Genomic DNA, 60,948 nt, shown 5'->3' with positions numbered 1-60,948 from the left:
TACATGTATCACATATTTGTTCATCACTACTATGAGATCCAGGTTTGATGCAGATTTCAAATATTTTCTATTGTAAAGTCAAACTTAGAGGATTTTGCAGCTCAAAGATCAACTTTCTAACGATGCAGTTAAAAGCTTTTAATCATAAGTAAATTGACCTTTGAGTTTATTATCACTTGATCATACTGTCCCACAGATCAAGAATGATCCATGCTCATGCCATAAATAATTATTTTCGAACCAAATCTGAAAATCAAACAACTTTGACTTTTATTCAATCCATGTAAGGACATCAGAGATGCATTTTGAAACAAACAAGAACATGGTCTTAATCCAGTGCAGTTAAGATAAGACTTTTTTTTCAACTGTCAGCTGGTTCATAAATCTTTCATCTCCATGTGAGATAAGGCCTCAACTTACTCCTCAGACTGTAGTGACTCGCATGACCAGCTCTCGTGTGCTGTTGCTGGGTTGGCTGCGAGCCTCCGGCTGCCTCAGGTGGCTGAGGAGGTGGAGGATGTTGTAGGGACAGTGTTGGTCTGGCACTGCGCTGCCGCTGTTGGGGTCCACATGTGTTCCCAGTCCTCCTGCGGCCGTCACCACAGTTGTGGAAGTGGAGCCGACGGCTGTGGAGGCTACCACCATCAGTGAGGAGGTGGAAGTGGACACTCCTACCCCAGTCTGATAGCCCTGGCTGGGCTGAGACAGAGTCCTGTCCACAGTGGCATCCTTCAGGTCATCGCTGTCCATAGACTTATCATAGTTCAGGACCTTCCACTGCTGGTTCACGGCCTGCCAGCGGTGGAAGATACGGAACACAGAAGGTCCCTCGTGGACAATTAGTGCTGTGGAGATCAGAGCATCAAACAGACAATGTCAGTGTCTGGCAGCAGTCTTAATGACGCCACAAAGTGATATATATCTCTGCAGTGGTAGATTCACTGTGTTAAAGCCTGCAGAGAGTATTAGCTGAGGGAGTACCGGAACAAAACAACTCATCTTTAAAGTACTGCACCATAACCCACAGATAAGATCTTTATTTCTTAGAAAAACTGTAGACACGGCACAACTTGTGACACAGTGATACTCACCATTTTTGGATTTAAGTTAGCAAAAGTGATTTTTCTGTTCTCTGAGGTTGTTCGATAACAACTTATCACAGTTTAAAATTACTTATTGATTCGTGGTCACTGAACTGCGTATATGAAAAATTGAAATCAATCTGTAACAACTTTTTTTGAGTATTCAGTATTTATTTCATATTAAAGTCGTGTAGAGGGAAATACAGAATGTGTGGTTTTTATTGTATTATATAATCAGTATATCTATCAATATATCTTCATAGGAAAAGTTATACTCATTTAACACTTAATGTCCTTATATCTGCTTACAACTATTTTATAAGTAATATTATCTATTATTATCTTTTAATACAGCAACAATTATACTGCAATGCTAAATAGGTGTGGTTGAAATAAGTGTTACCACTGTATCTTGAAGCTGTATTCATTATAGAGAACAGATTTCAATTATTTTATTTCAGTTATATTGTCCTCTGACATGAGAGTTTCATAAGGCTTACGTATTGCAGCAACTAAAGTGAGAGCAGTCTGCCAAACATGGACATGAATAAATCCTAACCTCCTCTATATACAGCACACAGAGTATATTGATAAAATCCTGTTTCTCTTCCACTCTAACTTTGTGGACAACTGAAAGTCAGGCCTTAAAATCTGCCAGGTGACAAGTTAATCTGTGTAAAGTGTAGAGTTAATGACTCAACAGTCAATCCTCGCCACCAAACCGGAGACAATCGATCTCCTCTTCCTCTCATTGTGCTGTCTGCAGCAGAGGCAGTTAAGAGTTTTCTTAATGTGAGATGCCATCACACAGTCATCGATGAGGGCCCTCGGGCTCTAGAGGACAGCAGGCTTAAAGTGGATGCTACAAGTTTCAATTTGGACACCCACAAAAATTCAGAAGATGGTTAAGTACGCTGCAATGCTAATTTTTTTCTTTTGTGTTATATCAGTTCAGAAAGCTTGAAGTTTGTCCGACTTTGGCGCAGCAGCTTTTATTATAGAGTGACAGGCATTATAATGTATACAGTGAAGCTGCCAAAACTGAGTTTTGAACATTCAGCATTCGTATTTAATTAGAGTTAATTAACGTAAGCTTTCACACAGCATCTCATCACGTTTAATATAGTGGCTGTAATATTACAAAACTGTTAATAAAGATCGAATGATGATTAATAATGAACCAAAATACAAGTGTCCACGCACTCAATAACGATTTGAAGTTGTTGACTGTGGTATAGATTAATTCCATTAAATGTCAATAGTGTAAACTGTTCATGGCATTCACAATAATTTGTGCACAGCCGGCAGGTATAATTATTGACTCTGCTGAGAGCTATGACATTATGTTTGCTTTTCCCAGTTGAACGCATAATGTACCTCTGTGACCAGACATGACACACTCAATACTATTCTCAGTGGTAAAAAGCACAAACTCATTCGAAGAAGAAGCATGAACCTTAATTTAAGTAGATAAATAAATAAACCAGTGTCAAATGTAACATCTCACCGATGCAGACGACATCCATGAAGCCGTACATGCCATAGCAGATCTGGAAAAGCAGATCTTGGCGCTGCCAGCGGGCCGATGGGCTGAAAGATGACCACACCAGCCAGGAAATACTGGCCATCAGGAACAGGGAGCCCAAGATGGCTGCTGCTATCTGCACTTTCTCTATCACTGTCAGGGAGATGGCCTGCCACTGCAAGAAGACAGTCCTCAGTGACGCTTAGTTCTTAGTTCTTATTTCACTTTTAACTTTACTGAATACTGAATTGGGACACACTTTATGGACAGGGGGTAGAAGAACACACAAAGATATGTATCAACAAAATAAAGACACCATTATTGAACACAATCATCAATTAAAAAGATTAAAACATGCTCATTATAAGTTAATCAGGCTGATGGCTGGATTTCCAAACTATGCCACCAAAACATAAGCATCAAATTTCAGGGCATTCTACAGCTGACTATTGGCAAAGTACGGTGGCAGAGAGAGCTCAACGCAGAGCAACTAAAGAAAACATCACAAAAAATACACACAATACACAAAGGTGATGAGCCCGGCTGGGATTTTTAAAATAAATAACAACACATAACATCACTGCCAAGTAGCCGACGTAAAAAAAAAGAAAATCAGAAAGCATTGAACAACAAGCGTGTCACTTTTTAGTGTCCCCTGGAAACACTTCCGTTGTCATTTGTGCTACTTGCAGCGCATTTCCATATTTGGTTGTGTTGTGTATATTTGCAGCAGATGTGCTATCAACTTGAAGATGTTTTCTTAATTTTTTTTTTCTGTATTTTGTCTATTTACATGTGTTTTCTTAAACTGCAGTGCATTGACCTCTGCATGGGTTGTCCACTCTGTGTCCTATCATATCACCAGTCTAAAACTGAGAGAGAGAGTTCCTGCTGCAATCATTCTGTTCTAAGCAGCTCTGTTTAATTCAAAAACATTCATTCTTATTCTTATATTCATTTTTATTTGAATTCTTCAGTTTATGATCAAAGCAGAACTACAGCCGCAGCAAAGACAGTGTGATTCCTACAATGGTGTTTTTGCAGTTTCATTCTATCCAGATCTTAATATGTAAATCAAAAATGCATGAATGAATGAGTCCCACAGGAGAAGGGGCAAGGGGCTGTCTCCCTCTTTCCCCCGTATACACCAACAAATTCTCCTAATGAGAAGGCAAAACACACATTTCAGTTCTCAGTGTTTTGAGTTTTTCATCTGACTGTTTACTTGCCACTGTCTCATAGTTTCAAGAAGGTACAATAACTTATATTTTCACATTGCTCATTGTGGGAACTGTTGGGTTTCTTTCTATTACAGTCTTGATATTATCGTGTAAAGTTCCTTGAGATAATGTATGTTATGATTTGGCGCTATTCAAATAAAATTGAATAGAATTGAATTGAACTGAATAAAATCTTTGCTTCTCATTTAGCTCTTTCCCTTTTAAATTTCTACAGCGCTATCCATTACGCCCAAGGCTCACCTGCAGTGGGTTCTTGGTGCTGATGGCAATGACCTGATATTTGTAGTAGCATAGCTCACAGGCCCAGGACCCTCTCTCACTGATCCACTTGATGAGGCAGGGCTGGTGAGTGCAGCGTACTGACCCGCTGCACCGACATGGGCTCAGCAGCTCCCCCTGCAGGAAAGAAGCAGAGCCAATCAGTACTAGCACACCAGGACGAGCATTTGAAACAATTTAGTTCATTTAAATGTATGGATATGTTATATGTTTCACATTTTTACTGTCAGTGGAAATGTTGCTTGGACAGTGTGTGCTGCTGCTGCTGCTGGTGAAACAGGAATGTACCTCGCTACCTGAGCTGAGCTTTGATGTCAATATAAAGAAAAAAAAATGTCTAGTGTTGATGAAATCTGGGTTAGATTTTCAGTATAAGCACAGAAAATTCAATGAAATACTGCAGACTACAAAAAAATAAATAAAACTGCTAGAATGTTATGCTTCATAATACTGGACTGTAGCCTAAGAGCAGGATACTGTGAGTAGTGATTTGTTATTCAGAGGAAATATCTGCCTACAGCAATCATTGACCATCTGACAATCCTTGGTTTTCTCATTTTATTTACCCCCTGCAGATAAACTTTTCACATGCAATATACTACAGGTTACACTATACACACACTCATATTTCTTTGCAGTTCTTTGTGCTGGCTTATTGATTCTTGATTTTCTGAGCTTTGCATGCACATTCATGCACGTACACACAGTGAAATGAAAGCTTTGCCTTACACCTTGTTAACAGACAAAATTCTTGATTACTAGAACTATTGAAAAGTTGAGGATTATTCACTGAATCTTCTGTCAAAGAGCAAACCCCACCAAAGCTGAGAAGGTACTGCACTATAAGAACACTGTTACTGCAGCCTTTACACTGAATGTCACGAATATCATATACATATTCTTTTGTAGCTGCATACAGATTGTGTCAACTTCAGACCAATTTCAAATGTCAAAGAAACCCTTCCTTCTCCACTTGCGCCTGATATATAAAACTTAAAATCTTGTGTCTGGGTGTTTTCTAGCATTCATCAGTCAATTTCAAACAAGAGCCAACATTTGATACAGTTATTGTAGAAAATATGGTTGGTTGACATGACTTGTTATCTTATAAAGACACTAACTATCAGTCAGTCAGTCAGTCAGGGTGTTAGAATAACTGAGGGCATTTCAAAACCCTTCTTTCTCCCTGGTGAAGAGCTATGAATGGTTGATTTCACTGAAAAAAAAAATAGTGTTGGTTTTATTGTGTGTTTAATCTCTAGGAGGCAGTAGCTCAAGGCTGCGGTTGAAAAAAAAAAAAAAAAATCTCCTTTTGTAATCACTTTTCCTTGACCTCAATGGAAAATGTCAAAGAAAGATGTGAAGGAAATTCATAAGGGCTTAGGGAAAAAAAAACACAATGTTGTATGCAACTGCATTTAGCCTACACTAGGCTTTTTCTTTTTTATAACACATCCAAAATAAATACAGTGACAAACTCAATGGTGTAGGCCTACAATTCAAGTAAGGTTTCCTGCCCAAAACACAATCACACCTCCTAAGAAAGGATGTTTTCAGTTTATACATATGGTTCATTTATCCATCAATTACTCATAGGTGGTAACAACAAAATAGATATATAGAAATAGAATATGTAATTTTCTTATAACGATGATATTGTTGACTAGAATTTCAATATGCCTGTTCTTCAGCTCAGCCAGTCATACAAGGATTTCTATAAGTTTTGGATCATGTCAGTATAAAATAGGTGCTTTGTTGTCTTTACATTTATGTGGGTCTGCTATGGTGAAACTACAATGGTGCGTCGCTTTAAGTGTTGTGGGACAGCACTACTTCCTGTGTACCTCATTGTAAAGGAGATCAGATAGGAAGCATTGAGGCAAGCTCAGATTTTAGAGAATTCGCTCTTATCATGGCTGACACTTAGATACTTCCAGGTCATTTCACTCAGTTAGGAACCTTCCTCAGAATAAAAGTCATTTGAAGGGGACTTGAAGAGGTAGTTGAAGTAGCTGAAAGAAAACCAGACCTTCACTTCAGCACCTCAAGGTTATTGGAGTAAGAGTCTATTTTTGAGAAGCATTTGAAAAGGACATAACATCAATTTGCTCAGTACGCTCAGTGGTCAACAACAGTAATAGACTTGTGGAATCTTGAACCATGTGACTATGTAGCATAGCATTAATGAAAAGAAGCTTATCACTGCTATGTCGTGAACCAGCTGAGATTAGGCATCCTTATGTATAACTTGACCAACATGTGTTTTCAACTTATCAATGCATTTTTTCAGCCTTCAGAGGACTCTGAAATCAGCTATAGTGCAAATACAAAACAGTGATATGTGCTCATTTTCTTAACCGGCCATTATTCTTAAACTGCATTCTGCCTGAAGAACAAATGAGAGATTTATAATCTCTCACCCTGGGCTCCAAGCTCATTAAAATACATTATAAGTCTTGTCATACTGAATATAGATGATGACCCAAAAGGTGTAGGCTTTACATCCTTTTTAGATCGTGACCTGCAGTTTACTTACTTGGATCTATAAAATTCAAAACAGGACCTTCATGTATAGATGTTTTAATCTTAATGGGACTAAACAAAAAACATTTCGTGAACAGAAAATTAAATTAGCCAACCCCTTCTGCTGCAAGTCAGCTCTCAAACTCTCTAAGCTTAGGCATTTAGTATTTAGTATTCCCTGTCTACCATGAAAATGGCACAGAGATTGTAGCAAGAAACGCAAAGTGCAGTGAGTTTCCAAATTATTTCTCCACGGTGTCATTGTGCTGACATCTCTGACAGACGGAGCAGTACCCTGGTTGAGGAAAAGGGAGGGAAGAGCAGGGAGATAGAGGAGAAAAGGCCCATCTACAGATGGCCAGGGTGGGAGTGCATTGGCAGGAGCACCAGAACACTTCTGCCGTGTCCAGTGGGACTCAGACCGCTCACTGTGAGTGGCCTGATCACAGCCAAGAGCTGAAACCTAGATCACTCCAGTACAACTGAGGCTGGAGAGGGAGCAAGAGAAACTGATAACCAATGTGGCATTACAGCCCACGCATTCAGAAAGTGATAAAGAAATATATCCTTTTGTTGATAAAACAGCTATAATTATTGAGAAAAAACAGCACACGATGTATTAAAAAGATGATAAATGTGATAGCTTTGGTCATGTTAATCCATTTTTCTGTGTTAAATTATCCCAAAACCACCTCAGGGCACCCAATTTTCTCCTTATAAAATTGGATCCACTCCCAATGTATATAATGACATGAAGCTACATTAGAGATGGCTATTCACATTTCTTAAGGGTCTGAAATCAATGCAAGTGAACTCTATTAACTCTAGGCGAAGGGAAATTGTGGTATAATAAACTAGCTCCCACAGAAACTGAATGAAAGCAATTTTTACAATAGCCAATGACATTCAGGCCACAAGCCTTTCTTTAATAAGTACCTGCAATACTGCAGTCATCTGAAAAACAGCTTCATATGCGCATTTTAACTATATTCAACAAGTTAGAGGGAAAAAAAGATCAATTGCTGAAATATCAATTTGAAGGTCATATAATTTCAAATTTATTTACCTATAATGACTGATCATAAAACATATACTGGGGGACGTTCCACTTATTGCTTATTTTACAGGAACCATTAGGCCTCCAGTGACAGTTAATGGACCTTATAAAGTAACTGCATAAAAGACCAACCAGGGTTTATAATTTAAGTTTATGAATTCACTGCTCCTTTCTATAGACTTAGGAAAAGACAAAAAAAATTCATGGGCTTATATAACTTGTTTATATCTCATTCCCAACAAATGGCAGAGGAGCCATCCTACATGTGATGGAGTACAGAAAGCACAGTGCCTCGCCACTGTGGGGCCATATAGAAGGAATGATGCTAACTTGACCCCTCAAGGCTTCTCATTGTGCCACAGACAAACACACTCTGCAAGTGCATTATCTGTGTTATGATTTAGGAGGGAAAGCTGACATTTTTTCTAAGCAGCAGGGACTCCCATATTCTCAACATGCAGCTGTTGAGTGAGGATGGGGCAGTAGCAGCATTAGCCCCAAAGGCCACTTCAATGTAATAGTGCATGACACTTCAGGAAAAGATCACTCACTCACAGAAATATTCTGTGACTTTTTTTGTATATTACTTTTTAAATATCCCCTTTATCCCGTTTGTGCACTACATGACTACATCCTGAAAATGATCTGAAGATAAAAAATATAGAGAAATTGCTTATTCTTTGAGCGCAGAGGTTGAAATAAAGTCTCGATTCAAGCTTGAATAATAAAGCTCCATGCACGCAAGCTGCAGTTCCCTGTAAAGCTTATCACTGACCTTTACCGAAACAGAACTGGTAACTTGATTGAAATATGTCTCAAGTTAGCTATATATATAAAAAATCTGATGAATAACCTGAGGTATTGAGGTAAAAGACATGAATTTATGTTATTTCATCTGACATTGGCTTAGCTGTTCATTTTACTACACATTGTTTGTGTCTGTCTGGAGATGTAAATTAACTCCAACAGTAGTCTGGGTTAAAGAGTTGGTTATGATTTTATTTTTCAAGTCTATCTTAATCAAAAAAAAAAGCCATATGCCTACTGTATATATACATTGAGTATAAATAGTATAGAAAATATGCACCTGATTTGGCTTAGAGACCGCTGAAGGGATTGTGTCATGGCAAGGAAAGAGAGGAGGAATAGTTAAGACAACCAATAATTCTTTAAATGTACATTTGGGAATATGAGTATCATATTGAGACAGATTTGGAAATAAAGATGGGAACCTAAAAGAGTGGGACTTTGTTTATGAATCATGAACGTCAAAGAAAATGGCACCAAAAACACTGACATGAATTTGATTACACAGACTTATTACATTGTCTGGTGTCATATTACATCAAAATACAATCATTTTTTGAAATTGTTGACTTTGTCAGACACAAGGCCCTTTTCTAGTAGTATGCTTGAGGAGAGCTATGTCTCTCTCTCCCTTCTTTACTCTGTCTTGAGTATCTCAGCCTTGGGGATGGAAGTGTTTTGAGGGTAGATTGTCAGATCAGATACTGGCTACCTTGGTCTATGTGACATGCTGGAGGCTAAGGGAGAATAGAGGATAACTAATGTCCCCACTGCCTGTATCACACAGTGACACAGTCCACTCATCGCTCTTTTCAAATGGAGCCTCATTCTCCTTGTACCCATTTACACCTCAGCAGATCCATATCTGGACTTCACCCAAACCAACAGCAAGAGACGACAGGGAAAGGAAGGCCGGTGATAGATAAGAACTTGCATAATGATAGGATGGCATGAAATCAAATGCTATTGACTAGCTGCAATGTCTCCAGGAAGCATTGATGAGATGAGCTGGAGGAGACCATGGGAAATACTGTGAATTCTGAGAGCGGTACTTTGTATGCACTGCAGAGTGTGCTGACTATCTGTGGAGTTTTAAAAAAAAACAAAAAAAAAAACAAGGATGAAGCCTTGTCTTCCAATCTCATAACTAGACCCCATGTCAGTAATAATTACAAAGTCTGAGAGCAAAGGTGGAAAGATGCACAGAATTGCTGTTGGAGTAATTAGTTGATGAAACATAGAGAGATTATAGGCCATACACAGTGCAATGACCATGAAATGATACACTGAATCTGCTGCTTGGGTAAAGCGAAGGCAACTGTGAGTGCAGAGTGCCGGATATAAAGTTATGTTCTACACCTCAGTTGTCTTGCCTCACATTTTCTTTTATAACCTCCCTTCCTCCATTGCAATTGGCGAGGTGTGACATATTTGTCAATGTGGTCTCAAAGGCTCTGTCAAACAGTGTAACTAATGTCTGCAAATCGTTAAGTGCCTCCTTCTGTGTTATAATTTAATGTTATTTATTGCTGCACACCCTAGTCATCTTTGTTCACATTTCTCCTCTCCTGATTGATGTAGTGTGACATTATCATCAATATGGCCCAAAAAGCGAAGGCATGCAGTGTGATTAACTTTAAGGTGCTTCCCTTCTGTTCTGTGCACATAATTATTATTTTTTGCTTTTTCCAGGTAGTGCAGCAGAGTGAGAGGTATTATTTGATTTTTTCATGCATGTAATGAATCAATATGAATTCACAGTGTTTGGATATAATGAGTTGTTACTACATCGCTGTGTATCCTCCACACTTGTCAACCACGGAGACAAGGTCTTTCATTATCCTCCCACTGCTAGCTATGGCTGTCTTTTCAAGCCACGCAAGGGGATGAGAGCAGGATGCAGTGGGATCCTTGCTCAGAGGGTTCTCCAGCTGTGTGGCCGCCTTAACAAGAAACATGGAGTGGATGCTCTCACTGGAAAGAAGCTTGACCAGTAAAGCCTGCATATAGGGGGGGGGGGGGGGTTCCTAGATCTAAATGTACAACATTACCATCAGCTGGTAATTAGTTACCCTATGGTCTTTTTTGAGGGGGGTGGGGTGGGGGTGAGGGTAGTTGGAGAGTTCATTCAAACCAAACTCAACACCAACAGATTTTCAGATTAACCTAGAGAAATGCATGGGAGAGTAGACTAAATGATTAATGGGTTGGATGAATACTTCCTGTGACATAAATATTTTATTGTAACATTTTGAGGACCATTTTTCATTGACTTACATGTTCTGGTCCCTGGAAGCAGATCCTGCACACGGGCGTCCTGAAGCCACTTTCCGTGTAGCTGGTGAGGGAGAACCTCTCCTCCAGTTTGCCCTTTGAGCAATCATCAGAGGAGCTGCTGCAGCCGCGCAGGGCCGCCGACAGCTCTGCAGCATCAACCCAGCCCGCCACCGGTCGCTCTCCGCCCGGTGGCCCGGTGGCTCCTGCCGCAGGTAAGGCAGTCCGGTCCTCTGCTTGCTGGTGGCTCCGCGTTAACGTGTTGTTGTTGTCGGGGACGGTGACGCCTGTCTCATGGCTTTCCGTAGTTTGGCCGCTCATGGGGGTCAGCGGAGGCAGCGGTGTCGGCGGTGCCGGTGGCCCGAGAAGGAGCACCCTCAGGTCACCGAGCAAGACGCAACAGCGGCTCTTCAGCATGCCCTGGCTGCGCAGCATCAAGCTGTCTCCGGCCAGAAACTCACAGCACCATGCAAAGGTGCTGGAAGAAAACAGCTTTTACAGTATGTGTCCCCGTCATAAGCAAACACTTCTACATATGTGGTGGGATGGGATAGCGTGTGCAGGGGTGCGTTTTCCAGCGTGTGTTGGGGTTTAAAGAACCCTTTTAGTTTTCTTATGTTTTAACTGAATGTCTTTTATTGTCTTCCCACGAGGATGTAAATCCAAAAGGCAAATAAATCCCATCGATGCAAACAAGTGTCTGAAGCCATTAAGTTCAATAAATGGAACAGCTAAAAGAGGAAAGTCAAATGTTAGATTGATAGGAATATGCATCCAAGTAATAAGGCTATGGCCCGTTCACTCAGTGTCCACTGTCATTTCATGGCCTTAATAGTCTGCCTGCTCTGTACAATATAAACTATCTAGACAAGCTTCTCCCTCCAGATTCACGACGAGTGCAGAAACCAAGAATCAAATCTGCCTTTTGGTACAATTGACTGAAATAGACTATATAACGAAATGTCACCGTTCAATCTTAAAATTCAAATATTCCAACAACAATCAAAGCCAAATTTTTAAATTAGCAGAGCTCAGATTACTGTCGACGTCTTGTAAGGCTTTCAAGGCAAATCAAGTCAGTCGATGGCGTGCCATGTTAGGAAGCGAAATCTGTCTTACCTGGCGAACTACACCGTTTTCTAACGACTCACAGTTTCAGGATTTTTTTTCTTCGCAGAATTCCAGACAGACTGCAGGTCCCTGGCAAGTCTGAGCGAAGCTTACATCCCCCAATTATGGAATTCCCATGTCCGAGGAACAAAGCCGATGGGTTTACATCCCTCGGTTAAAAATCCAACACGATTGTCGGACTGTCCTGCTCTGGGTGAAAGCATCCGTAGCCCCGGATCCTCCTGCGATCATTGGCTGCTGAATCGGTGCTGCAGCTTCAGCACCATGATTCCTGGGACAGCTCCCAGACGCCACACGTCACCACCGCACAGTGATGCAAGCAGCCAACTCATTACTACAACTGTGGACTGAGACAAATACACAAAGAATTGGTTGATTGCCTGTTGTAGGTCAGACGTCCATCATTATAGAGGGACACGTTTAGTTTAAGGTGTCATTAATGTTTTTTTCCCCCTCTTTTTTTCCAAAGGATGAGATGTTAGCCTTTCACCATGAAAGTGGCTGAAAGCTTGAAAATATTCATGTCTAAAGGAGTAAAACGCAGGCTAGATTCAATTTAGATAGCCACTAAAAATTTTTGTCAACATAAAAAAAGAACATGAAATTAAGCAGTGTTCAAACCCAATGAGAGAAGTAAAAGTAGCGGTCACTATCAGAACTTCTCAAAGCCCATATTGGCTTATTCAGATTGCTTTTTTTGATACTCAGTTTACTAACATAAAAGACTATGAAATCCAGAAATACAATTGAGCAACAGAAAGCATGCAGAGATTTTCTGACAGCTTTGCATAAAACATGACAAACAACAAATGGATAAATTACATTGTTGTTTTTATTATTTTTCTAATCTTAGTCAATTTCGGCACCAAAAATCGAGCAATGCCAAAATGTAAAAGTAAAAGCCATGCAATCAAAATTTTACTTCAGTAAAAGTGATTATCATCTAAAATGTACTTGAAATTTTCTTAGTACTATATAATTTGTTGTATTATCTTTATTATTAATGCATTAACATGTGAGCAGTGTTTTAGTATCGGTATAGACCCAATTCTAACTATTATAGACTATATCAAATATCTGATAACAATGTATCATATTATATAACATGATAATATGTTTCAATTATTCATTCATTTGAATCTGGAGAAAAGTAATTAGTGACTATAATTGTCAGATGAATGCAATGAAGCAAAAATTATAATATTTCCCTCTGAAATGTAGTAGCACATTCTCCAGTAAAGTATCAGTACTTAAATAAAGTTATTGAGTAGTAGTTCATTTCCACCACTGATGAATGATGCTGGCTTTGGAGACATTTCATAAATAGAAAAGGGTAAGGATGAACAATTTGGCAAAGCTGGAACGAAAACACAGATACAGGGGAGAGCAATTTACTGGCTAGTCAGGGCAGCTCTGTGTAGCTAGATTGAATAATTGAAATGAACACACCTGTGGCTGGACTCACTCTGCCGGCAGAAACATGTTTGTTTTTTTGTCAGAATTTATATAAGACTGTGGTCAGTCTAGTGGCCACAGGATGTGCATTTAATGGATTGCCAACAGTGAACTGAGAGATTAAACTTGTATCTTTCACTCCTGCTGGTTTTATTTTCTGGCAGGCAATTACCAGTGATTGCTTATGCCATCTCAGGTGTAAAGTAGTGCCTGATTAAACAGCTAGCCTTAAGTGGCAATTTGCGGGTTCAACAGAACAAGGCACCTCAATCGCCCAAAATTAAAGCTGGAAGCAGAAACAAACGGGTTTCAGGCTCGACAAAGCTGAGCAAATTCACATAGTTTAATTCTGTTTGACAAAAGGAGTGAAACCAGAGTATGCAAAAAATGTTAAATTCAACAAAGTGTCCATGGACTAAATAACATCTTATCTTACCAATCTTAAATGCATCGGAGAGCTCATCGATATAAAAATATATTTCAGTGCTGTTCATTAATATTTTCCTCCAAAAATAATTAGCAAGAAAAGCAAGCATGTAAATACCTTGACTGGAGTAAATGACTTATGGCTTAATGGCTTATGAAAAGAGAATAGGTGTAATGTAATGGAAGGTGCTATTTTGAAGCTAAGCTATTGTAGGCAGCAGTTCACCTTTATGAGACTCATGCTTCAATTGTTTGGTATAGCAACATGGATCTAGTTAGCCTTTGAAAATGGTGTAAATTGTGTACAATATGAGCTCGCTTTGAAGTGGCTGCTATGAGATGGGCTGAGAAATGTGGAGTTGACAAATGTTAACCAATAAGTTGTAATGAAACAGAAGGTCAACTGGAACTCTGAGGTACGAAGTCATTAAAACCTTGACAGATTTGACCTGAAATATACCTCAATGGCACTGATTAAACTCGTGATAAAATGGTGCAACATTACAAAACTTTTTGGGCCTATTTTCATCAATAAGTAAGTACAATAAGCACAACTTGAGTTATGAACCAATATGTCATGACTGACCTTACCCATTTATAATAGAATTGTGTATCTCATTCAAGCTCATGGCAAATTGAGCAATGGCATATGATGGCAGATAGTCTTGCATAGCAGATAGTCTGGCTGTGACCATTATCACAATCATCTTGGATGGCACTGAACCCAGGATGCAGCGACAGTGCACCTGCAAAATAGTGTTGGAGGGGAACTTGTTTCTGGGGAACATTGGCTAATTCCACACAAAGAACATGCCTCACAAAACAACAAAGACATATGACGACTGTGTGATTGCATAAATCCAAATCTTCATCACAATTTGCCATTTTCAGCATGTAGGTTGCTAGCATGGAGGTTGTTGTTGTTTTCTGTAGTGAAGGGGATTTTAAAATGGCAACAGTCACGGTAAACAGAAAGAGAGGAGAATGCTGCCTAGAATGGGTGTCCAATGGCAGGCCTATACCTACAGTCTACATGCAGTGAGTAAGACTAGATGGCACACTTTTTTGGTATTTTTGGCACCCCCTATGGGTTGGGCTCAACATGTTTTGGGAGGCCTATTCCCAAGCACAGCCTGAAAACATAAACCCTGATTTATGATGATGATTGAACAAATCCTTAATAAGTTATGGCCAATTTCCCGTTAAGCCCTGCCCATGGCAAGGTTTTTTGTTCTACCCTTTTGGGGTTTGGACCCTAATAAGCCAACCAAGACAGCTGATCATTAGTTCACATAAAAACATTCACACAAACTAGAATTGTAGGCTGATAGCAGTGGTGGCAGAAGTATTCCAATCCTTGATTCAAAACCTTACTCTCTAAGTGAAAGTAAGTATTATAAGCACAATGTACTAAAGGTATCAAAGTGAAGCACTTGTTCAGCAGAAAAATGTCTCCCTCACATTTTCCTTGCATTTTATTGGTTGACATGGAGCTCACTTTCTACTTTAAGCTAGATAGTTTATAATAACCACACAACATTTTCTATTTGTTAATCATTAACTTTAGTTAGTATGTCAAATTTTGCAAATCTTCAAGGTAACTAGTAACTTTTGTATGCAAAGATATGGGTAAATTACATATTTTGTTAAATTCTTTGTGTTTGTTGTTGTTTTTTCTAGTAAATACAATCCCTGCAGGGGTAAAGAAATAAAAAATGTACCGACTGACACAATGACTGCTTCTTTTCTTTTTTTTTTTTACTGTACATATATATATATATATATATATATATATATTTATGTCTGTTTGCTGCAGGGGTTTTATTTACCTCTTTTCAATTCAAATATCATACAACTCATGTAAATCATGCATACAGCTGCAGGCTATAGTTTGTTCAATAATGTAGTGGAGTAATTTGCTTATGAATTGAGGAAGAGAGAGACACGAAGAGTACAATTAGGTTTCCTAAAACATTAACTTAACAATGTACTTTACCTACCTGGGAAGGGTTATATGTAGATTCATTACATCCCACCACTGGTGTATCTCATTGAATAAAAATAAACAGACTTTACAGTGGGCTAAACTTTAAACAGAAAGGTTTGAAATTAGGTTAAATCCAGCTAACTACATGTTTACCTTACCTTCATTTAACTTGCCTTCTTTTTTTTCAAGCCGACAAATCAAATATACCTGCCAAAGGTTTCCCTTATACAACAAAGTAGAATTTAAAGTTTTAAATTAAATGTCATTAAATGTTGTTTATTGTTAATATTGACGGTTATCTTTTTCAACTGTCTGTCGACATCACCAAACGACCGCCACCTCCATGTGCCTGCTTGTTTTCCTACGTCACTTCCTGCGCGGTAGAAACCGAATCCGCCAGTAAGCTTACAACCAACGTATAACTAAATCTACACTTCGTACGGGCTTTACATTTTGCCGTCTGTAGAACACAGCGTCGGTTTTCAGTCCGTCCACGAATGAATACTCACGTGTTTACCACCACTGCGACGCTACCGATATATTTAGTTGATAAGTTTGACTGTTGACGCCCAGGCTAGCCTAGTTAGCTGATGCCATTAGCAGTGGAGGCAGCAGTGCAGTAAGTTGCTGCGTTTCCAAAGTTTCAGCGTCGTAGTTGTTTTGACGTGGGTCACCATGGATCACTTGTTTGCAGGTAACTAGACGTATTGGCTAGCTGTGACTGGCAGTCATCTGAATTTCAACTAGTTATCTTTAGCTGTTACACAGCAGCATGTCTAATCAGCTGACTGCAGAGCAGCAGCGAAAGATTGAGGAGAACAGGCAGAGGGCTTTAGAGAGACGAGCTCAAAGACTTGGACAGGCTGTCAGCACCAATCAGACCTCGGCAGGATTCAACACTACTTCATTACAAATACCTCCCCCTAAACAGAGTGTTGCTCCGCATCCTGCTGCCTGCGCCCATCACAGAGACGCATCTAGCTCAGTTTCTGCACCTAAACGGTTTGTTTCACCGCCCCAAAAACATTCACAGAGCTTCGACAATCAAAGGCAAGGATCAAAGCACCAGCACTTATCTGGTAGTGGCACCCAAATCAACAAGAGTACCCTGTGTAACTCTGCTTCTTCTAGACAGGTGGGCTTTAGTTTTCTTATTCATTATTTGGATGAAATACAGCTCATTGTTTTTACTAATGCCATTTACTGTCCTTCTTATTAGATACAAGTTATTGACCCACTTCCCCAGTCAAGAAGTCAACATGTGAGCAGCCCTATCTTGTATAGTGGAGGAAGCACAGGTGTGAAACCAGCTCAGCCCAAACCTAACCTGACCTCCAGCAGCTCTGGTGGTGCAGTTGGCTCATTCTACAAGCAAGCAACTAGTAAACCTGCTCAAAGTTCTGTCGCACAGCTTCCCTCAAACTCCTCGACTTTGAATGCTGTACCTGCAAAAAAGCCTGCCATCTCTGTGAGAGGAAAATGTGTGCCTCATGCAGAGGACCGCTTCAGAGTAGAGGTGGGCTACCATGCAGAGCTTATTGCTGTTTTCAAATCCATCCCCTCCAAGAACTATGGTAAGTATCTGCCATTGTAACTATGTTGTTTTGCATCAAACTCTTGATGCTCAGTGCTTTTTGCAGTATCAGATTGCTCTACATTTTCAACCTGTGGGAAACTGATATATATATGACATATTAATGTGACAACATATTATATGAAAGCATAATCATAAATACAAAAAATAGCTCTTTTGCATTCACAATTCCAACTCAAACCACATGAACAAAAAGCTCAGTGGCTCAAGTAGGTTCTTCTGCGAACGTGTAAAATAGTATCAAACCTCAATCATTGAATATTAACTTACTGTATTGTGTTCTGAAGCACCTGGTATTGTAATTTTCAAATAATACCAAGCCTTACTGCCACAGTGCATCTATGCAGATAATCAGGATAACCTGCAAGGCTAAATAGATACTGTAAAAGCAATATAAACTCCTATCTACTGACTAAAGCTTCAGAATGATCCTTTGTTGAATATGATAGGTACACAAATCTTTGGCCTTGGCAGTGTTAGTTTTCTAAGCCTGAATACCAGACTCCAAAATGTAACTATTCTGCACCATATGTCTGCTTTTGTATGATCATCTGAATCTCTGTACTGTCTTGTGGGATAATAAAGTTGACAAAGTATTCTACTCTGTTTCAGACCCAGCCACAAAGATGTGGAACTTCAGCCTGGAGGACTATCAACAGCTAAGTGTGTACATTTGGGAAATATTTATGGAAACCTGCACTCATATTTTTTTCTCAGAAGTAACCTTAATTTAAAGGCAGTCCTTAAAGGAGTATTTATCTTGTCTGGGTATCAGTGGAGGAGGCAGCTTCTATTGCATCTGTGTCCTTGAGGCCTTTGGAGGGGATGGAAACGGTGGACGTTGCAGCAGCCACCAGCCGAGCTCGTAACAGTGCAGCACTGGGGGCGCTGTTGAAGCTGTGTAACGGCTGGCAGAAACCTGGAGCCATTTTGCAGGGCCAGTGCATCCTGGTGTCTCAGACAAAGTTTGAGGTTGACGTTGGTTACCATGTCGATGTCATTGCAGCATTTAAGCAAATGCCAACAAAGAACTATGGTAACAGTGACTTCATGTGATTAATATCCTTTTTCCGTTGTGTTGTATTTACATTTTACGGCTTCTGGTGCTGAACCTTTTTGTTATTTTTTTGTTTGTGGCAGACATGAAAACAAGAAAGTGGAGCTTTTCACTTGAGGATTACAAGAGACTCAGTGAGTAACAACGTTTGCTTTATTTAGCAGGTTTATCTCGGTGCTTGTCTCTGTTACATTTGCCATCTTGTCTGACCGTGCTGTGTTCCATACCCAGTGGATGTCCTCAGTGGGATAGCAGCAGTGGAGGTGGAGCCTCTGCCCAGGGCAGTAATCCAGGCTTTCTCTGCCAGGTTTGACGGGAGTGAGGCCAGGTCTTTAGACATCCCTGAGGTAGACCTCTCCGGCATCGACCCCTCGCTCACCCGCAGCCTTATGCCCTTCCAGAGGGAGGGAGTCAAGTAGGCGTTTTTGAACAGCCATTAGTGCTCTTTCTGCATGATGTAGCCAATAACTCAATACCAAGAGAAAGCTATTCATCTGTAATTTGCTCAGTATTGTGCAAATGAAGAGGTGCTTATCATAATAAGTCAACAATTGTGTGCCCTTCTTCAGTGATATCATATTTGTCAATTAAAAGGGTTTGATCAATGTGACTTCCACTTACTGTCCCTCTGTAGCTTTTCATTTTGGCATTTGCCTGTCTCCCTGTAGTTTTGCAGTGTCTAAACAAGGCCGCCTCCTCCTGGCTGATGATATGGGCCTGGGAAAGACGGTGCAGGCCATCTGCATAGCAGCCTACTACAGGAGTGAGTGGCCCGTACTGGTAGTGGCTCCCTCCTCTGTACGATTCACCTGGGCGGAGGTAATTACAGTCAACACTGTTTCTGTTGCTCCAAAGCTACATCTACACCAACACGTTTTGGTTTTGAAATGCTTGGCTTTCTACGTGTACACCGGCTCATAAAACAGAGACTTTTAGATCTGCTGCTGGCCCCAGTTTAGTTTGAAAACTCCAGGGTTGCATTTTAGTCTGGACGAGCAGAAATGGAAATTGTTGGAAATGATGATGCACCCACCTTCGCTCTCTGATTAGGTCTCATCAGTCATGACATATCCTCCTCCCAGTCTGTGTTTTCTGCCGCCATGACCACCTTATACTCATGTGTTATTTGCGATAACGGTTCAACCTTGTTGTTGGTTCAAGCAAAGAAATCTCTGGTATTACTTTTTGCCATTGCTTTTTCGCGTTTGTAGTATTTTCTGCTACTTCAGCAACCAACTGCAGAGACGTAGACGAAGCCTTAATTCTGTGCCAAGAAGAAAAATAGCTCATTACTCAGTAGGTGTTGGAGTTTGTCACTTGTTTCCATTTAATGGTGTCATTATCAGTCTGGATTAAGTCAGCAGGCACCAACTAAAGGATATCCTTCTAGTCTCCTCTGACAAAAGCTCTGCCCTACACATTATAATGCTGGTTTCTGCTTAAAGCTCTCTACATTTGAGGAATGTTAATACTGTTCCCCACGGACTACTTGCACTGTTAGGTACTTTATCTTCAGTGTAGGGAAGATGGTAGTATTGAATTTCATGCTTCCATTTCCCTGTCTCATGGGTGCAGATGTATAGCTTGAATTGTAAAGCATTGGTTTATGATGGAGATGCTAATACAGCTTATTTATTTGACGACTTTGTTGAATTCACTCTCACTGATATCTGCTTTTGCTGACATTAAAGCTTGAAATATATTGTTTACTAGTATTACAACTAACAACTGTTTTCATTATGAATAATTTGCTGATTATTTTCTCAATTAATTTATTCATTGTTTTGTCTGTAATATCTCACAACATAAAAAAATACCCATTATGAGAGCAAGGTGAAAGCCCAAGGTGATGTATTCAAATGGTTGTTTTATGGTACCAGCAATCCAAAACACAGAGATATTCAGTTTACTGTCACGTAGAAAAGAAAGAAAAGCAGTGAATCCTTCACATTTGAAAAAGGGGAATCAGCAACATATTTACTCGAAAACTGAAATGGCTAATTGATTCATTTTTTTTGTCAGCCCAATCTTTTGAGCTCTATTGTTTACACTTTTCATCACTTTTTTCAGCCCTTTTCTGGGCTTTTATTTACAAGGAGACAGTAAATAAGCAGACAGGTACAAGTCTTATGCTACAAAGCCACTGTGGCGCCGCCCACACTTGGGATCATTGAAAAGTTAGTGCTTGTTTGCCCCCGTTTGCCTTCTGCAGTTTCAATACTTTCTAATTTCAGAGTTCATCTCAGGTTTCTGTTTTTTCAGAAAGTGTGTCTCATGTACTGTAGCATCTATTCTCTGATTAACTCGCAGCAGCATAAACAGGCTGCACTAACAGTATATTTTCAGAAGAGCTTTGCTTTGCCTTCTGTCTATTGACAAGACAAGACAGCCTGTTCTCTAAATAGATATCTTGGATCAAATACAGTCCCCCAATCAGGAGTTGGGATCACAGAGCAGAGTTTAGTCACAGGATGTTGTCCCATTAAAGGACACTTAGTCTGTCTGGCTTGGCTCTTATCTGCACTGTTAGTCTTGAGCATTTGGCCAAATCTACTGCAAAGCATGGGAGCTATAACTTTGTGAGCTTAAGCCAGGTTGACAGGCAATGGAGAGCATGTAAGTGAATTGTCAGAGTCATTTGGGCCACAGTGAATATTTTTTCCAAACCACACGATTGGTTGTTCATAAATGGAGACACTGTTATAGCAGTTATGATGGATTATTAGTGATAAGTGACATTCAAACCAGCTGTTAGTCATAAAATGATTGTCCTTGACGTTCATTACAAATTTCAGAGATTGACATAAGCATGGCCTGAAAGTTGATAGTGTTAACCTGGGGAGTTCTGTTTCACTCTGCACCTCTGACATGAGTATTTTCCATGTATGTAGGCCTTCACACGCTGGCTCCCCTCCTTGAGTCCTGACAGCATCAATGTGGTGGTGAAGGCCAAAGACAACCTGCGGTCTGGTTTGGTCAACATCATCAGCTATGACCTGCTGAGCAGAATGGAAAAGCAGCAGCCAAGAAACCCCTTCAATGTTCTCATCATGGTCAGCAGTGTGTGATTGGACTGTGTATTATTCAGACGTGGCTACTTAATCTTTATTCACCTCAGTCAGGTGACCAATTAATTGATTGATTTTAGATTGAATTTTGTGATGTTGTAAAAAAAGTGTGTTTTTGTCATTCTGTGCAGGATGAATCCCATTTTCTGAAGAACATAAAGACCGCTCGTTGTAAAGCAGCATTGCCTCTCCTGAAGGTGCTCTTTTTTCTTTTTCGTCTAAATTTGTGTTTGGATTCAAAGTTTTACAACCTAAGCCAAAGAAGTAATGTTTTTACTTGTTAGGGGTGTAACCTGGCTCTCAGCATGATATGTCAAAAATGTCCAAAGAAGCAGATCCCAGTATACCTGAATGAATCTGTTCACAGAAGCAGATGCTTCACTTAGGTAGGACTTTGCTGGGTAAAAGTTGCCAAGGAAAGTTTCTTTTTACATTGGGTCACAAATCAGATTTCAGAGTATTCCAGTTTTTGCAAGCAAAATTATCCAGATAATTTATTAAAACTTTTGGAGCAAGACCCAGATTTACATAAAGTTGTCAGGCAGACAGACATTGGTCCAGCTCATCAACTGATTAGATTTTCATGGCAAACCAGATCTAGGATTTCTGCCATCAGACAATTATCTTTTTCTTTTTAACTTTAACTAACTAACCTAAACTTTGTCTTGTCAAAATTTAAAGAAAGAAAATTGACAGTCCATTTAAATATAAACAGCAGGGTTGTGTCACCACTGATTTAAAATTAACATTAAACCCATTAAAATACATCCTTTTTACAAATTGACTAACATCAGACTAGAGAAGTTTTATATATATTTTCAGTCGGTATTGGTTGAGAGGCAGAATGCTGTAATGTCAACTTCCTAAGATCAATATTACTGATTGAGCCTCTGAGTGACTGGCTTGATATCCTGTATTGTGGTAGAACAGTTAGAATAGATCAGTGTTGGCAGAGGGGTGCACTCTATGAAGTCTTTCACATTTTAATTCAGACATCATGTAAAACAGTTGTTGCACCATGCAAGTATCCAGCAGATCGACCACAAATGCTGATGGGGGCACTGTGCTAATGCACGATTATCATTGTGTCACTTTATTAAGAGAAACATCATTGTTTTATATATGTAGTATATAGTGGAATTTTGAGTGCAAACACATCCAAAAACAAACCAGAAGCCAAAACATTGCAGCATTTGGCTCATGGTTTGGTTTAATTTCTCTTGGTTGGGTTTAATTTCTTGCTCTGTCACCTAGACTCTCTAGGCATTGGTCTGATCAGAGTTGTTTTTTTCCATCCTCAGGCAGCAAAAAGAGTAATTCTTCTATCTGGGACCCCTGCCATGTCCAGACCCTCTGAGCTCTACACCCAGATTCTGGCTGTCAGACCTACACTCTTCCCTCGCTTACATGAGTTTGGGATTCGCTATTGCGATGCCAAACAGGTATCCTCAGTCTCATTTGTTCAAATGTGATGCTTAATGCTGTTGAGCTATAATTCCTGTAATTCCACGACACCTCAGAGAACAGAGAAGACTTCAATTGAGGGATTAGCAAAACAATGTATTTATGTGCAATGCTTACATTGTATAGTCTACAGTTCCCTGAAGGAGAAATCAGGTATGTGCATTCAGGTGTGGAAATTCGACAGGTCTGCTGACAAGTACTGAACAATAGGATTATAAAGGTAAATAAGTGCACTTTAAAGCCAGTGTGTGTCGGTGAACAATGTATACAATAACACTGATTTTAAACTGGGTTTTTAGGTGTTAAGAGTACTGAATCAATTTATTTTATCCTATTTTTTTTTTTTTTTTGCTCCACTCCACTTACATCTCCTTAATTAATTTCAGTTAGCTCAACAGGGAGCACGCTGCATGATTTAAAGGTCAATTACCTCCTAATTTGGCTATGATGACTAATTTTGAAGATTGTGGAAAAATCTTATCAGAGAATGTTTCTTTTCTGTGTCTAGAATTTGTGCTTTTCAGTTCCTATTGCTAGTTTAAAACAAATCCTAGTATAAGATAAAAATGAACCTTTATCTATATTCCTTTATGCCAAATGTCACCCTTACCTCCTGTCTGTCCATGTCTCCTTGCCTTCCCATTATTATCCCCCATCCATTATTTTCTTAATTCCTTTCTTTTGCAACTTTCTCTTTCCAATCCTCCCCAGATGACTTGGGGCTGGGACTACTCAGGCTCCTCTAACCTTGGTGAGTTGAGGCTGTTACTGGCGGAGTGTCTGATGTTGCGCCGTCTCAAGTGCGACGTGCTGTCCCAGCTTCCTGCTAAACAGCGCAAGGTTGTGACAGTGACCATAGATGGGATCAACAATCGCACGAAAGCTGCTCTGTCAGCTGCTGCCAAACAGTTGGCCACGGGACACCGCAACGTAAGTTCAGAAAGTTGCCTGGAAAAACGAGAAACAAATCAAGTTTTTGAAAAATAAGTATTCACAAAAACCATAAACAGACAGTATCTGCAGGTGTTTACAATGTTGCAGTTTAATGAATTTATTTAAAATCAATCAATCAATGCTTTATTTCCAAGAAATTTCATCATGACCTCAAAAATGTAGCAAGTTGTATCTCCGTTTTTCAGAAAAGCCACTGTCAATTCTGTTGCAATTATTACAGAAAACTGTAAGATCCTGTTGGACTGAGATGTCAAAGGTTTTTTTATAATCTCTACCAGATTTTTTTTTTAAACCTCAGAGTTGGCTCAAAATAATCTTCACATTTGAATTATTTAACACTCAAACTTTCAGATAAAATGTATCAAAAACACAAACTTGAGATGACTAATAAATCAGATAAAATCCATAAAAACATCACTGCGAAGTAACTGTTCACTGTACATATAGATACCTGGTAAGAGGGGGGTCACCATGTGAAGTCACAGAAGATTTCTTTAAAGGAGCTATTTGTAGGTTCTGCTATTGCTACATAACCAATGTTAGCATTAACAGCTGTTTACTTACCATTCTTGGCAACAGCTTTGGCCATTGTTGCATTTACAAGATAAGAGGCTATAATACGCTCTCTGAGCAGCGCTAGCTCTTCAGGGCAGACTGGATGCTGCAATGACTTTGTTTTGGAAAGTGATGAGGCTGGCCTCCCGGGACAGGTCTAGCTGGTTCGCATGCTAACTTCAGCAGAAGAACAAAAGTAAAGTAAAGTCAAGCAAGGAATGAAGTTTGATTCTGAGCTCACGATGTTTCTTCTTGACTGGTAAGTAAGCAGGTGTTAATGCTAACGTTGGCTATGTAGCGATAGCCTCAAACACACGAAAGTGCTTTTAAACCGACCCAGAATACTCCAAGGGGCCTTACTTTAAGAGTGTTCATACACTCCGATGGGTATGAGCTGCTGAGCTTGATTGTTCATAATCACACTGCTCCTCAGAGTAATGGCAGTCTTATCAAATCATCAAACAGAACCTCCTGTCAGTTCTTATCTCGAGTAGTTCCTTATCTCTTCTATTTCAGAAAACAGAAGAGAAGGAAGCCCTCCTCGTCTTTTATAACCATACAGCTGAAGCCAAGCTACAAGCTATTATGTAAGTACAGACCCTTTAATGGTGGGGATCAGTTAAGTCGAATCATCTTAGATTTGCTGAGTAGTGATATTAAAATGTAAATTGAAATATATCTTTTGTCAGACCATTGTCATTGAACTGGATTCGAGATAATGTGAGGAGTTCACATGAAGACCGAGGATTTTAATGTGCTGCTTTGAAATAGTAGAGAGCTGTGTTGTTTCTGTCACTGGCAGGGAGTACATCACTGACATGCTGGAGTGTGGGAGGGAGAAGTTTCTAGTGTTCGCCCATCACAAGCTAGTTCTGGATCATATCACCTCCGAACTAGGGAAAAAGGTGAGTAAGACATAGAGAAGTTAGACTGTCGGAAGGCTACAGATGCCAGGGAATACAACTGTGACATAAAAGTGTGCATTTAACTTTTGAATGTGACTCAGATGAATTCCTTTGTGGGAAGTCAGCTCTCGGGTCAACTCCATCAGTGGCTGCAGTGAACAAGTGTGGGCAACTCTGAGCACATTTCAGTTTAATATTACCACTATGACTTATCATTATTGTAAGTTTTAGAATGGCAGGGTTGTTAAATCTTAAAGTTTGTTGATTTGTACTGGTCTGCCACTTAGAACCATTCGGCTTGGCAGATGTTTTAAGGGATAATTGTTGATTAGAAATTAAAATGGCCTCCCCTGTCATTTACAGAACGTCGGTTTTATCCGTATTGACGGGACCACCCCATCGGCTGAGCGACAGCAGCTGTGTGAGAAGTTTCAGCACTCGGCCCAGACCTGTGTGGCTGTACTTTCCATCACTGCAGCTAACATGGGGCTGACTCTGCACGCTGCAGACCTGGTGATCTTTGCTGAGCTTTTCTGGAACCCAGGGGTAAGCCATGACATGCTATCACAACAAAATACTGCACATTCAATGTAACTATTTTATTAGGGACACGGTTTATTTCTATTTAGGACTCAATTTTGGTTCGAGCTCAACCTCTATCTCTTTTAGCCTATTTGGTTTTCAGGCCTATATATGGTATTTATTGTAAGGTTGAGTCAGACATTCTTTATTTGAACCTTGTAGGCACCTGTTTCCAGCCAAGGAAGCTCTGGTAAAAATATTTTAAGCCACCTGCCAATGTCAAATCACAGACAGAGAATATTACAGTGGCTGGTATGGAAAGTAAAACATTAAGCAGCTTAAAACAGATATTTTTCTCTGGAGTTGGAGGAAACCTCAGCTGAAGTCAAATGAAAGTGAAGAGAACTTACACTCTTCAGGTGGACATAAATATAATTCTAGATCAATGCCAGTTGATATATTTTCTGGTTACATAAGACAGTTATGTTTTGCCAACATGTCAGCCATTATATATTTATAACCTTGTAATATGATGTATTATTGTATGATAAAATAAATGTAATTTCATTTATTTTTTGCATTACTTTTAAGAAATAATGTTTTTTCTTTCTGCAGGTTCTCATTCAGGCAGAGGATAGGGTGCACCGTATTGGACAAACCAACAATGTGAACATTCACTACCTGGTTGCTAAGAGAACTGCTGATGATCACCTGTGGTATGTGTCAATCCCCATATGACCCAACTACATGGATTATCAGGGGCATTCAAACTGTTTCCCCCTGTATTCATCAGTCTCTCAGTACTGCTGGCCAATGAGCCAAAACTGAAACTATAGGGGTCAAGTTAATGTGGTGTCTAACATGCATATTGCAAGAAACTGATGTCTAGCTATTATTATAATTTATTTATGTATTGATCCAGGCCAATGATCCAGGAAAAAATGAATGTCTTGGAGCAAGTGGGTCTGTCTGAATCAAACCTCTCAGACAACGCAGTGAACGCCAGCTTCCACTCTAAGGTACATTGTGCATATGTACATAAATAACTGATATGTAATGTAGTTAAATAGCACTTACGCACATACGTGGATGACACACATTCACAGCAGAGCTTACATACATACACCAAACATACTGTATGTCTATATATTCAGTCTTGAACCTGATTGTTTGGATTTGTTCAGGACCCTAACCAGAGGAGCATCATGGAGATGTTCCAGAGATCTTTCACAGCGGAAGACGACATAGACGAAGCCATCTTACTGGAGGCTGCAAACGACTGGGAGGACAACAGTTCTGCACAACACCACGACAAGATCGGTCAAAGCCCCAAGAGAGGGAGCATCAAGGACTATTTCAGCAGATGACTTAAATGAATTTTATTTGGACAAATTATTTTAATATAATTTGGTTTTAAGTTTTTTTTTCAGCCTATCATGACTGATGCGAACCTATTTTGTTTTGTGCTTTAAATAATGTTTAAATGTTTTGACAAATGTAAAATAGAAGGAATAAAAGCAGTAAACCTTTTTTTCTTTTTTTGTTAATAAAAGAAAATAAATAAATGTGACTCAAGGCTTTATTTAGAATCCTTCTGGAACCTGTACCTGACCTTATTATAATAACTGGCTGTATCAACAGCACAAATTTCTTACTTTTCTTTTTACGTTACAGATCATTCTGCATTGTTTCTTTGGTGTCATCTCAACTGGGCGCCCACTTCTAAGGAGAGTAGCCACAGCACTGAATCATCTCCATTCATATATTGGCTGCAGTCGTTTGACTGTGGACTGATGGATATCTAAACCCTTTGAGGTGAAACTTTCAGCTTTATGCAAATCAATTCTTGATCATAAGTCTTTTGAGATCTTTTTGAGGCATGGTTCACAGAAGTTTCTTGTGAAAAGCAAACTCAAAGTGTTTGTGTGGGGTTTTTTTTTATAAGACCAAGTAGCTCTAACTCAAACCAACCTGGTTTCACAGATTGGACTCCAGGTTTTATAACTTGGGACTCAAAGTTAGCTTTTTTTTTTAACGTCATTAGCTGAGGGGTTCACATACTTTTTCCAACCTATTCTGTGAATGTTTGAATACTTTTTTCAATATGGGCAAGAACAATACAATTATTTGAATGTTATTAGTTCAAATATATCGTGTTCATAATAAGCTCTGACCATATCCTGAGACAGATGTATACATAAATGCAGGTAACTCCAAAGGGTTCACTTACCTCTTCTTCCCACTGTTTAAGGTGGTTATCCTCAACATTCACACGGCTAATTCAACACTAGAGCAATTTGTCTTCAATTGTTAAGCTTGTGAGGGAGATTTTTCTCACTCCAGTGCTCCTCTTGTTCAGGCCATAACAACCTTTACATTGTTAGATATTTGTATAGCTTTTATTATGACTGTTTGTGTCTAGATGGAGCCACTGCTATCATCTGTAGCCAGGGTACTGAGTCTTATAGATAGAAAGCACAGACTATAAAATATTGTTCAAATCTAGTTGTTAAGCTAAATGGGGGGGAGAGGACAAGACACAAATAAATATTAATTAGTTATAGTAGTTAGGTAAGAACATATGACTGGATTTTGGTGACCAATAGCATCCTCACACATGAATGTTTAGGAAAAAGTTAAACCTTAAGGTGTGGTGAGATGTTGCAGCCATGTGAGACTTGGGAATATATACACCCATACTCAGACAAGATATTTTCTGAACTTGATGTGGCAATACTCTGATTCACATGCTGACTGTGTACTGCTCATCATTTTCTCCTCGGCGCCAAGCTTACATTAAATACTTCTGCCTGAGACATCTGAACTCCTGGTCATCATGTTTTCCCCAGCTCACAGGAATTTCAATCACAAAACTACCGTCATTTTCAACAGGAAAAATATCCAAGAATACTTGAGGCCAATCATTCTTTCTCATTGTCGCAGCACTTTAGAAGTTAAAATTTCGATATCGACAATTTATTGCAGACAATCCAAGATAGATTGAACAGACAGTGACATTATTATTTTTTTTCTGGTTTCAGCAAAGTCTTCTGTGAACACTGAAATTATCAGCTGTTTTGTGGTGTATGACCCTGTTCTTAGTCATGTACCCAACAGCTGCAATTGCGAGCCAAGATCGTGATCAGTATTAAGAGAGCTCATTCCACTGTCTACAAGTAGTCCTTTTCACTGGCTCAGGAATATGTGGTCTCAAAATACCACCAATAAAAGGTGGAAATGTCAGATATATTTGTCTTGTTTACATTCATAGAACGACATTGTGTTGTAGCCATAATGTTGCAGAAAGAGCCAATAATAAAAGAGAAAATATGAGGTGTGCTGATTCAGTTTGAGTGTTCTGGATCGTCACTCTCTCCTGGACTGCAAGGATTCGAACTATGGGTCACCTGCAAAACAAAGGAGGACGATTAGATCAACTCTTCAGATCACTTCACTCTATACCAAGAGGCTGTAAGAGCGGGTTGCATCTTCATTCCAGCTGCTGTTGGTGACATTATTAAGATAACTGAATCAGGAGAGACACCTCTTCTTGCTCATGGAGGCTATCTAGATTAAGAGACGTATCTACTTGTTAGTTACTCTCAGTTCCCAGGACATATTGCACTAATTGCTGTTTTGGTTTGGCGAGACTTTCTGTGTGCAGGCAGAATTTTTCAGTGGATCCATCACTCGTTTGCTGTATAGATAAGGTGCATGGTTATTATAAATATCTATTTTTCTTTTATAAAGAAGCATTTTACGGAGCTAATTTATTCCACCCATTCTGGGAAAGATATACTGGTGTGGGCGGAGTTGTGTTTTGTTTAAACAGAAAAAGTAAATAAAAGTAAAATCCGCCCACACCAGTACACCTTTCCCAGAATGAGGGAATAAATTAGCTCCATAAAATGTTCCTTTATAAAAGAAAAATAAATATTTATAATAACTGTACACCTTAGAACAAAGGCTAAGACACTTGACAAATTTCGTCTAGACGCCGTTTTGTTAATCATCAGTATTAACCTGGGACAAGATTCAGTACATTTTGTGACATTCAATTTTAACACATGCATGGTTAAATGGCAAACAGATGACCAGGTTAACAGTGAATATTTATAGTTATCTTTTATTCTGTAATGTCCTGTGATTAACAACATATCCAGTGATGGAGTTTGTACCTTGTTTCCATTATTTAAAACTTTTTTTTTTTTTTCTAGTTCAGTCTTTCAAAGGGTGCAAAGGCGTACACTAACTGTGTATGTCTTAATGCATATTTGAATATGAACCTGACTATACTATATATGAACCTGTCTTGAAACACAGACTTTGAAGGATCATGGCCTTTAATTGAAACAGCTAAAACGCCCTCTTTTTACATACCTTGCATACCTTCATGTTGTTGGTGATGGTTGTCAGACATTTCCTCAGTTGGAGATCTTGATATTTCTGTGTTTTCATTTGCAGAATTGTCTTGCTCTTTTGCTGAAAGAAATTTATCATTATTTAAAGCTGAAGATTGAAGTACAGAATTTTCCATTTTAACCATAAAAATATGCCTGAAAGAGATATAATTTCCAGCAGGAGCAGGTTATGAAAGCCATCAAAAACATAAAAAAAACAAAAAAACATCAGAACAAAATTGTTATTTATATGAAACCAGATGGTATGACAGATGGAAATGACTGTCATCCACATCATATGATCACATCACATCACATATACCTGAAATGGTTCTGTCAGACTCTCCATCACCAGTGAGCTCTGCATTTGAGCAGATGTCACCGAAGATAAAACGTATCTTTTCCTCTGCGTGCTGCTCATTTGAGGCACCGTGGACTGAGTTGTGGAGGAGGTCGGAGGCAAACCGGGCCCTCAGAGACTTTGGGCATGTCGCCTTAGCTTGGTCAGGGTCTGTGGGGCCCATCATGGCCCTCCACTCCTCCACTGCATTTTCCTTGCTCAGGACAAGCATCATACAGGGCCCCCTGAGGCAAACAATTTTTTATTTAGATGTCGAGGTTAAATGTAACAATAGCATCACACAGCATCACTATATTTCTAGACTATACCAGACTACACTACACACATTTTCTTTCTAAAGTGATCTGCAAATCTCAAAATCAGTGCTTTCTGGGAGATATTTTAAATACTTTGTAAGATATAAAGTGTGTCCTTAGCTAAGAAAAGAAACTTGAAAAATATTATACGATGGTCAGAATATACAGCTACAACAGGGATTCCCTGTTGGCCAAGCAAGTAAAACCAACCAATAACTGCAAACTGCAACCTGCAACGTCCCTGGTGTGCATCTTGCTGGTGACCTTTGTTGCATGTCACTGCCCATTTCTCTCTCCTCTTATTTCCTGTCATCTCTTACTCTAATGAAGGCAGAAAATGCCAAAAAAACAAACATAAAAGTAAAATTAAGTCTAAACCTGAGCTGATATTGAGGCACAGTGACAGTAAAGGTAGTTTCCCTGGCTGTAGTGCCCAGCTGCACCCATCTCTCTGCCCATTGTGTCCGAGCAGTTGTGTAACAACCAAGTGAAGGGGCTAATCGGAGCGGAAGATAACTCTAAAATCTAGATGTGCGGTGGAACAAAGTATGAAATTGAGATGGACTTCCTAGCCACTTGCCCAAGGCTGCCTTGATTCTAAGCTGCCAAGATTACTGATAAAAGTGCTGATAAAACTTGCAGCAGCAACAGGGATGGGGGCCGGTCTGCTGTGGTCACTCTGAGGCCCACTCCTGTGGTTGTGTGCGGGGGAACAAACTAACCGACACATGAATTCCACCAGCTGGCTGAAGAAAGGCTTCTCCCTATGTTCTTTGTAAAACTCTTCAGCCATTTCCCTCGACAGCACCGTCTCCTTCAGCTGTGTTACAGAGAAACTGTTGGCATGGATCTCCTCCAAAATTTTCTCTGATAGAGAGAATAGAAGATATATTAGAATATGTGTCTACATGTCTATATGAGCAAAAAGTAAATTTGAACATTTCCATATTGTTCTAAATGACCAGAAAGGACCTCTGTGTTCCTCCATGGCATCAGGTTTGATCACTGCCAGTGTCCGCTGTTTAGGGAAGAAGAAGTTGATCTCTTGTTCCGCCTCTTCATGGCTTGCACTGCCATGTAGCTGGTTGATTGGCTCATTCTCCACAGAAAACTGGGCCCTTAGACTGAGCGATGAGGGTTACAGAAGCCAAAAATACAGGTACGATTAAGCTATTTATTTTTAATATTTTTTAAGAAAGTAGAGTGAACATGGTGCATTGGAGGTGCAGAGAGACGAGAATAAAACCGTGATCGTTGAATGTCAGTGCAAAGAGGTAAGACTTTCCTCTCTTTAATCACACATTTGTGTATAATAACTTTAAAATGTGACACATTAAAAAAGGGAGTAGGGTATGACAGCTGTTTCTAAAAAACTGTCAGATGGATTAGCAGTGAAAACTGTAATGCTTTTCTATTGGTAATTATACCACAGGACTTTTTTGGGATCATTTCAGTGTGTGAATGAATAGACTCAGAACCACAGATCACTCACCAAGCAGGACTCTCCTCTTTGGCTTTATTTACATCAGAGGGACCAAGGATGTTCTTCCAGTGATGGACAGCCTCTCTTCTGGCTAGAGCCAAAGCTAGCACAGGCCCACTGTAAATTACATACACATGTTGAACAATCTTTTGCAGTAGGATACTCCTCTTCAGATTATTTTGGAGCATGTGTCAATTACCTGGTCATGCTTCTTAGCAGAGCAGGGAAGTAGTCTGCGTCAACATGTTGGAAGTAAAACTGTCTGACCTGCTCCTCTGTCAACATCACCTCTCTTTGGAGGGCCACTGTGAAACCTGACTTGTGGATTTGGGCCAGGATGTCTTCTGCAGAAACACAGATATGAATTATGTTACCTGCAGTATTAATACAGATATTGCTTGTATTATGAAAGTGTGATCATTTCTTCTGCAGTGATACATTAACAAATATGCAACTGCACTTGTCATTCAACACCTTTGCAGAAGGAATTACGGAGCAGTCCCACTATAGTAGTATGAACCACCTTTGTGTGTATCTGTACTCGCACACGTGTGCACTTGTGTTTATGTGTTTGGCACAGGCCCCACCTCTGTTCTCTCTGGCAATGTCAGGCCGGATAAGAGCCAGTGTCCTCTCCACATGGTCTTCCTCCCCATCCTGCTCCGTTACTGAGGCCGTCCTAAAGTTGGGGAAGAAGAAGGCGAGCTCCCTGCTGGCCTGGTCGCTGTCCTCACTACCGTGCACTGCGTTGAACAGTGTCTGTGTGCCGTATTGTGCCCGCAAGCTGCAGGAAGCCAGGGGGGAGAAATGAGAGGAGAGCAGATGGTTGCTCTGCTGGTGCTCAACCAGAGAGAAGCATAATGTTTGGGTGTGTCTGATGGAGCAGGCGAGAATGTGCTGTTTATTCTCTTTTCCAGACTTTAGACTGAAATTGTTTCACACTGATCAACAGAGCATAAATACATGTCTATACAAACAAATGTTTGTTTTTACAAAGACATAGGAATAATAATTTCATCACACTGCATCTTACAGTTTTTTTATGGTTTTTCTTCTCAACTGTTTTCATAAATGGAGCATATGTATACTTTCCAGCAACTAACCTTTCTGGCTTTTCTCTCCTGGCTTCCTCTATGTCTGCTGGGCCAATGAACTGACGCCATGCTGGTACAATATTGGCAGAGCCCTCTGCCTCAGACAGTACCAGAATATGGGAGGGACCACTGGACATAAACTGCACCAAGTCCTCAAAGCAAGCCTACGAACCATCATCAGACAGACACAGTATGTTAATGTAATGCACACATGGAACTTGGAACAGGTCCTTTTATGTCAGTCTGGGCTTCAGATTTGAGTTCTAGGTTTTACACTGCAAAGTTACGAAGAAAATCCAGTTAAACATCCTTTTTTGGGGCTGTACATTCACAGAGAGAGAAGGAGAGAAGAAAATGAATATAAATTATTTTATAAAAGGCAGATACAAAAAATATTCTACAGTACAAACCATGTACAATTTGATCAACAACATGATCATAACTGCTTTACTTAGCCACACATATTTTGTATTTCTGAATTTCTAATCATGTAGTCTCAACACAAACAGCCCAATAAGCAAAAAATAAAATATAAAAAAAGCTGCATACACAGCAGCTCTATTTTGAGCTCTGTGCAGAGATGCAGATGGATGTGTGATGTATTGCAAACTCAATGAAATGATTTTTGCACTGGTCATGACTGCTCTCCCATTAGGATGTTGACTCAGAATTCAAATTGCCCACACTAACCTCACAAACATACACTGAAGGCATCAGCAGTCTGACTGGTATGCCAATTTCTGCAGTAAGCTGCAACCATGAGTGAATATATTCCATATATAATGCAATATATCACATATATTATAGTGTTATATGTGCCTTTTTTACCATTATTCTATAATTCTACTTCTGTTTCATTCAGTTCTCTACACCATACCTCTGCTGCTTTGTGCTGGTAAAAATCTTGAGCCTCAACATCGGTCAGCGTGCGTTCCTCATGGGCCAGGATCTCAAACCCAGCATCTTGAATCTAGCCAGGGGAGTCATGTCAGCATAATGAAATAATGTTTGCAGGAAGGCTTGAGACAATCTTGTCTTCTCAGAGTGTGAGCAGTGTTAGTCTCTGTGTACCTTCATAATGATCTCATTTGCCTTGCCGTGAGCAACAGCATCTGGTTTGATGATGGCAACTGTGTAGGATTTACTTGCATGAACTAGAGAGGAGAAGAGAGCAGCTTGAGTGATGATCAAGAATGCTGATAAAATTCACGATGGTACACAGAATTGCCGGCAGACAATGGTAATCACAGTAATGACAATAATAACACCAATGACAGTAAAATGACCGGAAATATGATTATTATTATTATTATTCTGTTTCCATAGTACCGATTATGCTTTCTTCATTTTCTGACCGCTGAGGCGCCTCCTCTTCTTCTTTCTTCTCATCGTTCACCAGACCATCATCTTTAACCTGACAGACACAACAAAACTAATCAAAAACTCCCGATCCCTACACATGGCTGTCCATAAACTCCTGTATATATACTCTCTTGTATGAATGAACTACGGCTGCAGCTACTGCTGATTTTAATATCAATTAATCTCTCATTCTTGGATGTAAAAACAGTCAGAAAACTGTGAAGAATGGCCATTCCGGCAGCTCAAGGTGACACCTACAAATTGAATGTTTTGTCCAGCTCAACACTCCAAAATCCATATTGATATCACATTCAGTTACTATCATGTAAGATGAAGAAAAGCAGCATTTAGGTAGCTGGAACCAGAGAATGATTGCCATTTTTGCTCGAAAAATGACTTAAATAGGGGGTCCCTTTACCAATTATATCAGAGAGCAAAAGGATTTGGCTGCAACTTAGTAGTGTACATTGATTTATGTTCCCCTCTGAGTGCGGCTGTCTGTACAGTTTACTTTAACATTTTCAAATCATACTCATTGCACAATTTCCGTCTGTGCCTGAGATACAGCATATCATAACAATAGTTACTGATTGAACATACTGTATGTCTGATCGAATAACTCTATGTGAATGTGTGTGTGTCCTACTGCTCACCACTTTGCGTTCACCACCTTGCTCCAGGACCGACTTCTCCTTGGCCAGTTCCTCTACAATCATCTTTTGAAGCAGAGGAGCGTTGGCCCCCCGCAACACAGCCACCAGCTCCCCACTCTGTTCATCCAACACAAAGACCTTCTTATGTTTTTGTAACCATTTTCGAATTAAACGTAATTGTAGTGAGATACAGAGATGCTTTGACTACAGAGGCTCATGTAAGCAATCTACAGACAAAAAAAAACAAAAAAACACAACAACAAAAAGATATGAATACAGTCTCAAGAATAAACACAATTCTGATAATAGAGAGATATTAATAAACATAAAATAATGTGCTGAATATTGCATCACCACCAGAGAGGTCACAACTGTAGGTGGCCCTGTTTCTTGGCCTACATTATTAGCGCCTCTGAGAATTATTAGAGTCAGGATGAAAAGGAAAAACAAATATACACAAAAAATAAACAGATGCATATGGAAATAACACTTTATAATGCATGCTGTTGTATGAATCAGGTACCAATAAAATACTTACTGGCTCCACTGGTGTAGGTACAGTGGCTGAAGGCAAACCTGTAAATTGAGTGCCCCTTTTCTATACTGTATTTTCTTCATCTCAGTTAATAAGTGAAACAATATGAGTAATATAAAGGTGTCTAGGCTGTAATATGATGTGTGACTATTCTCCCCTTTTTAATTCACAGTGAGAAAATGGTTGTTAACACCCATGTTCCCTGAAGTCAGTCCTGTCTCTCAGTGTATACATATATACCCAGTTTTCCCAAAAAGGACTTAAAAGTATTATTTGTTTCTCCTGATCTCCTCTGAAATGCCCAGATGCTACTCCCTTGTTCCTTGTGGTCTTATTTTACTCCATGGTACCTATATCTAAGTAGAAGTAGGAGCCAGTAAGTATTTTATTCATACCAGATTCATACAGAAAAACTATACTGTTATTTATCGGTTGTATTATAAAATTATATTGAAATAACTAGAAAAGGAAATTTTACGTCAGGATTTGAACACAGAACATTGAACACAGATTGTCTGTACAAACTTACATACACATACATACAGCATATACGCACACACTCACCCCATAGAAGAGGAAGGTGGGCTCACATTTCCCTCTATACTTCTCCAAAGCATCTATGCCGTCTGCCTCGGCCTGGACCACACACAAACACACACATACTAGTTTCGGGGTACTTCCAAATGAATTTGGGTTTCAATTTAAATTATTCAATTTCAAATTCACTGAGGGCTTACTGTGGCAAAATGTAATAGTTCATCACCCAGTTCGTTCTTTATTTTTCGTAGCAGACTAACCACAGCTCGACAGGGACCACACCACTGCTGGTTTACATCCACAACTAGAAGGAATGAGACAGGGTATGTGTTTATGTATGAGAGAGAAGAGAAAGGAAGTGAGAGGAAGAATGGAGGATTATGCAGGAAAATGCAGTTATCCCAGTGAACACAGAGGGGCAGCAGCATACAATAAATTACAATCATAATGTCAGAGCTCAAACACAGAGACAGTTTTTTTTCTCTTTAACAAGTTACAACAGTATTGGACACATACTTATTGTTGTGATGCTAAGTATTCACTGTCAACAGGACATAACAATCAACTTCAGATCTTACCTGTTAAACCTTTGGTTGCAAGCATCTCCTCCCACTGTTCTTGATTTGTGATAGACGCCTGGACAAGAAAACCGAATCAATATTAATTTAGGGCTTCATAAAGAGAGCTTAAAATATTTAAGCTGGAGAAGACTATTGCTAACAGTACAGGAACAATGCTGTGTTTGTTGTCCAACCTGCAGACTCGCTTCTTTCTTCTTGCCTGCCATTTGATTAATTCGTCAAAAATACATTTATATATTCAAAATCAAGCAGCAAGCGATCTACTAAACATAATTTGAATAAGTTGAAGTGCTAATATGCGGAGTTGCTAATACGCCACGTTAAAGAACTCCTCAGATGCAGCTTGCGCTTGTTTGGCCCCTGGTTGCTAAGCAATGGCGCCTTCCGCTTTCTGTGACTATCAACCTGAGTTTATAAGACGGTATGTTGTGTCGCTGTTAATAGGTCTACATGCCAAGAAAGGCCCTATTTTCTGTTTGCTAAGCAGTTCGATTGGTTTTTAATAGGTCTTACATGTCATAATTGGCTAATAGCTGGAGAAACAACTGTTTTTCTACCCTGTCAAGTACCACGGGTCCTTACTATACATTGCATACAGGTCCTTACTGCAACCAGTGTGAACATTTTCTTTTACCTGTGAGTTGCCTGCACCTGTTCGACTCAGACTGATATTCTTGCATTTATTTTACCCCCATGAGCTACACTGCTATACACATACACACATACACACACATTTACTTGTCTTGCTTTAGCTGTGAAGAGACTCACATAATGCATGCCATCACAAATAAACGCTTAACCCAAGTTAGGCATTTATTAGTTCGTTAGTTTGCTAACTAACCACACATAAAATCTTACTAGCTAGCCAAAATAGCACCAGACAAGCTAATCCAGTATCAACTGCATAGCAGCTGTCAAAAGACAGTCAAAAGAACGGCAGCATGTGTTTTGCTGACAGCTGGGGACATTTGAATTTTAATTTCATCAATTGGAATTCATTTACAAATTATAACCTCATGTCAGTGTTAAATAATAGATGTTTTCAACATGAACATAGGGAATTTTGGTGCAATCTGAGATTAGAAAACATTTTTAGGATATTAAGGAAAGTTTGTGATTTAGGTCGACAATTATGAAATTAATTTATTCAATTCAGTGTAATCACAAGCAGTGATGAGAAGATAGTCACCTAATTTTAGTTATTTATTGGAAAATTCATCATTTCTTTCTCCATAATACCACAGGAGGCAGGGAGACAGTACAGTATAAGTGAGTGAGGCAATAAACAGATAAATCTTGCTAAAATGTGAGCAGTTAAGATTTCATATACTATAGCCAGGATTCCCATGCTCATAGAAACAGCTTGACATTTTAAAAGGTGTTTTCCAAGCCTGGGGATAGTATGAATGGAAAAGGGCATATAGTACATCAATGGATCAACTCAGAATAAAAAAAGAACAAACATAAAATAAATCCTGGATAATCAGGTGCCTGAATTTTTTTTCCTTAACAAATTCCACCATAAATTGATGCATTCGTTTTAAATCTGTCTCTAATTAATATCTAAAACTATGGACGTATAATACTAAATCACAGGACTACCCATTTAAACACAATTTTATTTAGTAATCTTCACTGTTTGTGCAATAGACAACTGAAACAATTATAAGAGCTTTCGAGACAAATCCCCCTTCAAAAAACAGAGCCTTGGCTACACTTATACTTAAATGTTTTTACTTGTAGGTACAGGCATTTTACTCTTACTCCTTATATATGACCAACCTTCCCTGTAATTCACACAGTAGATTCTAATCCAAAGTAATTATTTCCGTCTTTGCTTAGACTGACACCCTTATCTCTGCCTAGTCTTGACATAGGATGTAAGTGCCTGTTGTTATGAGTTTGTGAGAACTAAAAGACCAAAACAGCAGACTCAGTTGCATTGCCCAAGGCCACAAGATATTACATTATAATCTTGCACTTCTTCACCTACTAAAGAAAGCACTGTATGATGTATGATAGTTCGTATTGCGACAGCTGCAGCTGTGGTATATGGAATCAGGTGTTAACAATAAGTAGTAGCTTATGTCTTATCTTTCGTGGTGAGACTCATACTTTCTTACTCGTACTGTGCTATGCTGACACCTCAATGAAGCTTCCCTCCAACTGTAACATTTAAATTAATAGTGAAATAGGCCCTCTAAAGAGATCAGACCACTTTTGCATGCTCTTCCCACATGAATATCAATGAACTGCTGCACTTAAGTGGTTCAGCTCCACAGCCCCCTCCCTCACAAAGTATGCCCAAAAAAGCAAGTCACACAATTAGAGCAATTTTGTAAAAGGACAAATCACAGTGCGCTGTGACAGTGAGTGAGAAAGAGAATCACAAAATGAGACACTCAAAAAGACATGGCAGGGTTCTTTATGCTATCAACAACAGCTGCACAATTTGTTTTGCTCCCACTGTGCTGTATGTACCGTATGACATGTTTCTATTAGTAACCATGTGTCTCGCTCCCAGCTCATTATGCGGCCAGATGGGAACAACAATCACCTCCCCTCCGTCATGGCTGCAGTGACAAGGTCCTGACACAACCTTTGCCCACAGAAATAAGATTCATTCAGTCTAATACTGTGTGTGTTTTTGTGCTACTTTTCATCAGTGAGATGCATGGAAGCGATTGCTTTTGTTCTATCAAGTCAATGAAAAACATTGATTTGATGCTTTTGTCCCATGTGCACAATTCAAATATTTGCCTTTGTGTCATCAATCGTCATCAGTAATGACTGCTGCCGCCTCACTGCAGCTGATTGTTCACCGAACAGATATACTCCTGAAAACTGAAATGTGATTGTTTTGTCCCAGGGGAATGCACTGAGAGCAGACTGTTGGGGGATAATAAGACGAGTTACTTATACTGCCTATATCTAGATAAGTGGTGAGAATTCACATCCTTAGAGTGGTCATTTATGTTATTGATATCCTTCAAGATCTGGATGAACCAGCAAAAGGAGGAAGCAAATTGTTTTCAAAATAATGTCTGACTCATTTACGGTCCTCATGCAGCTACTGACAAACGTCTGTATACTTGTCTGCTTAAATGATGTCTCAAAGTAAAGGCTTATAAGAAAAAAAAAGATTTTTGGCCTCAAAACATTGTGCTTCATAACCATCAAACCAATACACTTCAAATAAAAGTGTAAATCCAACAGTACTTCACCAATGACCCTCGACTGAATCTAGAGAAGCTCATGCTAGAGGGTCCATTTGCCACAGTCCATATGATCGACAGGGTTTGAAGGTCTTTGTGTAAAGCTGGTTAATGTTAGAGGTTTCCATGGTACAATAGGTAATTTCCTAGTCTTTCAGCAGGCCTTCAGTTCCTCTGTAGACTTGAGGAACCACTTATCACCCTCCCTGGTGGATTGCTGCTAATCTCTCCTCTGCAGTGAGAGACACAGAGGATTTGGAGCTATGACAGTAGTAAAGATTAATCTCCATTAGCACATCTTAAGCACAGAAGTCATATTTAAGCCTCATTAAAGAAGAACTCTATTTGTTGTTGTGTTACTTTTGCAAAAGGCTTTATCCTACCATCCTCAATGCTAAGACCCAAAGGACTTTAGTCTAATTATTCAGAAACAAATGGTAAAGAAATCCCAGTTGGTTTGTAGCGTTGTGCCTTCACGGAATTGTTCAAAACAAAGAAAATATCTTAGTTTGTTTTGTCTTTTCTTGTTGTCAACTACAGGGAATGCTGTAGGGCTGCAGCTAACGGTGATTTTCATTACAGATTAATCCTTTAATCTATGAAACCTAAAAAGTAGTGAAAAAATATCCATCACAGAACCAAAGGCAACATCTTCAGATGTCTTGTGTCGTTAGACCAAAAGTCCAAGATATTCAAAATAGATGAAGTATCTGTCAATCAGCTATGATTGATCAACCGATCGTTGCTACTGTAGGTTGCTACAGTGTAAAACAAAATGCCAAAATACAAGTTCAAAATACAGATGTCTTAATGTATAATAGCTAAAGGAAGTGATAATGGAACATCAGCAGTTGAAAAAGAAAATGTCCGATTCTAATAGTGTTAAAAAGTTTTCATACATAAGTTTAATTTCACTTGTGACACCAGTAAGATTAAATTATTACTTAATGATACATTTTGAACATGCAAATGCTATACCTGATGTTAAGTGTACAAATTGTGTATAAAAGATCTTTGGTCCATCAATTAACAAAATTGTGTGATAAGACAGAAAATATCCAACTGCAGAAGTTGATGATTGTTTTTTTTTCCAAGAGGGCACTGTTGCCTCAACATTAAATCACACACACACACACACACACACACACACACTGCTCTGTGAGTGGTTTTAATAGCAGGAAAGCCTTGTGCTCTCAGTATGCTGGTTGAATGCTTATCAGCTCTTCCAGGCCTAAAACCTATCCCATAAGCAATACCGCAATTGAATACAGAATAGCTTAATTTTTGCTGGTATATTTGTTAAAATTCATGGTGTATAATGTCGAGTACAAACACTATTTCATCTAACTATTTCACCAGGCTGTGTTTAGGAGTGGCAGCTATGCTTTTGTATGATATGCTGCTAGACCAAATGAAACAAAGAGACATTTTTAGACCTGTCAGTGTTTCTCTCAGCCAACTTTCTCTATTATTCTTTGACATCATGACAACCATGACTGTGTGCCTTCATACACATGGAGCAATCCAGCTGAGAGACGGTTTATTCTCTTTTTGCTGCATTAATAGAGAATTTATACAGAGTGAAGGGGAAATAGTGAGAGCCAGGGGGGTTGAGAGGGACTGTCGACAGGCAGGCAGTCAGTCAGTCAGTCAGTCAGTCAGTCAGTCAGTCAGTCAGTCAGTCTCATATGCAGAGAGTGGTAATGATCGTCAGTCTGTAGAAACAGGAGGGAGCTTCTCTTTTCCCTGACAGGCTGCGGTAATAGTGACAGAGGCAGCCAGTACGGAGGAAGTCATCTGCATCTAAATAAAGACCGCCAATGGCTTTGTCAGAGTCCATTAAGCAAATTGCCATATTTGATAAATGCATCTACCATCTCTTTTTTTTCCACCCATTCGTACAAATCAGCCTGAAGCAGAAATGGGTTGGCTTTTGTTTGCTTTCCTAAACAGGGAGAACATGCAGTGAGACGTGAGAAGAGATTCCATTGAAATATCATTTTGATGCAAATTATGATTGATTTGTGCACTGTATGATGCATGAGATGAGTTGCCTCACATCAGGTGTAGAATGAAAGAAAATCACTTGGGTCTGTTTAGACCTGTTTTGATTGAAATTTGGAAATTCGTGATTACTTTTGCATGGATGCAAAGTTGCAGCTGATTGCTCCACATTGTGGTTTGAATATTGGTCTTATTTAAATAAGGCAGGTAATTCTTTTCTCTTTCTTCTCTCAATCAAGGTGCTAGATTGTGAGTGTGACTCTGTGGCATCATTAGAGGTAGGTCTCTGTCATCTGTCAAAGCTGACACAGCTCCAGGTTAATAGCTGCTCAATCAGTCTACTTATTCAGCTATGCTGCTTCCAGAAAGCCTCATTTCACAGATAGCTCACTGACTCTCTTTCTCCAGAATAACATGTTTGGTTTGACTGAAAAGCAGATATGACAATCTCTGTATACATATCTGTAATCTCACAATTTCTAATATTTTCAAATTATTCATGATAATATTTTTATTTATGTAGTGCTTTTCAAAAACTGTGAAAAGGTATTTTACAAGATAAAACAGTAACACAATTAAAACTTAAATAATTACTCAAGAAATAAGTTGGCTGATTGAAATAAAATTTAAAAATAGATATTTTGATAACATGTCAAGTCATTTCCCAGCAGAAATGTCAAACATTTGGTGGTTCTGCCCTTGTTGTTGTTTTTGAAAGTATTAAGAATATTATTCCCCTTCATTATAAACCAGTACCAAAAGTTATTAGAAATAAAAGTAATTCAAGTAAATAAAAACTGAAAATTGTACCATTTGTACCATGGCTTTAGACTGAAATCAAACATCCTCACTGGAAAGTTAAACTTCTCCAAGGTGTATGAGAATGCTTTGATGCAGCGCTAAACCTCAATCACTTAAGGGCAGAACATACAGACTCAAAATCACTTTATGTCAGGTTGGAGTGAAAACAAAGGGCTTGTAAGATTAAAATTTTTTTGTTGTTAATTTTTATTCACAACAGTGATGTGATCAGATCTTTGGAGTGTGGGAGGAAACCGGAGAACCCGGAGGAAACCCACGTAGGCACAGTGAGGACATGCAAACTCAGAAAAAATAAGTTGCTGGTTTAGCAATTTGTTCTCTCTGTGAGGCTGCAGTCCTGAGAAGTCAGTGTCAACCAGAGAAGGGTTGGGGGGGGGGGGGTGTTGGGAGGAGAATTTGGGGGAAAGATTCAAGACAGGTTAAGGGGGTTTGGAAAGGTAAGAAGAGAGGTAGAAGAAGGAGAATGCAGGGTTTAGGAGTGAGTCAGAGAGGTCACGGCGAGGTTAGGTTCTCCCAGTTCTTCTAAAGATCTGAAGGAACCGTTTCCTCACAGATCTCCTCTTTGGTTTTTCATCAACCATCACGTCAGTTTCCAGAACGACTATTCTGTCCATCTCTTCAAACATGAATTTTGCTATCTCCTCTCTCTTTTTTTTCAGAGCCCGTTTGACGCTCTTGAGAGACTCCAGGAGGCCGAACTTTTCTTTATGCCACTGAAGTCTGTCCTTGTCGAGGTCTTCTTGTGCCTGGATCTTCTCTGCTTCAAGGCTGGAGGTTGTCTGGTCATGTTCTGCCAGGAGACCGGACCTGTCCTCCTCCCACTGGCGTTGTAACTCTTCCAGGTTGTTTTGGGCCTGGGCCAGTGTGGTCTTGACTTTGGAGGTCTCCTCAGCCTGTCTGGCTAGGAATGTCTCAGCCTCCTCCCTCTTCTTTGTTGCTGCATTGAGAGCTTCTTCCAGTTGTTGTATTTTCTGGGTAGCATCCCATTCTGTCTTCGCTGATACAGACAGATCAACAACAAGGCCCATCTTTTCCTCTGTCATGTCAGTTAAATCTGCTTTCAGCTGCTCTGCCTCCATGATCATGGCAAAGTTTTCTACCTCCAGCAGGTATTCTTGCATGTCTTTATCATCCATGATCCGATGTAGCTCAAGCTCAGGAACTTGTAGGAGGACGTCTTTGGTCAGGTCAGTTTGCACGCCTGAGGCAGATGTGAGGTCTACCTTAGATGGCTCTGTAGACTGTGTTTCAGTTGACACAGCAGTTGACTCAATTGTCTTTACTTGAGGCACTGGAGATGCAGGAGGAGACACAACTGTCTCTGCTTCCAGAGGCTTTGGAGATGCAGGCAGGGACACGTCTGTCTCTGCTTCCAGGGTCTTTGGTGATGCAGGCAGGGACACGTCTGTCTCTGCTTCCAGGGTCTTTGGAGATACAGGAGACACAACTGTCTCTGCTTCCAGAGGCTTTGGAGATGCGGTTTCAACAGCTTTCTCTGCCTTTGTCTTCTGTGCTCTTGGTATCAGTGTCAGTCCAAAGGTGAAGTTGATTGAAGGAGTTGAAGGCGTTTTCTGAATCCCCTGTTTCCTTCCTTTCTTCTTTCCCCTCTCCTGTCTAAAAGGCATTCTCTGGAGTGAAGGAAACTCCATTTCATCAAGCTGCTGGCAGGACCTCAGGTCAGCCACCTTTTGGAAATTTGTGGTCCAGGGGTTGACTGGCTGAGGCATTTGGCCTGGCTCGCAAGCTTCTTCCTCAGCAGATTGGGTTTTTTCCCGCTCTGCTGGTTCCATGGATTGCTGTTTTCCAACAGGCTTGCTCATTTTACTCACAGGTTACTTGTCTTGTATGTTATTAAGGACTTCACCTTCCTTGGTCTAGAAATGCAGGATGAGTTTGTTGCTTTGTGTTGTTTGTTGTTTCTTCCACTTGTGGATGAATGAATCTGATCTGTGACAGAATGACTCTGCTGCTTGTTGGTGTCTTTTATATGCAAACAGATCAAAGGCAAATCTGACATCAAAGACATTAAAGTTCTGTGACATCATAAAAGGAAAAGATTTTAAACAGCCCTTGCTGTTACTATGGTTACTATGGTAACAGCAAGGGCTGTTTAAAATAAATGGAGGGTCAGGATCTTGACAACTGCTCATCCAAAAAACTTCACAGTCAACACTGCACTTCTTTGGAGTGTGGGAGGAAACCGGAGCACCCGGAGTAAACCCATGCAGGCACAGTGAGGACATGCAGCTTGTTCTCTCTGTGAGGCTGCAGTCCTGCACTGAAAAAAAAAGTCTGTTGGATTTACATGAAAAAAATATGTACATCAGTTGCTCGTAATAAAGTTATGTTTTCTCAAAATTATTTATTAATGTTCAATTTACTAAATTCTTATTTGTTAAACAAATATGACTTTTCTATGTGAATTTAAAGCTTTTCTTTTATATAACATATATTCAATTACCCTATTTCAAACAAACATGACTTTTATGTTGATTCTAAGCTTTGTTATGTTCAGTATATTAATTTATCGGTTATGGCAACATGAGTTTTTTTATGAAGCACACACAGTGTTAAATACTATTAAGTTATAAAGCTGATACATACTTTGTGTTCATTCTATGGATCAAATTATTTCTCTTAATCTCTTAATGACAGCATTTACCATAAAACTTTCAAAATAAATAAGGCAAAAAGAAAAACATTTGTCTTGACAGCAACTGTATTTCTTTAAGGATTTAAACCTTAACCCCAGACCACAAATCCATACAAAAGTTTGGATCTCACTTCTTCTACAAAGCACAGTCCTACTTTACAATGCAACAATTGTCAACTCATATCAAGAGTGAATAGTAGACATATCTAACTGCTACAACACTGTAAGTCCTAACATATAGTCCAACAAACATGAAACCGCTATCTGGCTTTGGATAACTAAGAGAAATAGCAGTTATACAACATAATAAAAAACGTAAAGGAGAAATAAGGACTTTAGCAAGGACTTAGCAATATTAGAAAACACAGAAGATTTGAAAAAGGTGGTGCAGCAATATTCACAAACTGTTAAATAGCTCTCCTAAAAAAGTTCAGCAGAGCAGCACTTTTTTATTTACATCTTAGACTATGCCATGAAATATAAAATAAAAAATAAATTCACATTAAATGAGAATTCACATTCTCATTCATTCTATTCACATTCACACAAGCGTCTTCTTCTTCAATGAAATCTTTATTCCAAGAAGAAATTATAGTCCAACAACAATTCTCTTAAACAAGGCAGTTAACATTGTATTGTTTAACTATTACACATCGATTGATCCTGCCCACCCCTAAGAGGAAATAGTTATAATTCTAAAATACTTTGTCTAATGTAATCCAAACTTGGTCTGAGTATGCTTTACACCTAGATTATACTTCCCTGTCAAAATTGTGAGTTTCTTTTGAATGGTGTTGAATCTGGAATACATTAAATTTTAATGATTCCTTGTGCTCTCATCTGGCTGTGATCTTTCACACACAGCCAGATGTGTGCTTATTGCATGGTCTTTAAAAATGAAAGAGCAAAAATGCAATATCTTGAGTGGCTTTAACTCTCTCTCTCTCTCTCTGTCTATATATATATATATATATATATATAAAACATTGAATTTTTTTCCTATATTATTGTTTATGTTGATAAGAAGTGCTTAGAGGGCCACCTTTTTCAATTGCTCTATGAACTGGATTAGATGAGCAAACTGCTGAAGTGATTTCATTAACTACAGAGTCATCAACTTGGAGGTTATGGCGCTTAAGAATATCACTTATAAACCCTCTAGATAGTGGGAATAGATGCAGAATTGTTCAAGTAGTAAATTCTTGTAAAAATTCATCAATGGCTGTACCTGGCACATGCAGTAAATATTCCAACTTCAACAAGGCTGTTGCAAGCTGCTGCTCAATTACATTTGGGAGTGGCTTGTGCTGACCTGTCCAATCTAGAGATGTACCAGAAGCTTCCTCTTCAAGACACTCCTCTTCCTGGCAATCAGCAAACAAATTGTGTAATGGTGGCGATACTAAAGTAGTTGTTATAACAATACCACGTATAAAATCAGTTAGGGAGTGACGTGTGTGTCTGCGACTCTTATGAGTTCCATAAACACGGGTTTGAAAACTACAGCCAACAAACATGCAAGAGACATTTTCATTTCTCCTCAGGTGTGTGTTGATATGAACAAAGTACTGACTTTCATTAGATAAATTCTTGCATTTACATAAATGACAGCTGAAATTAAACTAACTTGTGTGGAATGTACTCTACTTTGATGTACAATTAAAGCATTCCATGTCTTAAATGTACATGGACATTTTGAATACGTACATGGAAAGCGGATGGTGCGACCAAAATATGGATGTCTGAGTTTGTAATGGTGCAGCAGTTCAAACCTACTCTGTCCCAAGTAGGTGAATATCAGAGATGCTTCTTTAAGACAGTTTCATTATTTGATTATCATCTTCATGAATAAAGAAGTATTGCAGGACCTTTGCATTAAACTGCATTAATTTGAGCTATGACGGTGAACCTAATGAATCGGAAAATATACGAATTCTTGCAATTGTAGCACACAGTATGCACAATGTTATAGATTTAATATTTCAGAAACTGATGTCAAGCAAGATTTCCAGAAAGTCTCAAAAACCTAGTTAAACTACGTATATCACGTAAATTAAAAAAAGCATTTGAGCAAAACTTACCATTCAGAGCCTTTGGAACGCTCAAGGTCAAAGGTCTCAACCGTAGAAACACCAAACTATATAGAAAAGATACATTATCTTTTAATTATTTTCTTATTCACACTTGTTGGTGAAACTTTAGATAATGTTTTTATTTTTATTTTCTGAATGTAAAAACAGCTCACTCGAGTGTGATGAAATTAAGTTTTGAATAATATATAAAATGATAAAAGCCATTTGAATTGTACCAAAATATGTAGCCTCCACAAAATTAAACTTAAAACGTTTTGGTATACTTTACAATCTGCTTAGATGTAGATCAACAGCAGTAATTTTTTTCCCACTCATGTAAATCTCAGACATTGCACATAAGTGATGATTCAAACACAGAATTTTGTTAAGGATTTAATAACGATAATAAGATTAAGGCACACGAATAATACTCAATTTGGAACAGTGCTCAAAGAAAAGCAGCGGCCGACATTCCCAAATACACAAATACCAAATACATAATCCAGAAAAAAAAAACATTATCTTTTTATTATTTCATTACATGGTCCTAGATAACTACAATACGAGTTTCACGACTATGACTTTCCTTGGTCTTGAGAAGCTGCCGCATTAATTAACTGACGTACTGCAGTCCACACTTACTGCAAACCTTTTCCTCTGCTCCGCTCGCACTCGCCGATTCAGCGTCACTTCTCTGCTGCTGCTTCTTCTACTCTGCCCTGTTCCCCACAGTAGCTGCGCTGCTCCAGCGTGAACTTTCTACGTAGATGTGAAGAATGAGGCGAAGGTCTGGGAGGACTTGATGCACTAGTCCATGGCTCAAAATAATTCCAACATAACGTTGGGTGTTGTCGTGCTCATACAGTGTGCGAGTGAAAATAATTAGCAGCCCGTTGATTTTTGTTTTCGTTGAGTTTCATTATTGCATTTTCTTTGTTTGAGGTTAACCTGGAGATCTTCAGCACTTGAAGCCAAGCTTCACCTCAGCTGTAAAAAGCTGCAGTTAACCTTTTCATAAGTAGTAACCTAACATAACCTAATTAAAAATTTGTTGAGAGCTTGGGTTGATTTAAGTCAGTTTTTAGTAATTTAAAATTAAATTTTAACAATGAAGTTTACAAAAAATTGTCACATTAGGCGATGTTGACTTTCCATGTGGTGGCAGTGACATGCCTTGGCTCGTTTTAACCCAACCCCACCCCCATGAAGTAATGCTCACCTTTAACTTCATAATTACCCATCTGTAGAGCAAAGACTAGTGGACTTATGTTATATTATATTTCACACTACAAAAACATGCTGCGCACACATTTCAAGACATATTTACATACGCAATATGATTTCGGCGGGCATTAGCACAGCTAAGGTTGGTGAGTGTTAGCTAACCCTTGCATCAACTGCTGCAAGGGTTAGCTAACACCGTTAACTGTTGCTTGATTGTACTGGTAGATGAAAACCTCAGCTCACTGAAAACAATGTGTCTGAAGTGACTACCTCTTACTCTGACCGACATATGATAAGTTTTAATTGCCTTTACCTTATACAAAGCACTCCACATCCACGAGTGAGTCAGTGAAAAGATAGCGGAGCGTATTCGCGCTGGTAACGTTTTCCCAGGAGTTGGAGTTTCCTGACAAAACATAACTTCTTCCTTTGCTTTGCTTTGCATATGTTTAGAAGAGGAACAAAAATCAATCGTGATTTATATATGAACTGCATATTCATACATTGAACAACCCCCCCTTCTCCCTTTTTTCAGTGTGGTCAGTCACCGTGTTGCCCAGAGAAGGGTTGGGGGGGTAGGAGTAGGGGGTTGGGGAAAAGATTCAGGGCAGGTTAAGGGGGTTTGGGAGGGTAAGAAGAGAGGTAAAGGAAGGAGAACACAGGGTTTAGGAGTCAGTCAGAGACATCACGGCGAGGTTTGGTTCTCCCAGTTCTTCTAAAGACCTGAAGGAATCGTTTCCACACAGATTTCCTCTTTGGTTTTTTATGAACCATCATGTCACTTTCCAGACTGATTATTTTCTCCATCTGTTTGGCCATGAATTTTCCTGTCTCTTCTGTCTTGTTTTTCAGAGCCTGCTTGACGCTCTTGAGAGATGCCAGGAGGCCAGACTTTTCCTTATGCCACCGAAGTCTGTCCTTGTCGAGGTCTTCTTGTGCCTAGATCTTCGCTGCTTCAAGGCTGGAGGTTGTCTGGAGATGTTCTGCCAGGAGACCGGACCTGTCCTCCTCCCACTGGCGTTGTAACTCTTCCAGATTGTTTTGGGCCTGTGCCAGTGTGGTCTTGACTTTGGAGGTCTCCTCAACCTGTCTGGCTACGCATGTTAGGCAACTCTACTTTCAGCTGCTCAGCCTCCATGATCAATGCATAGTTTTGTACTTCCAGCAGGTATTCTTGCATCTCTTTCTCATCCATGATCCGATGTAGCTCAAGCTCAGGAACTTGTAGGAGGACGTCTTTGGTCAGGTCAGTTTGCATGCCTGTGGCAGATGTGAGGTCTATCTTAGATGGCTCTGCAGACAAAAAATCCCACAACCAACCCTGAAGTAGGCTACCAGTTCTGGCAGTGAGCCATAATAGCTTTTGTTAATTTCCTGCTATATCCCACATGCCAACCCTTCCCTGAGATGCAGGACAGAATCAGGTTACATGTAGAAATATGACTGCTCTCTTATTAAATGACACATAATTTACACAGCATGAGTACTCACATTCTCACGGACACACAGACAGTATACTAGCAAACATGAAGCAAGAGTCAAGAAAAAAATTCAGCTGCAAGTGAAAGGAAATCCATAAATCGTGTGACAGAATGTTAAAAGTTCATAAAGTGCAGCGGTAAATTAAGGTAAAAGATCAACAGCAACTGTGCATGAACTTCAAGTTACTAATAAATCATAAGCACACAACATTCATAAATACACAGTTCATTCATTTGAAAGCAATTTTGACTAAATAATAGGCCTAAATGTTACATGTTATTCCTGTGCCCAGGGACTGTTAAGTCTGTATTTGGAATCATGCTTCACTCTGTCCTGAAGCTAGAAATCAGAGAGAATCCTCAAATCAGGCAGCTCCACAAGGAGCACTGACTTTGTTAAGCATCAGTGGATGTATATTTCATTAAAATATTGATTAAATGTCATTAGTGTTGAATGAAATGGTGGGATGCAGGAATTGCTTTTACTCTTTTTAATTGAACCCCAGACACTAAGAGCTATTGAGTGCAAATGATGAACTAATACAGCATAAAAACCTACTCTGGAAGTATAGACTTTCTTGCAAATGTCATAGTCTAAAAAAGTCGAGTGCTTGCTTCCATCAGTCAGGCAACTAAAGTTATATAGTCAAAACTACCGTGAACCACTGGGTGAAATAAGTTACAAGGGAAAATTTGAAAATTATAAACTTTTGCATCATAGATGCTCTCTGGTACTGGTAAACAAATAGTACTACTGCCCTCATTATAGTAAACTGAATAATTTGGGGGTTTTGGACAGCTGCTCAGTCAAATCAAGACATTTGAATACATAATTGGAAAAAACTGTGATCGGCATTTGTCCCTGATAAGACACAGAAATAGGCTGGGTATTATTTGTGTAGATTTGTGTGGTTACGGTTAAAGCTAATTAACAGCATTATCTGAGAGAAACCCAAAGTGCAGATGTGTATTCAAGGCGTGATGCTGTGAATCCATGTGTTAGAACCTGAAGCCACAGATGAAACCTTTGCTCATCACACCTCCAAAGCTGTCATTAACTACACAGACATAAAAACACACTATCAGAACCTCCAGGAGATTGGCTGGCCTGCTATCACAGATGTGCCTTCGATACTGGTGATTCAAAGTGATACCTTGTTCTGGTTGGAGAACAAAAAGCCTCTGGGTAGCAGTAGTGGAAGGGGAGAAGAAAAAAGAAGAAGTCAAATCAGACCTATTAAGTGGATTACGAGTTATCTGCAGCACAGCGTGTAATTGGTTTTGTGTTATCATTGTAACGTCAGATAGGTGCTAATTGAAAAGCCAGTTTATTAGTGGGTAGACAGTCTTCAGAGGGTTGGGTTGTGGTTTAAAGGTCTTGTTTCGGAGAGCCTCCCAAATGATTATAGATAATAGACTGCTTCTACAGAAGCTTGCAGTTCTCTTAGATGTAATTCCCCTGCCAGTTTTCTACTGCTTTCATTTGCCTCTGCCTACAAGTCTTGTGAGAATAGAACTCAATGTAGTGGTAATAATATGTTTTAGGCCGATGTTAAGATTTTATTTGTAGTATCATATACTTCAGCATTTCTTATTACTCTGCAGGCTTCTCACAGTAGCAGTGCTCTTATATACTTGACAAAAGCAATCTGTATGAGGCCAGTGTGAGTCATGAAGCATGACAAGCAAACACTGATACCACCAATCTATTTTGTCGTTTTTTTTTGTGAAATATAGAGGTCGATGACAAAGCATTGTCAAAAACATGTTACTTTTACTTCTTTCTGTCTGGAAGAGAACTGTGAACATTCATTCAGAGATCAGAGACTCCAGACTCTAATGTGATTGCCAAGTCCTCCGATTTTTGGCGTGCAGGTTTTGCGTGGCAGCAGTTGATTTATGACTGCCAGACCTATTTGGCCATGACCGGTGTGAAAGACTAAAAGATGAGAAATGCCTCTGTCTAAAGTTCAAAACTCATAATCCTTAAGTCTCAGACAAAGCTGCAACAATTCTGAGTTGTGAAACAAACATCTGATGAGATTGCGAGAAGTGTGAGCTGTGCTGCATCTTACATTGTCAAATTACAGCTCCCTGGTCCTTTTGATAATGGCTGACAGCATGCAGTTGAAGACACGCACAGGGATTTCTCTGAGGTCATGTAACCTCATGGTAAAGCATCTCACATGACTCTTTATCCTCAGAGTGCTGCAGATGGCAGAAAATGAGCTATGAAATTGGGGTGTGGAGCTGTGATCCTTGGCATCTAAATGCAGAGAGAGCTAAGGTGCTCAACTACCAGCTATGTCTCAGCCTTTCATCTCTCATATCTGTAAATCTCTGTTGGCTGCTCATGCTGTAACAGTGAGGGAGTAGTGTATAGTAGCTTATCCTGTCATGACATCCACTGCCCGCAAAATCCTCCAAACACAGAACTGTTTGGAAGGTAGTGTTCACTTTCTTCAAATGGGCTATTCAAGGCTCAACTTTTTTGGGATACTGTACTCATGGCTGACTTTTTTTTTTAGTGTTGATGGGTGCAGATGGGGTGCCTGCAGTCTGGCTGTGAGGAGAAGACATGCCACAGAGGCTTGTGCATCCACTGCTGATGCTAGCTGACATGCATTATTCAAAGACTGAATGCAGTAAAGATGATGTGCCTGACTAACACTGGAGGATGGACTTCCACGACAAGCTCTCGTTGTCAGATGTTTCCCTCAATATTGCTCAGATTCCCTACCTAATGAGCAAAAGGAAGCTTTCGTTTAAGATGTTAAGATGAATGAGTCCTAAAACCAGGAAATACGTATGCACCTCCAGTTCCCTTGTTGCAAAGTTGATGGGTTTCTTTTAATGGGTTTTTGGTTAGATGCCTGAAATAAGATCTCTGGTTAACACAAGCTCTAGACATTTTCAAGTATTATTCTACGACATAAAATATGTCAGTTAATACCCCAGTTGTGTTTTTTTAGGCTTTTATGTGTCTTGAAAAAGGTGGTTGCTAATAAGTAGATAAATGAGACTACAGAGGTTGTCAGGGATGTTGAACATTATCATACCGTCCATGAAAACCCATCTACTCACCAGTCTGCCTTTACAGCCTTGTTGTAAGTACTTGTGCTGTTGCTAAGTAATACTAACTTTCTAAGAGGAAAGGCTTTTGTACAAGAGGTCATCATGCTAAACGGAATGACAAGCTAGACGCGCGGAGGTGACGTAGAAGTCATGCAACCGTGGTGTAGTTCATTTATTTTTTAAAGTATATTGTTTTGGGCTTTTGTGCCTTTATTGAACAGGATAGTAGAGAGAGACAGGAAATGGGGAGGCAGAGAGAGGAGGAATGACATGCAGCAAAGGCCGTCCGATGCAGGACTCGAGCCAGGGCCAACTGCAGTGAGGACTGTAGCCTCTACACATGGGGTGCCTGCTTAGACCACTACGCCACACGACGCCCCTGTGTAGCTCATTTATAGCCTAACAATAGCTTTTTATCTCTGCCGATTGTATTGAGGCTTCAAAAATCATAAAAGAGGTGGTCATTTGTGAAGATTATCTTGCTGAATAAAGCGGGTAAGTGTCATAAACTTTTATTTGTTACGGAGCTTATTTTCTTTAATAATCCAAAAGCCAATGTAAAAATCCTATTTTGTCAAGGGAACCAAGCTGATAATTATTTCCGAGTTAGCCTACAAAAATACATCATCCCTGCTGCACTCCATCTTGGTCTCTATTGGTCCAGCTAAACTCCAACAGCACCTGTAAAGGGTATTTCCTGTAAAGGTATCAACAAAAACCTTTCAACTAAACATGCCATGAAACAATCTTTGTGAAGCGATTTTTTCTTGAGGTAGGTAGAGGAATAGCAATGTAGCTTGGTTTGTTTTTAGTTTACAAGAGAGAGAAAGAGAGAGAATCTAACAGCAGTAGATGTCAGCTACCATTTAAGGTATATATGTGGAAGATGAAGGTTAATTGAATTAGCCTTGTCTGTAAAGTGAATCACAAGTGATTGTCACATTCACTTTCATTCGGCCGGGTGCGCATTTATCATCAAATAGTGTCTGGAGCACACCAAGCATCTGTGGGCTGAGCTAATCTTCTTTGCCTCAGCACTGAAAGGTATCCTCCTCTCCATGGTAGTGCACTCACAATGCATGATCGTTTAAATGTTGACATCGTAAAGTGGAGGAACTGGCTTGGTGGATAAAATATGGCTGAATGCATTTCAGATCCTTCATTGCTCTGTGATTACTGTTGGTATCTGGCTGCAAACAGACAGCTCCTAATCAGTGACGTAGCACAAAAAATTCATCCTCAGTGGGCCCCCCCCCCCCATTTTAACACATCCATTGTCACACCTGTACGCATGAATTGACATGTAGTAGTTTTAGGAAAATCTGAAAAATGCTTATAATACATTTAAAAGAGTCTGCACAGTTTGAAATCTTATCACATTTGCACAATTAAGGTGATTTAGTTTCCAGCAGGTGCTTGATTGAGGGAAAGAACAAAATGATTACCTGTACTTAGAAATGATAAAGGAGAGGAGGCTCATATGTTGTTTTAGATACAAGGAATCTAAAAAATGTATTTAGACAACAACAATAGCTTACTTGCAATGCAAAAAGTGTAAAATTCAAAAATTGCAGATAAAAACAAACTTATTTACTTATACTCTCTTTATCTCCAGCACCAGCGCTTAATTCATATTTACTTTTTATGCAATTACATTTTTTCTAATTTATTCTTTATTTTATGTACTTGATTATTTTGTGTTTTATGCCTTGTACTAGCTTTTTTATCTTTTACTGTACATTGTAAGGTGTCCTTGAGTGCCTTGAAAGGCGCCTATGATATATATATATATATATTAATATATATTTAGTGGGGTGTTCAGGGATTCCCCATGTCAGACAGAATCTAACTGCAGATTCTGCCTGAAGCGAATCATAAAGCTTGATGCTTCTCTAAAGCCATTTATGCTTTAGGTAAACAAGCTACCTGACAGGTGTTGCTAATCTTAAATACAAAATGTATCGGGTGCCTGCCAGGTTGCCTCTGTCTGTTGTTTCATATTGTGCTGGTAGAGAGATGAAACACAACAGCCAGACAGTGAATAATCATTCCCAGTAACCACTGACAGGCAATTTGCATGTTAAAAGATGTCAAGACATTTAAGCTAACACTAGGCTACATTTGGTTGGAAAGTTGCAGTCTTATTTACATGCAATTATTTCAACAGGATTTCAATTTAATGCTTACTATCTAGACATCATATTGTGAGTGTGTATGCTACTCACACTGATACAGGGGCCTACTGTCAAAGCTATTACACATAATTCAAATTTGATACAAATTCTGTTTTTATGTCATTTTTATGTGCATAATGTATAGCAAATAGGTTCCAATTTACATATCCAGTAGACACAGAGCGACATTTGCACCTATTTGGATTCAGGTGTCTGTCCACTTGATAAATTTAACTCCAGTATGGTTTGCTCTCCACTAACTCATGCGGTAAATATCTGGTTCTTCAGCTGCCAAATGTTCTACTTCCTTTTTTATTTTTATTTTTATTTCTAAATTTTTGTTGTTTTAAAGTTATTTCTTTGGGCATTTTTGCCTGTATTATGATAGTCACAGTGAGAGAGAGACAGGAAAGTCAGGGAGAGAGAGAGGGGATGACATTAGGACATTAGGACTAAGCCCATGTGGTAGGTGTCATACGCAGTGAGCCACGGAGGCGCCCTTAAATGTTCTACTTTCTTCACCTGCTTGTCATAACTTTGTCTGTCTGCTGTTTAATGCGTTGCAGGTGGTGTACATCAGATTTATCAGAGATTTTTTGTTAATAAAGTTACCTGCTGTGGCTTGAAATGAGGTTGATGAGTGCTGTGAGAATGAAACAAAACAGTGAAGTTGCAGGCTGTAATTCTCTCTCTCTCTCTCTCTCTCTTCTCATCTCTATTAGTGAAACCTTTTACATTACATATTGTTATGTTATCTATTGTTATGCAAACATTGATTGAGCTATGCCTGTTATACTGCATCAGCGTCTCTGTAATTTTGTACTTGAGCGCGTATATCAGAACTACACTACATTATGTTATGCTGCTCATTAAAAAACATAGTTGAAGTCATTGCGTGTTTTATGTAGGTATTATCACCCTCAATGCTCTCCAATAGATCATGCTACAGAGCTCATTCATTCTACAGCCCATTAAAATGTTAAACAAGACAATAGGCTCACAGGAGGCCAAGAGCAATGTGCTGTTAGCTATGAAATGGAACATAATGTTAAAACAGATTTATGGATGGTTTAGTGGTTGCCAGTGGGCTGAAGAAGCTTTATGCCAAATACTAAAACTATGAAATCAAATGCTGTCTAACTTTATTATGCAATAGCAACGGTTATTAGAAATAAAAGTAATTAAAGTAAATAAAAACGGAAAATTGTACCATTTGTACCATGGCTTTAGACTGAAATCAAACATCCTCACTGGAAAGTTAAACTTCTCCAAGGTGTATGAGAATGCTTTGATGCAGCGCTAAACCTCAATCACTTAAGGGCAGAACATACAGACTCAAAATCACTTTATGTCAGGTTGGAGTGAAAACAAAGGGCTTGTAAGATTAAAATTTTTTTGTTGTTAATTTTTATTCACAACAGTGATGTGATCAGATCTTTGGAGTGTGGGAGGAAACCGGAGAACCCGGAGGAAACCCACGTAGGCACAGTGAGGACATGCAAACTCAGAAAAAATAAGTTGCTGGTTTAGCAATTTGTTCTCTCTGTGAGGCTGCAGTCCTGAGAAGTCAGTGTCAACCAGAGAAGGGTTGGGGGGGGGGGGGGTGTTGGGAGGAGAATTTGGGGGAAAGATTCAAGACAGGTTAAGGGGGTTTGGAAAGGTAAGAAGAGAGGTAGAAGAAGGAGAATGCAGGGTTTAGGAGTGAGTCAGAGAGGTCACGGCGAGGTTAGGTTCTCCCAGTTCTTCTAAAGATCTGAAGGAACCGTTTCCTCACAGATTTCCTCTTTGGTTTTTCATCAACCATCACGTCAGTTTCCAGAACGACTATTCTGTCCATCTCTTCGAACATGAATTTTGCTATCTCCTCTCTCTTTTTTTTCAGAGCCCGTTTGACGCTCTTGAGAGACTCCAGGAGGCCGGACTTTTCTTTATGCCACTGAAGTCTGTCCTTGTCGAGGTCTTCTTGTGCCTGGATCTTCTCTGCTTCAAGGCTGGAGGTTGTCTGGTCATGTTCTGCCAGGAGACCGGACCTGTCCTCCTCCCACTGGCGTTGTAACTCTTCCAGGTTGTTTTGGGCCTGGGCCAGTGTGGTCTTGACTTTGGAGGTCTCCTCAGCCTGTCTGGCTAGGCATGTCTCGGCCTCCTCCCTCTTCTTTGTTGCTGCATTGAGAGCTTCTTCCAGTTGTTGTATTTTCTGGGTAGCATCCCATTCTGTCTTCGCTGATACAGACAGATCAACAACAAGGCCCATCTTTTCCTCTGTCATGTCAGTTAAATCTGCTTTCAGCTGCTCTGCCTCCATGATCATGGCAAAGTTTTCTACCTCCAGCAGGTATTCTTGCATGTCTTTATCATCCATGATCCGATGTAGCTCAAGCTCAGGAACTTGTAGGAGGACGTCTTTGGTCAGGTCAGTTTGCACGCCTGAGGCAGATGTGAGGTCTACCTTAGATGGCTCTGTAGACTGTGTTTCAGTTGACACAGCAGTTGACTCAATTGTCTCTACTTGAGGCACTGGAGATGCAGGAGGAGACACAACTGTCTCTGCTTCCAGAGGCTGTGGTGATGCAGGAGGAGACACAACTGTCTCTGCTTCAAGAGGCTTTGGAGATGCAGGCAGGGACACGTCTGTCTCTGCTTCCAGGGTCTTTGGAGATACAGGAGACACAACTGTCTCTGCTTCCAGAGGCTTTGGAGATGCAGGAGAAGACACAACTGTCTCTGCTTCCACTTTCAGTGCAGACTGGGTTTCATTTATCTTAGCAGTTGATACAGCAGTTTCAACAGCTTTCTCTGCCTTTGTCTTCTGTGCTCTTGGTATCAGAGTCAATCCAAAGGTGAAGTTGATTGAAGGAGTTGAAGGCGTCTTCTGAATCCCCTGTTTCCTTCCTTTCTTCTTTCCCCTCTCCTGTCTTAAAGGCATTCTCTGGAGTGAAGGAAACTCCATTTCATCAAGCTGCTGGCAGGACCTCAGGTCAGCCACCTTTTGGAAATTTGTGGTCCAGGGGTTGACTGGCTGAGGCATTTGGCCTGGCTCGCAAGCTTCTTCCTCAGCAGATTGGGTTTTTTCCCGCTCTGCTGGTTCCATGGATTGCTGTTTTCCAACAGGCTTGCTCATTTTACTCACAGGTTACTTGTCTTGTATGTTATTAAGGACTTCACCTTCCTTGGTCTAGAAATGCAGGATGAGTTTGTTGCTTTGTGTTGTTTGTTGTTTCTTCCACTTGTGGATGAATGAATCTGATCTGTGACAGAATGACTCTGCTGCTTGTTGGTGTCTTTTATATGCAAACAGATCAAAGGCAAGTCTGACATCAAAGACATTAAAGTTCTATGACATCATAAAAGGAAAAGATTTTAAACAGCCCTTGCTGTTACTATGGTTACTATGGTAACAGCAAGGACTGTTTAAAATAAATGGAGGGTCAGGATCTTGACAACTGCTCATCCAAAAAACTTCACAGTCAACACTGCACTTCCTGGGTCTTCAGAAATACACCGGCCAACTTTGAGGACTATTGGATGAGCAGTTGTCCAAAATCGAAGCACAGACAGAAAGAGAGATTTCTTAGTAGGATGCATATGCTTGTGACAAAAAACACAATTTTGAGAAATGTGACAATGAAATCTAAATCTATCTATGAAAATAATTTAATCTGAATCATGGAAAGGTTCAGCAGTTCCATAACAACTGAGCAAAATACATCCACTGATGAAGACCATGGGATACGGTCAAAAGCTCTATGACATGGCAGAACATATTACATATTACTTATTTGTTTAGACATTTAGGATTACGTTCCCTGTCAACATTTTTTCAAGGTGCATAGTAAACGCCCTGTCTTGTGCTTCAAGTCTGACTTTTTCAATATTATTAACCTTAACCAAGCCCTGTGAATGTATAAATCAACCAAACAACCATATGCTTTAGTCGCTATGAGTGGATATTGTATTTCAAGAGTAGATCATGTAGGAAAACAAATTAAAGACTTAATCAGTGAACATTTAGCAAATACAGTATGTTCAGTATTAACAATTTGTTTACCCAAAGTGTCCTGTTGAGGTTTCATGTAAACAAACATAAGCTGTTTTCAATCAGTGTCTAATTATATATGTAGAATGCAGTTTTGTATTCATAATATATTTGCAAAGCCAATTTTTGATAAATTTAAATTCCGACATTATTTACGTCCATGTTTACTTGAAAGCACGCTTCTTCTTCTTTGCGTTTGCTGCGGCACTGCTACATTTCGTTATGCATTACAGCATCACCAACACCTGTACATCAGCTGGTTAGCATGAAAACATTGGCAGGAATAAATATTGCACTGCAGTGTGCTTGTGCGTGTACATTGGTGACACACATGTAAAAAACTACTAGGGGTCAAAACTCCACAGGGTAGATTTAACCACAATTCCTTATTATGTTTGTAGAAAACATAATGCGGGTGGCATTACGTTTCTTCTTAAGCACACTTGCTGTTGCAGATAAGTGGTATATAAAGGTCATTTTTGCAGGGAATAGGGTTGCAACGCTACGCTTTCCCGCATGTAAGAGTGATCTCTGGGTGAATACTACACATCTTGCATCAACAGTACATATGTCGAGTTATGCAAGACGCTCTCAAAGTGCTATTTCACTGTGAATTTAATGACAATTGATCTGTTTTGTGTTTGTGGAGTGACAGCCTAAAGTCCTATTTAGAAGGCTGCTGGATGACCACTTTCACAGAGAGCTACAATCAAGCATTTTCAAAAGGGCATCTTTGGCTGATTGTCTGATTATCTATGAATATGGACTGACTAAAGAGCTTGTCCTCCTTGAGTCCACCCTGCTTCCTGCCTGCCCTCCCTCCTCCTCTGCCCCCCCCTTACCATCGCATCACCCCCAGCGCTCTGAACTGTGCAGCCCTGAAAGTTCAAGGGAAAATCAGCCGCCATCAATCACCAATGCAGATGAGAAGAGCAAGCTCTCTGGAGCAGCTTAGCCTGTTGAACATCACACAGCACAAGTAAAACC

At 39.6% G+C, this 60,948-nt stretch overlaps 3 protein-coding genes across 5 annotated transcripts; 1 reads left to right on the top strand and 2 right to left on the bottom strand.

The window, feature by feature from the left end:
- Positions 1-247: 247 nt before the first annotated feature.
- On the bottom strand, positions 248-12,200 carry marchf4b (membrane associated ring-CH-type finger 4b). Its single transcript, XM_056390286.1, has 5 exons — positions 11,908-12,200; positions 10,792-11,519; positions 4,089-4,244; positions 2,590-2,782; positions 248-845 (listed from the first exon to the last, which is right to left on the bottom strand). The coding sequence occupies exons 2-5, from the start codon at positions 11,221-11,223 to the stop codon at positions 424-426; spliced, it is 1,203 nt and encodes a 400-aa protein (XP_056246261.1). The 5' UTR covers positions 11,224-11,519; positions 11,908-12,200; the 3' UTR covers positions 248-423.
- A 3,422-nt stretch (positions 12,201-15,622) lies between these two features.
- Positions 15,623-27,443, top strand: smarcal1 (SWI/SNF related, matrix associated, actin dependent regulator of chromatin, subfamily a-like 1). The gene is made up of 17 exons (XM_056390118.1): positions 15,623-16,922; positions 17,007-17,361; positions 17,994-18,044; positions 18,157-18,417; positions 18,522-18,572; positions 18,670-18,853; positions 19,107-19,257; positions 21,330-21,491; positions 21,638-21,703; positions 22,808-22,948; positions 23,682-23,900; positions 24,996-25,066; positions 25,282-25,384; positions 25,748-25,930; positions 26,522-26,622; positions 26,829-26,925; positions 27,091-27,443. The coding sequence occupies exons 1-17, from the start codon at positions 16,560-16,562 to the stop codon at positions 27,271-27,273; spliced, it is 2,742 nt and encodes a 913-aa protein (XP_056246093.1). The 5' UTR covers positions 15,623-16,559; the 3' UTR covers positions 27,274-27,443.
- Positions 27,444-28,830: 1,387 nt separating this feature from the next.
- On the bottom strand, positions 28,831-37,995 carry nme9 (NME/NM23 family member 9). Of its 3 annotated transcripts, none has more exons than XM_056390123.1 (17): positions 37,843-37,995; positions 37,206-37,263; positions 36,828-36,931; positions 36,655-36,726; positions 35,556-35,672; positions 34,870-34,954; positions 34,612-34,694; positions 34,418-34,510; positions 33,550-33,704; positions 33,034-33,230; positions 32,646-32,790; positions 32,456-32,563; positions 31,936-32,087; positions 31,686-31,830; positions 30,629-30,891; positions 30,287-30,388; positions 28,831-29,313 (listed from the first exon to the last, which is right to left on the bottom strand). In XM_056390123.1, the coding sequence occupies exons 2-17, from the start codon at positions 37,228-37,230 to the stop codon at positions 29,303-29,305; spliced, it is 1,857 nt and encodes a 618-aa protein (XP_056246098.1). In that variant the 5' UTR covers positions 37,231-37,263; positions 37,843-37,995; the 3' UTR covers positions 28,831-29,302. The 3 variants fall into 3 exon arrangements, with proteins under 3 accessions (XP_056246098.1, XP_056246094.1, XP_056246097.1); XM_056390119.1 differs by lacking the exon at positions 37,843-37,995 and adding an exon at positions 37,382-37,551; XM_056390122.1 differs by lacking the exon at positions 37,843-37,995 and adding an exon at positions 37,382-37,551 and having other exon boundaries at positions 30,296-30,388.
- Between the last annotated feature and the right edge of the window lie 22,953 nt (positions 37,996-60,948).

Source organism: Seriola aureovittata, chromosome 11, assembly GCF_021018895.1.
Source record: "Seriola aureovittata isolate HTS-2021-v1 ecotype China chromosome 11, ASM2101889v1, whole genome shotgun sequence".
Classification (NCBI taxonomy): Eukaryota; Metazoa; Chordata; class Actinopteri; order Carangiformes; family Carangidae; genus Seriola; species Seriola aureovittata.
Note: the sequence above shows the minus strand (reverse complement) of the source record. Positions and strands in the feature narration are given on the sequence as shown.

What these genes read in the sequence shown, in the direction of transcription:
- marchf4b (XM_056390286.1), bottom strand. Translation starts at nt 11,223, where the DNA reads ATGCTGCGCAGCCAGGGCATGCTGAAGAGCCGCTGTTGCGTCTTGCTC. An exon ending in GCACCAAGAACCCACTGCAG is followed by an intron (nt 2,783 to 4,088) that starts GTGAGCCTTGGG and finishes GTCTTCTTGCAG; the next exon opens with TGGCAGGCCATCTCCCTGAC. An exon ending in CATGGATGTCGTCTGCATCG is followed by an intron (nt 846 to 2,589) that starts GTGAGATGTTAC and finishes TGATCTCCACAG; the next exon opens with CACTAATTGTCCACGAGGGA.
- smarcal1 (XM_056390118.1), top strand. Translation starts at nt 16,560, where the DNA reads ATGTCTAATCAGCTGACTGCAGAGCAGCAGCGAAAGATTGAGGAGAAC. An exon ending in TTCCAGAGGGAGGGAGTCAA is followed by an intron (nt 18,854 to 19,106) that starts GTAGGCGTTTTT and finishes GTCTCCCTGTAG; the next exon opens with TTTTGCAGTGTCTAAACAAG. An exon ending in CCTTCAATGTTCTCATCATG is followed by an intron (nt 21,492 to 21,637) that starts GTCAGCAGTGTG and finishes CATTCTGTGCAG; the next exon opens with GATGAATCCCATTTTCTGAA.
- nme9 (XM_056390119.1), bottom strand. Translation starts at nt 37,414, where the DNA reads ATGGCAGGCAAGAAGAAAGAAGCGAGTCTGCAG. An exon ending in AGAAAGAAGCGAGTCTGCAG is followed by an intron (nt 37,264 to 37,381) that starts GTTGGACAACAA and finishes TTTCTTGTCCAG; the next exon opens with GCGTCTATCACAAATCAAGA. An exon ending in CCACCTTCCTCTTCTATGGG is followed by an intron (nt 35,673 to 36,654) that starts GTGAGTGTGTGC and finishes TTGGATGAACAG; the next exon opens with AGTGGGGAGCTGGTGGCTGT.